Here is a 72,089-nt window from a genome sequence, read left to right on the forward strand (position 1 = left end):
ACAATTATTGTGATTAACTGGCTGGCATCTTTGGAGCAGTGAGCTGGCTGAGCAGCCCAGCTCAGTGACTGTGTGTCTGGCCTCCTTAGTCTTGATGACTTTGTTCTGTGGCTGTAGGCAAATCACCACAGTCTGCTTTCTCACCAGTCAAAAAAAAAAAAAAAAACCAAGGTGAGATTTTGACCTTGTAGACTATCGTGAAAGATTTAATTAGCATTTGTGAAAGCCTGTGAGATCTATGGAGGAAATGTTCTTCAGATGAACAAAGTAATTTATAGTCACCATCATCATTTCATTACCAGTTCAGCTGATATTCCAGGCAGCTCAGTCTCAAAGAAGCTGTCTCCACAATCTACAACTCCCTCATGGTCAAAACTATTGCAGTGAGGAACATTACAGCTCTCTGTGGAAGAGGATAAATCCTGCTTCTTTTTCACAATGCCTGATGTAACACAGGTGTCTACCATTTCACGATTTAATATGATAATTTTTTTCACTTAAAGAAGGGAGAATCTCCTTTCAGTTGTGTCCTCCTTCCAAATATGGGCCACAGTGATGTCTGTTTAGTACTTATGGTCTCTGGTTTGAAAGGAATATGTTTTTTCATTTTTCTTTATTTAAATCAGCAGTCTAGAGAAACAGTGTCCAAAAGAAATAAAGGCTACATAGGTAATTTAAACATTTCTAAACAGCCACGCTGAGAAGAGAAAAAGAATCTGATAAAATTAATTTTAAAGATGCATTTCTTTAATCTTTCTGAAATATTTTTCAGTATGCAATTAATATACAACTTATTAATGGGAAATTTCACCTTTTGAAGGTATTGTCTTTGAAATTTGGTATACGTTACACTTCACATGGGATGTTAAATTTTCATTAAGACATACCTAATCTGTTTAGACAGCCTAAAATTTACAGTTAAAAGAGTAGTTTTACCTACCGAAGTTGTTCCAAATATACTGAAATTTTTTCTAATAACAGTTTTATGTTTAAATGTCAGTTATTGTGTCCGACTCTTTGCGACCCCATGGACTATAGCCCACCAAGCTCCTCTGTCCATGGGATTCTCCAGGCAAGAATACTGGAGTGGGTTGCCATTTCCTTCTTCAGCACAATAAAATAGCACTTAAAAATCAGTTCCTTGGTTCCCTGGGCCACATTCCAAGGGCTTGCTAGTCACATGTGGCCATTGGCTAGGCTGTACTGGACAGGGCAGGGCTCCTCTGTGAGGGAAGCTCTTGCCCTGGGATTCGGTTGTTGTTGTTTAGCTGCTAAGTCATGTCCAACTCTTTTGTGACTCCGTGGGCTGTAGCCTGCCAGACTCCTTTGTCCACAGGATTTCCCAGGCAAGAATACTGGAGTGAGTTGCCATTTCCTTCTCCAGAGGGTCTTCCCAATCCAGAGACTGAACTCACATCTGCATCAGCAGGGGGATTCTTTACTGCTGAGCCACCTAGGAGGTGTGATAGAGGTCCTATTCCCACACTCACCACTGGCAGTGCATGTCTGTCCTCTGTTGATGGAGTTGCTTCGTGGCTGACAAGCCCTGTGAATGTAGTGATTAGGTCTTCCTTCCATCAGTACACATTATTTGGCTTCCACTTTTCAGAGGATTGCTGTTTACAGCCCATCTGTCTCTCAGAATGACCCACATTCCCCAGAGGGAGTTTACAGAGATCCCAACTGGGCGCCACTAGACTAAAACAGCATCCATCCACCCAGGCATGACTCCACTCATCCATTCAACAAATATTTATGAAGCATGTTTCTATGACCAGCCCTGATAAGCTCTGGGGACTGCTTCAGCCATGAGAAAGGACGACAGGGTTACTGCCCTCAAGAACCTTAGTGTCTAGGCATGGTAGACATTCAGTGGAGTCACACAAATAATGAGTTCATAGCTATATGACATCTATGAAGGAAACCAGAGGTCTCCATGAGCCCCTGAGGGAGCCTAATCTAGTCTGGAGGTTCAGGAAATCTTCCTTTTAAAAAATGACATTTCCGTTGGAACCCGAAGGGGTCAGGCCATGAAGAGATGGGAGCAAGGCCTGTTCTTGGCAGAGGAGACAAGAGAGAGGCAGAAGGTCAGGGTGGCTGGAGAGAGGTTAGCCAGGAAGGGTGGAGAGATGAGAAAGGGCCAGATTGGAAAGGCCTGGAGGTCCTGGAGAAGGACCCTAGTCTTTGTCCAAAGAGCAACTGGAAGATCGCCTGAGCATTTTAAGAAGAACGACTTGATCAGATTCAGGTCCTGCCCCCTCTTTTATTTTCATGAGGATAATGAGTTATTTATTCTACTAGAATGACTAACATTTATTACAGGTTACATAATTTTTAAAAATCTGTTTTAACACTTATTCTTGTTTAAAATTAAAAAAAATTTTACACGATTTTAAAAGATGACTTTCCATTTACAGTTAATGTAGAATATCAGCTGTATTCCCCATGTTGTAACAATAACAACATGTCCTTGTAACCTGTCTTACACCCAGTAGTTTGTACCTTTCACTCCCCATCCACTACCTTGCTCCTTCCTGTACCCCCACATAACCACTAGTTTGTTCTCTATATCTGTGAGTCTCTTTCTTTTATGTCATCTTTACCAGTTTGTTGTATTTTTTAGATTCCACATATAAGCGATAGGATTCCCTGTCTGATAGGCTTAGTAAAGAATTTGCTTGCCATGCAGGAGACCCGGATTCAAACCCTGCTTGGGGAGATACCCTGGAGAAGGAAATGACAACCCACTCTAGTATTCTTGCTTGGATAATTCTGTGGACAGAGGATCCTGGTGGGCTACAGTCCATGGAGTCCAAAAGAGTCGAACCCAATTGAAGGACTAACACTTTATAAGTGATATCAAACAGTATTTTTATCCATCTCACTTATTTCTCTTCAGGTCCTCCTTTGAGTTTTACAAGATGACACATGGCAGCAGATCTTCCCCGGGATTTCACCTTTAATTCAGCCTCAGTAAAAAAAGACCATGGAAGCCAAAGAGAAAATGTTAGTTGCTGAGTCGTGTCTGACTGTTTGCCACCCCGTGGACTGTAGCCCTTCAGGTTCTTCTGTCCATGGGATTCTCCAGGCAAGAATACTGGAGTAGGTTGCCATTTCTTTCTCTGTGGGATCTTCCCAATCCAGGGATTGAACCTGGGTCTCCAGCATTGCAGGCAGATTCTTTACCATCTGAGCCACCAGGGAAGTGACTTTCTAATTTCATTGTCCTGCTCACTGGCCATAGACACTTGGATTCTTTGAGGAAGATCTAGACCTTAAATGTAGTGAGGACAAAGGCAGTCTGATAGCTCCTGAGGAATAAAATAACAAAACAAACGGAAACAAAACACAGCAAACAAAACCCTGGATACTCCAGGTTAAATTTAAATTGTATGTGCAAGGGCTAAGATTTATTATTAACATATCACTAGTGGTACTACTAACAATTATGATAGACCACTGCTACTAATTATTGAAGGGTCACTGTTTGCCAGTTGTACATAAATAAATAAGTAAATATATACATAAATAATTATGTATATATAAATGTTAAAAGTGTATGTATACAAATATGTGCATAAATAAAAAATATGTAAGTTGTAATCTACAAAATTTCCTGCCTGCAAGATAGATACATTATTCCCATTTCTTTTGATATTCAAGGGAAGGAAGTTTCACAAAGTTGAAGCAACTTGTCCAAAGTGAAGTCATTAGCAAGGACTTCCCTGGTAGTCCAGTGGGTTAAGAATCTGCCTGCCACTGCAGGGGACATGGGTTTGATCCCTGGTCTGGGAAGATTCCACATGCACTGGGACAACAAAGTCTGTGAGCAACTACTGAAGCCTGTATGCCCAGGGCCTGTGCATGACAAGAGAAGCCACCACAATGAAAAGACTTTGCACAGCAACTAGAGAGTAGCCCCCTCTTGCCACAACTAGAGAAAACCGGAATTCACTCACGAAGACCCAGAGCAACCGAAACTAAAATGAATAAACGAAGATTGCCTTAAAAAAGGGATAGAGACAGGGTTGGAGCAAGTGTATGTCTGAACTCAGGGCCCCCATGTGTCCACGTCATCACGCTGCCTCAGGTATGTAGACCCCATGTGAGTCCTGAGTGGGAGCGTCTGAGAAACAACACGCCTGGGCTTAGACAACACACCACTGCTCATGTTGGTTACAAGCAGAGGACAAGTAGTGGTTTTAGGATATTTGATACTTTCTGAGACTTTGGATACACTCACCCTCAAGATGTTCTTTCTGGCAGGTGTCTTTTCTAAATGTTGTGTGTACAGTGGCTTTTATTATCCTTCCCTTTTGCTACTATTTTTTAAACCATTTCTGTTTTCTTCTTGCTGCTCCACAGGCCAGCCTGCTTCTGTTGACTGGAGCTGGGCTTTCTTTCTGTAGCGTGTGAAACAGTTCGGCCAGCTCTGTACCTGGGCATGGCCTCTTTCCTCTGCTAGGGTGGTGGGTGTGGGCGGCAGCTCCTGACACCGTGGATTTGTGTGCCAGGCTCTGAAGCCCTACAGACAGAGCCTACAGAGGGAAGGGCCTCCGGCACAAGAGATGCTGTGGTCATCTGTATGACACCTTCCTGACAAGTGTGCAGAAAGCTCAGGCTTTTTGAGGCATTCATCTTTTAACATTATTCACAGAGAGGGGGGAAATGTCCACTATATCTACACGAGAAGAAACTAGCTTGAATCTCCAGTTAAGGATGTAAATCAAGAGGCTTGTTCAACCTTTATTCATTCCTCAAAACATCAGTGAACACCTCATAAGGGCCACAGATGGACCAAGATGCTGGGATACATTCAGCAGTGAACTAAACTGATTAAAAAGAAGCAAGTCAATACAAAGAGTAGATTTTAAATGTTCCCACAACAAAGAAGAAATGGTAATTGTATGACAGAGTGGAGGTGTTCACTATTGCTATGCTGGTAATCGCTTGCTGCATATGAGTATCAAACCAACACCTTAAATGTATGCAATGCTGTATGTCAATTACATCTCAATAAAGCTGGGGGGAAAGCCAAACAATCAAGCAAATAAAGCACCACCTCTATCAAAAAAACTCCATCTAAAAGGAGATTTTCTTGTCTAAAAGGAGAGACAGACAATAAACAAATAAGACATAAAATATGCAGTTTGTTTGATGATAGCAAAAAATAAAACAGGAAAATGAACTGGGAGTATTCAGGACAGTCTGGGAGCGCCTTGAGGATGGAATTTGAGCAGAGACTTGAAGGAAGTGAAGGGATAGATGGTGGGGAAATCTGAGGAGAGAGCATTTTAGGTGAAGGAAATAGTAAGTGCAAAGGCCCAAAGCAGGAGAGTACCTGGAGTGTTTCGTAAAAAGCCAACAGGCCAGTATGGTAGGAGATGGGGTTGGAGAGAGAGCCAGAGGCTCAAAGGCCTTTGCCCTCACAATTAGACCTTAGGCTTTTCCCCTGAGTAACATGAAAAACCTTTAGTCTCTTAGAGGACGAAGAGTATGGAAAACAGACTGTACAAGGCCAAGGACAGAAGAACAGTCAGGAGGCCATTGCCGTCATGCACGTGACTGATGATGAAGCTTAGACGAGGGGAGCAGGGGAGGTGATGAGCAGCACTTGAATCCAACATGTATTTTGTGGACAAGTCAAATGGACTTGCTAGTGGATTGGATAAATAAGGTAAATTACTTGAAGTCATTTTTTTTCTCCCCACCTAAAAGTTATTTTAGTCATTTCCAGGCCTAGATAGAAAGTTACCTAGATCATTTATTATCCTTGACTAGATACTTATATTCTTTTAAATAATATCTTAATTTTTTGAATTATGCATATCCATTACTCTATCCTTATAAAAAGTCATGCAGTGCAAAATGAACACTCCCACTTACCATGCCGCAGTTGTCCTTTTCCAAGAAAGAGATAATCTCTTTTATGTTTGACTTTTTCCCTGTGTTTGTATATCAGAAATATAGTTTTATTCTTTTAACAAAAATAGGATCATAATGTTCACATTGATTTCTGCTTAATATGCCTTGAAGATCTTTCCAAATTAGTAACCTAGAGGTTCACTTCATTCTTTTAAATATCTTCGGACTCCTCTAGAAATGTATCTGACTCATTTCTCTCCTCTCCGCTAATCACTGTCTAAATTAGGGTATCAAAACAGGCAGGCATCCACACACATGCCCTAGGCAGAGTGTCTCCTTCCAGAAAGCATCCACAGATGACATTTTAAGGTTGAGAGGATGAGCCCAGCGTGCAGAGCCAATCTGTTTGACATGTCTTGGAGGGGATCACAGTTGCCTTGAGTCACTTGAGTTTGAAAGTACTTTTTCTGGGGAAACGCTTGGGACATTTTGTGCTCCTGGTTTCCCAACACCTCATTCCCTAGCATTCATGGTTAGAGAAAGTTCAAGGGCCCAGGGTAATGGGTTGGCCTGGCCTTACAGGGTCGGCAGACTTCCCAAACCAAAATGGAGCATCTGACTCAACAAGGATAACTGATGTTAATGGCTGGAGATATTTCTCTATATATGTATGCTTCTTTTCCAATTACAAAGTTGCATTTTATTATTTATTGTAATTGCATAGGTAAGGCATGAACATTGTAGGAAAATTTTAAAAAAATACAGAAAAAGACTAGATAGTGATGACCAGAAAGCTTTTACCTAAAGTTACTCTTTTGCTATTTATAAGAGGATTAGAAATTGGGTTGGCTGTGACATACCTGTTTTACATGGTTGCCACAGTGCAAACCACTAACTTCGCTTGGTTCTTTTGCCCCTGGGTAAGGGTTTGTCAAGGAGCTTCCCTGGTGGCTCAGATGGTAAAGATTCCTCCTGCAATGCAGGAGAACTGGGTTTGATGCCTGGGTTGGGAAGATCCTCTGAAGAAGGAAGTGGCAACTCACTCCAGTGTTCTTGCCTGGAGGATCCCATGGACAGCCTCCTCTGTTACAGGCTGGCTGGTTATGGAGGAGGACTGGCTACAGTCCATGGGGTTGCAAAGGTGCAAAGGATTAGACACGACTGAGCAACTAACATGTGCGCATGCACACACACACACACACACACACACGCACACACAGGGGTATGTCATGAGGAGGTGGGAGGGAGCACAGACATATCCTGTTGCTAAACCAACTCCTGCTTTGCATCACCAGATCCTGTTCAAAAGGAAGCGACGTTATAGTGCTAGAGGCAGTTGGACCTGTTGACCATGGTTTCCATCTGTTGGGACAATGCTTCAAATTCAGCAGCTATTGTTCATTCTTTCTGATCCTCTGTAGAGGCACCTGGAACACAATCATGCCTTCCTCTGGGCTGTGCTTACCTGTTTTAAATTAATTAAATTTAAATTAATGACTGGGACCTAGTCCTTCAGCTCTGCACTGGTGAAGAACAGCAGAGAATGGAAATGAGAAGAAGGGTTTGCCCAGCTGGGTGGGTCCTTCCAGGACAGCAGACTAAGCCAGATGAGAAGGAGGAGCTGGGCCATAAGAGATGTTAGGACTCATCACTTCCCAGCACAGCCAGGATGGGTGTTTGTCTCGATGCCAGGTGCCATTCTGCTGAGTTGGGACATAATGGTTGAACACACCAGCCTGGAATAAAGGGAGAAGTACTCACATATATTGTGCCAACAGGGTGGTGGATGCATTAGCTTCTCTAGTTGCTGAATGGAATTCAGTCCTTTAGCCTTTCACCTTTCATGCAAATGACTAGGCTTATTCTTGCTTGAGGCAGCAAAAGTCTTTTGTTTCTATTATTATGGTCATTAAAATGTATAAAACATAGGAATAGTACTATAAGATGGGGTTTTACGAGATAATAAGGCAGAGTCTTTGCCATCCCCAAACTCTCATTATCCAGGGGTAGGAACAAAATATGAGCAAGAAATAGTATCGCTGGGTAGCAAGTAGTGAGTGCTACCTGAACAGAATGAAAGATAAATGTTAATGGTGATCAGAGGAAGGAGACATGGCCTTACTAGAGTAGACATGACATAAAGCTTCAGGAAAGGGGTGGCATTGGGTTTGGGGTCTAAAGGACATCTAGCGGTGAGAGACATGGAGACAAGAGGTGGGTGGGGATGTCAGGCAGAGGAGATGGCTCAGGTAAAGGATTGTTGCTGGCAGACAGACATGCAAGAAGTAAAAATGGTGAATATCACAAAGGAAGAGTCAGAAAGCATGAGTGTGTGGGAACAAGGCACAGAAAAGTGAGAGATATGGTAAAGTTGTGAAGAGAGATTATTGGAGGAATGATGATGTTGACTGAAGCATGGATTTCTGGAAGGATGATTGGGAGGAAAATGGTGACTTTGAGACTGGCTCAGATGAAGGAGGAAAATACAGATGAAGGTGATTATCTAGCTCAAGAGTGCAATCACTTGAGCGGGAGAATGTATGTGGAAGTTAGTGTCAAGGATCGTTAAAGTGATTGGACTGTGAGATCTCCCATGTGGAGCAGCAGGAAGCCATCCTCTCAGTCTTGCTTATGCTCACATGTTGGGTGGAAGGAGGAAGTGGCTGCGGTCAAAGACATGGGGTACTGGCCCCCGTGATAAGAGTGCCACTAGAAGGTTCACAACAGAAAAAGGAGAAGAAAATTTCAGGAAAATGGAGCCTTGTTTCCACCTTGACTGCCACAGAAAAGCCAGGAACGAGCCCTGAAAACAGTGAGTTCCCAGCACTGGGTAACTGCACAGGGCGGTTAGAAGTTAGCAGTGGCTCGAGAGACCAGTTGTGATCAAGTCGGCTTGGTGGGTGTTTGGAGTGGGTGGTGATGAAATAAATACAGTGAGGATAAACCAGTGGTTTAAAAATTTGGCTGAACATCCTCATCACTTGGAGGGAACCTGAAAAATAAAATTCCTAGGCCCCACGTCAGACCCTGTGATTCATATTTGTAGTGGTTGTACCTGGGAAACTGGTACAGATAGCTCAGCTGCAGCCAGTCCACAGAGCATCATTTATGAACCACTGGTAGGTGATAAGAGTTGAGAAATTGGATGCACTTGAGAGGAGAGGAGGGCTGAAGAAGTTTTCTTGGTAGTTTTGTTTTCCTTTAATTTTATTTTTAGAATAGAGGAGATCTGAGCTCTTTTTCCAGGTCATAGGGGAGATAATCTGATTGAAGATACAAGAGAGATGGGAGATAAGAGATAGCCAAGGGTCCCCAGCTGTAGAAAATAAGCTGGGGTCCTCTGAGGCAGGTGGGTGCAGGGCACCCTGGAGTGGGGAAGGTGGAGGAGATGGAGAGTCAAGGGAAAATTTGAGGACGTGAAAGGAAACCTCTGAATTCTTAAACTGATCCTAAATCAAGCTCTGTGTGTTCTTCAAAGATGGATTCAATTCACCTAAGAATCTTGTTGAGTCCTTCCTAGCACTGTGTTGAGCAAATCACATGGGGCTTTCATCATGCCAGTTACACCCAGGAAAGGCAGGTTATGAAAGTTTAGAATTATGAAATGAGACAAGTTGTGTAGTTCAACATGAGCTTATCTTTTGAAAGTTTCTATTTCACAGCTTCCATGGGAATGTGCTTTATATGACGTGTTATACCGAGTATTTAAGAGACCAGTGCTAAGAGGAAGAATTGTCCAAGGACCTCTTAGGTCTCAGGCAGCATCTGAGAGTCCAGTTTTGGGGTTAGAAGGGGACATTGTGGATGCTATGCCCACAGAATCTGTTGAAAATGGGTTCTCAGCGTTGTGGCAGGAAGCATTGTGTCATGAATCATACCTCACACGTTTCTCTTGTTGGCTGCCTAGGCTCTGTGTGAAATCTGGGTCTGTAATCTACTCCTTCTATCATTTTCTACACTCTACCAAGACTCAGCACAGTCCAGCCGTCATCTGCACATTTCCTTTGCATCCTGTGAAGCACATCTCTAGTATTCTTATAATAGAAATGAACTTGGTGGGTCAGGTAGTGAATAAGAACCACTACACTCTTTTGAACTCATCATGTACATTTTATCTAGAACCTCCCTTTTAAATGTGTCTTGGGAAAATTTCTGTTTTAATATCCTATCACAAGGAAATAATTATTTCTTATTGTGACAGACAAGACAACACCAACATTACAGCCTTTACACTTGATACCTGGAGAACGAAATGGCAGCCCACTCCAGTGCTCTTGCCTGGAGAATCCCAGGGACAGGGAAGCCTCATGGGCTGCCGTCTATGGGGTCGCATAGAGTCGGACACGACTGAAGCGACTTAGCAGCAGCAGCAGCACACTTGATACCATCTTAAGGTATCTCAAGGCACTTCAACCTCACAATAGCACTGTTATATAGTTATTCAGATTCCCATTTTACAGAAGAAAGAATTGAGGCTCAGAGGGGCAAGACATATTGCTCCAAAATCACATAGCTAACGAGTGGTGAGAAAGGGAATCCAACCTGTCTGTCTGACACCAATGCCAGAGCTCTTCAATCGTAAATGATGAAATAGATGGAAACATAGTTAATTAGAAGGGGAAGGCATCCTTGGGAGTTAAAACTACTTATTCTGGGTGCTCCTGATTTCTTCAGCACAGTCTTGGCTGGGCATTATTCAAATAATCTCAGCTGAAGTGCCTGCTTAAGGGACACAGGTCATTTGCCTTCATCCTCAATGAAGATGGCTTTTAGAAAAGCCAGTTGGATGAACCACTGGAAGCCTGTGGTACCTTCTGTGAGTTCATAGAATATGAGAGTGAGGCAGAGACTGACTCTAATTTATCTCGGAGTGGATGGACAGAGAGCTTGTTCATTCATTCAAGAAATTGTCCTCATAGAGTGAACCTCTGTACCACGCCTATATTTGTGTAGTGGAAACAAAAGTGTGAAGCATTAAGTCCTGGGAGGCGACACTGATAAGAAACAAGAAGGACTGGGAGGGGAGTGATCACCTGTGACAGATAGAGGTACGGAGCAGGGCTCTAACCCAGACAGGGAGGTGAGTGGGAGGTGTTAGTTCCTGTGAGCTGGAGTTAACCCCTTGATTGACGTAGGGCGAAACCCATGGAAGGCAGCCTTTCAGGATTCAAGGTAGAACGGAAGTGTGTTCCAGTGATGTTAACTCGTTTCTAGACTCGCATCTCCAGATGAGGACAAGACGAGGGCACTTGGTCATCCTCGCATCACCTTAAATACTCAAAATGGGACTTCTTGCACCTTCCCCTGCTCACCCTTACCCTTGTTTCTTGTGACAGTGGATATCTGGCCATTTTAGCCAACGACTACGGCTCCAAACCTCAAGCACTGCAAACCTCACTTCACCTTCCTTCCTCTATTCAGCCAGTCTCCGGGTCCTTGAAACTCTTCTTTCATCCCGTTTCTCCTGTTGATCCCTAACTCTTCTTCGTGGCCACTGTTTTAGTTCAGTTCTCTATCACCTCAGGTTCTGATCTGTAGTAACTTCCTCCTTAATCTGCAAGACTCAACTTTTTCCTCTAATGTATTCAGCCAAGTAAGTCAAAATACCATTTTATTTCCTATACGCATCCACTGATTCACTCGGGTATTTATTGGGCACTGCTCTCTGCCAGGCACTCTTCCATGACCCAGAGATGAATATGACCCTACCAGGTCCCTTTCTTATTCCGTGATCCTCAGTTCCTTATATCAGCACAAGCTGGCCTCCCGCTCCACCCCTGCATTTCTCTACACAGCCCCTCAGCTCTGGCCATTGCCCACTGTTCCCACCTGCTCATTGCTGCCTCTGTAGCTTTGTCATGCTCTACTCCACTCAAGGTCGTCTCTCTTTCTACTCCACACATCTAACTCCTACTCACCCGTTAAAACCCAGATCAAACCTCATTTTCTTAATGAAGTCTTTCCTAACCATCCTACTTCAGGACCATTTCCTCTCTCCTATAATCCCACAGTATTTAAAGCCACCATTATTTTTGGAACTGCTACTTCACATACACATATGGATTCATTTTTATGCATGTCTAGTGGGGGGAAGAAAGGTTGCAATCTGGAACAGTTTATTGTAAAGGATTTAGTCACTCTGGGCGGCATGGTAGATGGAGACGCAAAATAGGCATCCGTTTGCCAAATGTAGTTTAGAATTCCTGTGGGTGGATCTTAGAGCCCAGATCTGCAGGCTGTGTGCCTGGCTTACCCACTTGGACCAAGTGCTGCTGTTCAGAATGGCCAAAACCCACAGAGGCCCAGTTCGTCTCTGCATCTGGCAATAATTCCAAGAATTTCTGGATTTGTCCTTCAGTGGTTCTTCGCAGAGTTCTGTCAGCTAAAGAGGAATACTTTAGCAATATCTAATGTTTATTGAGTGCTTACTATGTGCTGGGCATTGCATTAAGTGGTTTATCCACATCGTCTTCTTCAGCCCTCACAGTAACCATTAAGGTAGGACTATCACTTTCATTTTACATGTGAAGAAATGGAGGCTAAGAGAGATTTAATAACTCGCCCAATTTTACACAGCTGTGTTAGTCAGAGGAATTCGGGCTTTTCTGTTTTTATTTTATTCTTGAATTTTAACCCTTCTATGCACTCCAGGGATGGATATAAAAACTAGTAAGGTTACCTAAAGCTTTCCAATTTTCAGGTGAATGCTGGGACTTGTAATCTTTGTGGTCTAAGAAGCTTTGCACTGAAATGAGGATTATTTTGGAAACAACGTGGTTTTCCCACTGAAAAGATGTTTTGTCATATTCAGATTTAAAATAACTGCTGCCTCGTCATACTCCCATTCTATCCTGAAAGCCCAGCGCTGGACAACTGGGAAGATAGGGTGTGAAAGGGCAACTCATGAGAATGTTTTCTGGGAAACCTGATGGGTGAAAGACTTCCTGAGAAATTTCACACTGGGAGAGGAATACTCTGCTCCGCTGTATTTCACGGCAGACCATGAAATCCTTCTCTGGGGCGTGTGTCCCTTGCCCTGTGTTTATAGTTGTCACTAGTTCAGGTGGCCTGAAATGCCTGATGTTGGAAGTGCTTGCCGTTTCAGATTCCCCATCGACCATGAAGGGTGAAAAGAGTCTCCTGATCTGTTTAAAATTTTATTTATTTATCCATTTATTTTTGGCTGTGCTGGGTTTTCTTCGCTTCATGGGCTTTCTCTAGTTATGGTGAGTGGGGGATGCTTTCTAGTTGCGATTCATAGGCTTCTCACTGTGGAGCACAGACTCTGCGAGTGCAGGGGTCAGTAGTTGCAACTCCCTGGCTCTAGAGGATAAACTCAAGGGTTGTTGCCCATGGATTTAGTTGCCCTGCAGCGTGTAAAATCTTCCAGGACCAGGGATCAAACCCATGCCTCCTTCACTGGCAGGCAGATTCTTTACCATTGAGCCATGAGAGAAGCCCTCTCCTAATCTTATAAAAAGCAGAATCATATAACTTAGAAAGACGGAGTTTGTATCCATTAACAGAGGGACAGATTTTTATTTTTTTAGTGTCAATTTGAATATGCAAACTTGATGAAGATATTGGTTACATTTTTTTTTTAAATTTGTTTTTGTTTTGTTTTATAAAAATCTAGATTTTGAGAAGCATATGTAGCTGAAATGAAGTGAGCCAACATTTTGGTCCAGGAAGAAAAGCAGAAAAGAAGAAGCTCTTGGTGATCCTGAATATTAAGTCTTTTCTTTGGAGTCAATTGTAATTTTTATGTCACTTCTTGTTACAGTAATAGCAGGCACATACATAATGAAGCTTTATTAAAGTTGGACGAGTCCCTGAGAAAATCACCAGTGGTAAGAAGAATAAAAAATGCTTCACCAAAACAGCTTTTAAAATCTCCAGCATTTAAATTCTACTGCTCTCTCAAAATTCAGCTTCCCTTAGAAGAATGCCTCCTATGTAAATTTTTTCTTAATAATGTGAAATATCAAATCACTTTTACTTTAATTTTTTTTTCATTTTAAAATGAACTAAACCTCATCCTTCACATGTTTTCACAGTTAAGAGACTTATGATTACGTTGGGAAAATGTAATTTTGGTTATGTTTCCTTCAGAATTTGCTAATGTGAAAAAAGTATCTTTTAAAAAGATGTGATTTAATGAGAGTTCATTTTTCTTTTTCAGTTCCTCAGAAGATCAAAGCAAAATCAAATAGAATACCATGCTTTCCCAGCTTGGGTTAGGTGTTAAGTAGTGCTCTTTGCTACCTTCTTCCTTACTCTTCGGTACAAGGGTCCTATTAATAGTTTAGAATATGTGTCATAAGGGCTATGCCAATTAAGAGTTACATTTGTTTGCTAGTAACAAAGATTTAGCTACAGTGCTTAAGAACATAAGGGTTTAATTTTCTCTTTTTAAAAAATTATTTATTTATTTTTGGCTATGCTGGGGCTTCATTGCTGTGAGGGCTTTTATCTAGTTGTGGCAAGTGGGGGATACTCATCATTGCTGTATGCAGGCTTCTCACTGTGGTGGCTTCTCTTAGTGGAGCATGGGTTTTAGGCACAGACTTTAGCAGTTGTGGCACATGGGCTCAGTGGTTATGTCTCCTGCGTTCTAGAGCGCAGGCTCAGTGGGCTTCGTGGCTCCACCGTATGTGGGACCTTCCCCAGCCAGAGATGGAACCCATGTCTCCTGCGTTCACCATTGAGTCAACAGGGAAGCCTAAGGGTTCAGTTCTCTTAAACAAGAACACAGAGGTAAGGCAGTCATTGCTTAATACTGTAACTCCGCAGTGCCATCAGAAATCCAGGCTCATTCTGTCTTTCTGCCCCACCACCCTTAGTTTGTGACTTTTACTATCAAGGACTCCTCATGATTTAAGAAGGCTGCTGAAGCTCCAGTCATTACATATAAATTCTTATCAGGAAATAAAAGGGAAGACTTCTTGAAAAACATATTAATAGCTTTTACTTATATCCTGTTTGGAGAAGGAAATGGCAACCCACTCCAGTATTCTGGACTGGAAAATTCCACACAGAGAAGCCTGATGGGCTATAGTCCATGGGACTGCAAAGAGTTGGCCACGCCTAAGTGACTAAGCACATATCCTCTTGGCCACTATGTAGCTAGTATGTAACATAGTGCACTGTAAAGTAATAGAATGTAATTTTTCAGTTTAGGCATATCCAGTAGTAGTAAGGAATAAAGAGATAATGAATTGCCATCAAAAATCCCTGTCACAAGATCTGTGTTTTAGTCTGGCTATTATCTAGTATCAGCTGGACTATACAACAACAAGAAAGTAACCCTGGGATCTTGGTGACTTGTAACAAAGACATCTTTCTTACTCACAAAGCCTGATCTAAATAAGCCTCAGTGACTCTGAAGTGTGGCTCCCCTCCATGTGATGACTGCTTCCTTTTATGGCCCCTTCTTCTTAGCATATGGCTTCTGGGATGCTGAGATAAGGGGACATATTACTGAAGGATCTCACAAGGGTTATTCACTGCGCCTGCATGGGAGTAACACACATCACTTCTGCTTACTGTCTTCTGGCCAAAACTAGTCATATAGTCGCTTCCAATTGCAGTGGGGCTAGGAAGTACCATCTTTCTACTACTCAGGAAGGATCCCATGGTGATGAGTTTGTCTATGCAATTTAGTCCTATTTCCAAACTAAGCCATTTGGATTCAATAGGTCCTAGGCAATAGGATAGCCTGTTTTTCAGTAACCATTTATCAAGTGGTTACTATGTACCAAAGCCTGGTGTCACATGCTAAAGGTACAGATATGAAAAAGATGCAAATCCTCTTTCAAAGAATTTATTGACTAATCAAGAAGACACACACATCTGTGGAATAATAAAGACAATAAAAGTAAAAAAAAAAAATCAGGTGCTCTGGGAATTGAAAGTTGGGAGAATATCTTCTAGTTGATGCCTAGGGAAAGGTTTTTGGAGGAAATGATATTTAAACAAGTCCTTAAAAGATGAGCAGAATTAGCCTAGGTGATGTGGTCAATCAATAGTGTCTCTCTCAAGGAGTTTTCTGAATCAGTAGGAATGTTAAGCTGTAATTTCAATGGTGCCAGTGTCTAGCTATTTGATCTTTGACAAGTTTTTCCCTTTTGTAAGATGAAAGAATTGGATAAAATGGTCTCTATTGTTTGTTTCACGTCTAATACTCTGTGATTCTCCAATTCTTAAACCAACGTTCTAAAATCCTAATGATGTGATTGTGGAACACGTAGACAGTGAAACCTTCGACACAGAAGTACAGTCAATGTTCTTTGACATACACTGGGAAAACAGAGAAATGTAGAGGAAAAGTCTAAATATCAGGTGATATCTATCTCATTCTCCTGTTTTATTGCAACTTCTTCCAGGATTTCTGGTGCACAGGTTTAAAGATTTCGTTTTGCTTTTTTTAATGTAGTTGCCAAATAGAGCATGGGCTGTATTAAAGCAGTCCTTAGTCAGTCTCTCAGTATGCTACTGCAAGCATTTTTTTCCATGTTATTTAAAACTCTTTAGAAATAAGAGAAAATATGATAAAAATGATGTTTAGGTCCATTTCTATGCTTCCTTGTGGTAAGCTATTTAAAAGTCAGGTTTCCCTCATGTACTAGTGAAGCTTGTGTGCTGTGCTAAGTCATCAGTCGTATCCGACTCTTTGTGACCCTGTGGACTGTAGCCCTCCAGGCTCCTCTGTCCATGGGATTTTCCAGGCAAAAATACTGGAGTGGGTTACCATGTCTTCCTCCAGGGGATCTTCCCGACCCAGAGATCAAACTCATGTCTCTTGTGGCTCCAGAATTGGCAGGCTGGTTTTTTTTTTTTTTTTTTTTTTTTACCACTAATGCCACCTGGGAAGCTTAGTGGAACTGAAATAATATTGTAGTAGCTTTAATCTTGTAATAGCAGACATTGGGTTGCTTTTTATTACAGTTTGTTTGTTAAAAATTGTAACTCACATTTGTTGTACATGAATTACATGTCAGTAACTCTAACAAGTGCTTTGGAGAGACTATTGACTCACTGATCCCAGAATCAGATAGTGTAGATAAGAAACCTGCCATTTAGAGAGATTACATAACTTGCTTAAGGTCTCATAACTAGAAAGTGGCTGAACCGACATCCACACTTTCATTTCTGCATTTCGAGAGCCTGCATCGTACTATTGCACGGTACTGTCTGTCTCTGCTGCAAATGGCAAACCAAACGTGCTAGGTATAAGCCAAAAGGTGATGTGACTAAAGCTCAGAGGTAGCTGTCACTTCAGGAAGGCAGGAAACAGGTTTCTCTCTTGCCCACCTTGTTCTTGATCACTGTATCTTGGCTCTGCTCTGTGTTTCCTTCACTTACCATTACATATTCGATGTGGTCACCTCTGGTACTTCTCACAGTTGGTGATTTGAGTGGCACGTTGTTGTTCAGTCACTCAACGTGTCCAATGACCCCACGGACTGCAATTGTGCCAGGCTTCCCTGTCCTTCACCATCTCCTAGAGTTTGCTCGAACTCATGTCCACTGTGTTGGTGATGCCATCCAACCATCTCATCTTCTGTCATCCCATTCTCCTCCTGCCTTCAATCTTTCCCAGCATCAGGGTCTTTTCCAATGAGTCAGTTCTTTGCATCAGGTGGCCAAAGTATTGGAGCTTCAGCATCAGTCCTTCTAATGAATATTCAGGGTTGATTTCCTGAATAAAGGGCAAGAGAGCCTTCTTTTCCAAAGTGTTGTTAAAAATTCAGCAGTCAAGACTCATTGGGCCTCCCAGGAGGTGCTAGTGGTGAAGAGCTTGTAGGAGACCTAAGAGATGCCATTTCATCCCTGGGTCAGTAAGACCCCCTGGAGAAGGGAATGGCAACCCACTCCAGTGTTCCTGCCCGGAGAATCCCCATGGACAGAGGAGCCTGGCGAGCCAGAGTCTATGGGGGTCACAAAAGAGTCGGTCGGACATGACTGAAGGTACTTAGTCTGCCGCAGAGTCCCACTGGCTTGGCTTTTCCATGTGGCCATCCCTGGCTGAATCACATGTATAGGGTATAGAATATTCTGACGTCCTGAGTATCAATCGCAGGACCATCCTTTGAGTTGATGAGGACTGTCAGGGGCAAATTTTAGCTCTGTCCAAGAGGGACAAGAGGGGTGGATAGTCTTCAAAGTTCAACTCGGGCATTTTTGTCAAAAGAAGGCCAAATGGGTGCTGGGCAGGCAAAACCAACCACTGCTCTCCACACTGGCTTCCACAGCTTCTTCTCATGAAATTGTGTGAGTGTGTTTTTTTAAGTTCCCCTGCCTCCAAAAGAGCTTATACTTTGCCATGTGGTGTTACCTCCCAAGAACACTTCACTTATGTCTTAGAAAAATAAATACACAGCCAATTTGCAGATTATACCTTCCTTAGTTCTGCTATAAATTATATGACTTGTTCTTGGCAAAGCCTGAAGTCAAAGCTGGCTTTTTCCCACCCCCTCACCAACTTGAAGAATGAATGGCATTCACTGAAGTTGTCTGCCCAGGGATGAATTTGCCCACCTGAAGGGGATAGCTAAATTTATGGGAAGAATGGCAATTTTTTAAATAGTTCCAAGCATCCCTTCCACTGTGAGAAGCTTATAGGCAAGTAGGAAATATTTTTTTCTTTTAAACTTGGGTCAAAACTTCACTTACAATATTTATAAAATTTGTGAATCTGGAAGAAACCCATTATGGTTACCTTCACCACATTAAAATTCCAAAATTTTCTCAGTGTGTTCCACGTGGTTTGAGAACAACATGATGTATAGAATTCCAGCAGTAGGAAAAGACAAAATCAGAAGTAAAAAAGTCTGAGTTCTAGGTTTAACTCAGATCCTAACCAGCAGGGTGGTCTCAGATTGGTCCCATTGTGTCCCTGGTTCTTGGTTTCTTCTTTTGTAAATGAAGAATTCCGTTTATATGTGTTATGAAGTCCCAGCTCAGCTATCCATTAGAAATACGATTCGCTGGGCCATTGGAACTATTCATGGGGGTTCAGCAAGTCTCAGCTGATTGAGTCTTTTCAATATCGTTATGCCAAATCCTTTTGGAGTTTCTATTCCTGGCTAGAATTAACCTGCTCTGTACTATTCTCTTCTTTACCTAAATAAGTTATATAGAGAATAACTATGTAAGGAAGTCTAGTAAATTTTATTTGGGGAGCTTTTAGATTTTAAGATTTTTCTTGTTATAACTGAAAGGCATCTAAAAATTTGGGAATTCTTGATCAAGCTTCATTCATTGAGTAAAACTTTCTTGATCTTCTTTAGTCTCAAGATGGAGAACACAATGGCACCCCACTCCAGTACTCTTGCCTGGACAATCCCATGGATGGAAGAGCCTGGTGGGCTGCAGGCCATGGGGTGGCAAAGAGTCGGACACGACTTCACTTTCACTTTTCACTTTCCTGCATTGGAGAAGGAAATGGCAACCCACTCCAGTGTTCTTGCCTGGGAAATCCCAGGGACGGCAGAGCCTGGTGGACTGCTGTCTATGGGGTTGCACAGAGTCGGACACCACTGAAGCGACTTAGCAGCAGCAGCAGTCTCAAGAACCCTCTGGTCAAGGATTCTGTTGCTTGTTTGGTGCTGAGCAGGGCCATTATACTGATTCTTTCTGATTTGGGGAACAAAGTCTGCCAGGATTTCCTGCTATTTCCCACAATTAACATATTAAAAAAATCTTGTCTATTAGGAAATGTGAGGAATGTGGGGTTCTCATATATGTTCATCTATCCACCATTTATTGAGTGCCTATTATCTGCCAGCTGCTGTGAGAGGAATACATTTACTGACACAAATTCAAATAAATAGCCCTGGCAGATGAGGGCTTTTTTTTTAAGCACAGGAAACATAACTGAAAACTAATTTCTATATGTCTGATTTGAGAAAATATAATTCCACTCATTGCTCCTAATTTTCCTGTTTCTTGTAGCCTTTTATACTTGTATATTTTTTTACATTGAGATATAATTCATATAAAATAAAACTCAACTGTTTTAAATTGTGTACTTCGGTGGTTTTTAGTATGGTCCTTATGTTGTATAATTATCAAAACTATCTAATTTCAGAATATTTTCATCACCCTAAAAGGAAATCCCATACATACTAGCAGTTTTGAACCCCGCCCCCCTTCATCCCTTGTCAACCACCAATCTATTTTTTGTCTTTATGGATTAGTCCATTCTGGACTTTTCATGTTATGAAATCATACTATGTGTGGTCTGTTGTGTCCGGCTTTTTTCACTTAGCATAATGTTTTCAAGGTTCATCCATATTGTAGCTCATAACAGCACTTCATTTTTCATTGCCAAATGGCATTTCATTATATGTTATATGGATATGCCATATTATTTTCATCCATTAACCATCTGATGGACTTTGGGGTCATTTATACTTTTTGGTTTTTATGAATAATGTTGATATGAACATTTGTTTATAACTCGTTGTATGAATGAATATTTTCACTTCTCTTGGGTATATATCTAGGAGTGGAACTATTGGATTATATGGTAATTCTACTTTTTAATTTTGCAAGAACCTACCAAGCTGTTTTTCCAAAGTGGCTGTACCATTTTACATCCCCATCGGTAACATACTTTTTTTTTTTTTACCTTTTTTTTTTATTGTCTTTAATAGAAACTATTTGTAACCACCCCAGGAGGTGGGTTAGTAGTTTTCTTCCCAGTTTATTGGTGAGGGCAGTAGAGCAATCAACTGGAAAATGCCTTCTTGGGGCCCAGATCCTAGGTTTCTTCATTTATCCAGCATTCACCAAGTCCCTGTTCTGTTCCCGGCATTGTTCCCAGTTCTGTGGATGCAGAGATGAGTAAAATAGGCTGTCTGTGAAGTATTGAATCGAGTCTGTGAAACTTCTGTTGAAATCTTTAAAATGGTAAAAGCTCCCATTCATGTGACTTGGTTTAGATGAATCTGCTCGGAGTCTTAAAAGTGAAGTGAAGTCGCTCAGTCGTGTCTGACTCTTTGCGACCCTATGAACGGTAACCTACCAGGCTCCGCGGTCCATGGGATTTTCCAGGCAAGAATACTGGAGTGGGCTGCCATTTCCTTCTCCAGGGAATCTTCCCAACCCAGGGATCGAACCCAGGTCTCCTGCATTGCAGACAGATGCTTTACCGTCTGAGCCACTAGAGTCTTAAGATGGACCTAAACAAATATCCCTTGATACTGGATGATTTTTGAATGATGTTCCTAGTATCCACAGTAAGCTATCAATTCATGTTTTCTTTTCTTAGTGGAGAAAATGTGTTAGCGTCTGGCATTTGGTATGTCTCTGAAATGAACAATCTTATACTGGAATCATCTAATCCCAGGAATTTGGGAATAAATATATAACTTATGTTGAAAAGAATAACAATCCTGAACATGTGTATAGTTTTTCACCATTTCCAGAGCTGTTTTGTACATGTTACCATGTCTTTTTTGACTGCAATCCTGTGAAGTAGGCCAGGCAAACACACATTATTTCCATTTCATGGATGGTCACTGAACCTCAGGGAAGCAGAGTAGTTTGCCCTGGGTCACACGAATGAGCCAGAAGAAGACCCTTCACTAGAGCAGTCATTCCCAAATATTATTTCTTGGACTGGTGCCAGGAAGGGATAGAGTTCACTGATTTATGAGGAAGTGAGAAAAGTAAGGCAAAGTCGTGAGGTTTTCACATCACTAAATTTATTTGATTTTAAGAACTGTCTTTTAGTCTAAAATTAAGTATTGGCTTACAGAAAAACCCAAGTGAACATTTTGGCCAACCCAATACCTCTTATTTCTATATTAGTTAGTAAAATGTCTGTTTTCTTTATTGAATGTGGTGATGGTAGATAGCAATATTTCTGTAATTTTTATTTGAAAAAAAAAAAAGTTGGTAATTTTCATTAACAAAACTTTTTTGTTGTTGTTTTTAAACTGTTTCATGAAATCTCCATAGCAGAGTCAGCCCTGGTCCAATGATTCCTGATTAATCACTTTTTTACTTTCTCCTGGGCACCTTCTTCTAGTTAAAGTAGAAAATATGTCCTTTTAGAGATGTAGCCATTTTTCCTATGTTCCTATGTCACATGCAACTTCAGTACCTAGTCTCCTGGTTTTCAGCTAAACCCTCGTAGGCAATTATATATCAGAGATTCAAAGGCTGGTGGGACACCCACGTGGGCAGAATGACCTACTCAGTCTTCTGTTCTTGATTGTAGGTAAGTACGTCTTGTTGTTCAGTTTGTTAATTATTCTTGCTTTTTTTGGCAGGGGGGAGAGGAGGTTGGACAAGACATTTTTAGCAAAATGCAATTGACTGTATTTGAAAAGATGTAGTAATTATTCATTTGATGAATGGTTCTCCATCTGGTAGAAAGCAAGACTCAACCCGAACAGTATGTGTGACTTGCCTACATCACATACCAATGAGAGGAACTAGAAGTGGAAAGCCTTCTATTTCTAAATATTACTCATCTACTTCAAAATGTAATCGTGGGAACGACATGCAAATTACCAATGGAAAAAAATCCTCTTGACTCTTTAAAACACTGAGCAAAAAGATGTAGCAGGATTAAATCATCCTCAAGTCCCCTTGCTTGTTGCACTGGGTTTGTGGGCGGGGAGGGATTTCTGAGTACCAGATACCCCCTCTCCTAAAGGAGCCTTCCCCAAAGCCAGAAGACTTGCTCCAGCATTAGGGTTACTCACTCAAATACACCTGGAGAAAGAGTACTATGAAAAGTAAATCCTGGTTCTGTAAGGTGGGACTTTGGATTTATAAATATCCAAGAATGGCAGAGCTTCCACACTCCTCAAACTTTTGGACTAGAACCTACCTGTTCCTCTTGTTGCCCTTCAAGGATAGTGTTTATGTGTGTTATAACTTCCTTCTCATTCAATTCTCATAACAATCTTATAGGTAGGGATATTCTCATTCCCATTTTACAGATAAAGAGCCCAAGGCACAGAGAAGTTAAGAAACTTGCCCAAGGTCACACAGTGGCAAGGTCTGTATTTGAACCTGACAATTTAGCATCAGAGGTAGTCTGCGAGTGTGGTGCTGCTTTCTATGGCTAAGTGGTATTTTTTCACTTTTACCTAAATACAGCGTGTTTTCTTACATGAATAGTCAGTAATCTAAACTAGAAAATTAATTGAAAGTTTTCAGGGCACTTGGCTGGCTGGTGAATCCATTGCAAATGTAATAGAAAGACCAGTGACTTTGAGGTTAAACAGTTGAATTCATTTTTTCCCCCCAAACTTTAAACTTTTATTTTGTATTTGGGTATAGCTGATAAAAAATGTGGTAGTTTCAGGTGAATAGCAAAGGGACTCAGACATGCATGTGTATGTAACCTTTCTCCCCCCAAACTCTCTCCCATTCAGGCTGGCACATAACATTGTGGACTCACCTATTTTTCGCAGCCATTTTCTAACTGTGTTAACTTGTCTAGTTGGTTAACTTGAAAAGCCTCAACTTTCTCCTTTGTATACTAGTGATAATAATTCAATGACATGCCCCATGAAGAAGTCATGGTAGGATGAAGGACGTAGGTAAAGGTTCAGGAAGAGGATGGCATGCAGCACACTTTACATGGAACACAAGTATACACCCATTTCCCCCTCCCCCTCACTCCTTCCCACTTCACCCTTTCTGCCACTCAAATGCTTAGGTAAGCTTGGTTAGTCCTCCATTGAAATGAATGGCCCCACATCACCTGCAGCTTAATATGAAGGAGGGCAAGGGTAAATCCCACGAGAAGCTGCATAATATAGAAGAACTCAGAAAGGAAACAAGTGTCAAGTGTAACATTCTCTGAGGAGACCAGAAATACCATCAAGGTGAGAAAGTGGGTGTACAGAACCCTGAACTGTCCCCAGTGAGGGTTCATGCCAAAAGGAAGTGAAAAATTGAGATCAAAGGACAGACATTAGAAACTAGTCCCATCTCCCACATGCTCTTGAATGAAGAAGTAGAAGTGTGCGCTGGCAAGGCCACTCCTGTGTGATGTGATCCCACCAAAGGCCTCAAGAATCTACCCAGCCACCTGGGGCCTTCTTCAGATAACCTTTGAAGTGTACCAAGTTCAAGGAGATGCCCTTCATTCTCTAGTTTTGTTTTAAAAATGTGAATATGGATTATAATTCTTCCCATTCCTAAAATATGTATCATCATAGGGAAGGATGGCCTCATATACTCAGAAGCTATATTGTCTTACCCCTCCTGGGCAAAAATAAATTTGTTTAGTAGTAACTAAATAGCAGAGGTGATACTTTGGAGAATCTGGTAATTAAAAAAAATCTTTTAATGCTCTATTTAAAAGGATAAGGCAACAATATTAAGGATAATTTTGAAAATAGGATTTAAAAAACTAACCAGGGTTCTGCCAACTTAAATTTCTATTTTAATTTCTATATACTAGAAAATTTATATCATATATTTATTTCAGGTATTAGACTTTAGTCTTTTCATATATAGACATTTTGCCTGATTTCAATCATAGGCTATATGCCATTAGGTATATCTTAGGTTTAGAAATCTGCATCTATATTCTATACAATTGTCATTTTAATGGCTTAAGTGGGAAAGGATAGTATATGTTCCTGTTAGGAATGGGAAGAGAGTGACTCCCAGGCACAATTATAATGATGTGACATCATTTGGTGATTGATACTAGTTTTGCCCAATTATAGATTATGCTGAAGCACCAAAGAATGGTTATAGCTGTTAGAAACAGACCCAACTGTAGTATTTTAAACACATGACAAAGAAAAAAAAAAACAAAACAATGGAAGGCTGTTCAGTTCTGATGTTTGCAAGATGTCAGCGGCCAAGGCTATTTCTGTTTTTCTGCTTTGCCATTCTTTTTGCATGGCTTTCAAGTTCAAAGTTACAATACGGCTGCTTGAATTACAGCTTTCATGTCTGAATTCCAGGCAAGAAGCAGGATGAAGAGAAAGGCAAAGGTGTCCCTTCCCCACCTTCACCATCCACTTCTTTTTAAAGAGCTTCCCCAAAGTTCCCTGTCAAAGAACCTCATGAATTGTGTGATTTTGGGTAAATCATGCAAACTCTTGGAGGTTTCATTTCTTCACTGATAAACCAACAGGAATAATTTCTACTGCTCAAACATACATGTGTGTTCACTCAGTTATGTCAGACTCTTTGTGAGTCTTTGGACCGTGGCCCTCCAGGATCCTCTGTCCATAGGATTTTCCTGGCAAGAATACTGGAGTGGGTTGCCATTTTCTCCTCCAGGGGATCTTCCTGCCCCAGGGATCAAATCCATGTCTTCTAAGGCTCCTGCATTGCAGGCAGATTCTTTACCCACGGAGTGATTGAGGCTTCCCCCTACTTTGCAAGGTGTATGTGAAAGAATACTGCAAATCCAAAATGCTGTTTAAATGCAAGGACAAAATTAAAACAGTACTTGTGGTCCAATGCAGATTGCAATAGCTGCAGTAGTTCATATTTCTGTGTTCTTGTTGCAGAAGAACACATTGCAATTATTTATGATCACTCCCTTTCCCCATCCTGAAGTGTTTTTGAGACAGAGAGAAAGCAGAACTGGAGTGTGTTTGGTTCATGTCAGTGGGAAGTCTGAGGACTATGAGACTCCAGACAGTGGTAGAAGTGATCAGACTCCAAAGCTGCTTCCTTATGTCTCCAGGTCTTTGTCATCTGGGAGATGGAATAGAAGGTTGGAAAAATCCCAAACTCAGAGGCTGAAAAAGTCCTAATGTAGTTCCTGGAGAACTAGCAGATCTCCAGGCCAAGTCTGCTGTGTGTGGCCCTGATCTTTGTGATTAAAATGGTAAGCTCCCTGAGGGCAGGAATTCTGTCTTTGTGTTCCTTTGTATTCCAATTCTTGGAAACTATTGGAAACTAAAAATCTATTTATTAATTCTAGCCCCACCTTGAAGACAGTCATTCTTACATGTGACTTATTTAAGCTCTTGTGCCACTTAACCTGTTATGATGAACTGGATCCACAAAGAACTAGGTGGGTTGAAGCATATTTTTGAATAAAAATAATTATAAGATAAATACGCACTAGGGATAGAACATACATGATTAACATAATTAACAGTGCTGTATGTCATATATGAAAGTTGCTAAGAGAGTAAATCCTGAGTTCTTGTCACAAGAAAAAAATTTCTATTCCTTTAACTTTGTGTCTTCATGAGATGATGGATGTTCACTAAGCTTTACTGTGATACTTGTTTCATGATGTATGTGAATCAAACCACTATGCTATACACCTTGAACTTGGTGCAGTGCTGTATGTCAATTATATCTCAGTAAAACTGGAGGGGCAAAAAAAGAGAAGGAAACAAGCAAGGCCAGAGGCATATTGCAACAACCAGGCAGAGTACTGATAGGTGCTCAGAACGAAAGCTGTGCAAACCTGGACACTGATGGGATGGTGGAGGAGGGCTGGTGCAGGGAACAAGAAGTGAAGACGACTTTGAGATTTGAGCCTGGGTGATGGGAAGAATGGCTCTGTGACCAGAAAAAGGGAAGCTGGGGCTATGAGCTGGGCTGGGGGAGGGAAGATGAAGACGACGAGTTGAAAGTGCTGAATTTGAGATGCTTAGTGATGTGGTGTGCATATCAAGGAGTTAGGTGGAAATGTGTAGCTCAAAGGAGAGAGTAGGAGACACATGAACAAATAAAAGCATAGTGAGTCGGTTGCTTCGTGGAGTGTTGGCTGGAGTTCTCAGCAGTAGATGAACTTGGTGGGAAGGAGAGTGGAGCAGAGATTCCTTGCTTAGGGTCTGTGGGGAGGCTTGTGGGCTATGAACTCCTTAACATTTTAAGCAGAATGTTGCGTATTTGCAAAAGCCCGCAATTTTGTTGGCTTATTTATCCTAAACAAGGTTAAGAACCATTACTACATATAGAAAGAGGTGGACTGAGATGGTGCTTATGGAATTTATACATAGTTATTTCTGCCTAAAATAACCCAATCAACCTCTGCATTCCTGACTATCATCCCTCAGACTACAGTGGTTGTTGTCTTTACCACGGCATACTTTTAGATCAGGATTATTTTAAAATGTTTCTTCTTGCCAAGACAATTCAGTAGGGAAAGAATAGTCTTTAAAAAAAAAGGTCCTGAGATGACTAGATATCCACATGTGAAAGAATTAATCTGGACCCTCTTACACCATACATGAAAGTTAACTCAAAATTGATCAAAGACCTAAATATAAGAGCTAGACTATCAAACTCTTAAAAGAAAAACACCTTGTAATTCTTGGATTAGAATTATACTTAGATAGGTACCTTAAGCACAAGAAACCAAAGAATAAGTTGGGCTTTTGTAAAACTCAACCTTTGTGCTTCAAAGACACTGTCAAGGAAGTGAAAAGTCAACCCACAGAATGGTAGATATTTGCAAGTCATATTGCAAAGATCTGATAAGGATCTTACACATCCAGAACATATAAAAAATTCTTACAACTCAACAATAAAAAGAAAAATAACCCACTTAACAATAGCAAAGGACTTGAATAAATACTTCTCCAAATAAAACAATTAACCAATAAGCACATGAAAAAATACTCAATATCATTAGTTATCAGAGAAATTCAAATAAAAAACACGTGAGATACTACTCCAGATTCACTGGTTTGGGTGATAATAATAATCAACAATGACAGATAACATGTTGGCAAGGAATCTTCATACCCTGCAGTTGAGTGTAGAAAAGGTAGAGCCACTTTGGAAAAACAGTTTGGCAGTTCCTTACAAAGTTAGACAGAGTTACCATCAGCCAGTCAGTTCAGTCGCTCAGAAGTGTCCGACTCTTTGTGACCCCATGAACTGCAGCACACCAGGCCTCCCTGTCCATCACCAACTCCCAGAGTTCACTCAGACTCATGTCCATCGAGTCAGTGATGCCATCCAGCCATCTCATCCTGTCGTCCCCTTCTCTTCCTGCCCCCAATCCCTCCCAGCATCAGAGTCTTTTCCAATGAGTCAACTCTCCAACAATTCCACTCCTAGATATAAACCCAAGATAATTAAAAACGTATGTTCACAAGCTTGCACACAAATATTCACAGCAGCATTATTCATAATAGCTCCGAAGTGTAAACAACCCAAATGTTCATCAGTTCATGAATGAATAGATAAAACATAATGTAGTCATACAATGGAATATATACTATTTAGCCATAAGGAGGAATGAAGTACTGATCTATGCTATGATATGCATGAACGTTGAAAATAATATAGGTGAAAGAAACTGTACATATTGTAAGATTTTATTTAAATGAAATATCTAGGCTAGACAAATCTGTTGAGACAAAAGGTGGATTAGTGATTGACAGAAGCTGGGGGAGGAGAAGAATAGGGAGTGATACCAATGGGTGGGTACCAGGTTTCTTTTGGGGTGACGGCAATGTTCTAGAATTGGTGATGGTGGCTGGGAATACAATAAGAATCATCAGCTGATTTTGTTATATGTGAAATTGTATCTCAGTAAAAAGTATTCTTAAGTTGGTTTTTTTTTTCTGATTGTCTGATTGCTTTTTTTTTGATTGCTTTTTATATGGGATGGAAAATAATATCCATTATCCAAAAAGAAGGAGCTGCATGACCAAACTCCTAGGGATAGGAAAGTAAAGAGAGATTTTAAGGAACAGTCTATTTAGACGGAACATTGGTGTGTATCCGGAGGAGTCAGGAGATGAAACCCAAATGGTAAATTGGGGCCAGAGTAATCAAGTCAGCCAGTCTCCAAATGAGTCACGAGGACTTACTTGGTGCCAGCCACTCCTTTGTGTGCTTGAACGAAAAAGATCTGCTCCCTACACACAGAGGGCTCAGCCGTCTTGCTCTGGTGATATTAAACAAATATTTAATTCAAATTCAATTAAGCAATTATAGGGGTGAGAAGGGCTGGAAGTTCAGAGTACTATGGAAACATGATGGTGGGAATTCAGGGAAGTTATCGCAAGAAAGGGGAAGTTTAAGCTGAAGAGGATCTGACCTCCAGGCTAGCAGATTTTGACCAAACAAGTTGGAAACTGGTAGCCATTTAAAGGGGTCATGCCCCCAGGGAAGATAGGCGATTAGAGCAATGAGAGAGGAAGACGCAGCCAGTGGTGACAGATTTACCATGCAAGGCTCTTTGGGGTGCCAGTCTGGCCCCAAACACCCTGTACCGCCAGTAAAGCAGGGGCAGGAAGAACATTTTTTCAACAGTGACAGTCTGTGAGCTGTATATAGAGGCGTGCCCTTCCAGATGTTGCTGGAGAAAGGGCACTGGTGACTGTTCGTGGAAGCATGATGGACTCACACAGCAGATCCTTCTTCCTCTCTGCTGAAAGAAATTCATCAAGAGCCCTTCCTGGCTTTTTCTTTTTTTGGGTCAGGCAGATAGAAAAGTCATCATACGGCTTCATGTGCCCAGGTCACTTCTTTATCTTGAATTTGCTCCATTGGGAGTTGTGAAAATGAGCTGCTAGCCCATGATGCATATATCCTTTGTGTGTGTGTGTGTGTATGTACCATGTCAGGAAAAGCTGGAGAGCAGAGTTTTGAGAACAATACTGTGAGACAAATTCTCCCTCTCTCTTTGTATCTATAAATTATCACTATCTATACATATTTATCTCTCAGTCTGTGTGGGAGGTGCTGGGGGACACAGATGTGGATGACATGTGGGCTGAACTCAGGGACTCCCTATCTATTGAGAGACGTAGGTCAAACACAACTATAATGTGTACCAAGGACTATTGGAAATCAAGGGTGGGAGAGGCTAGTTCCAACAGATAGGGAGGGGAAAAAAAAAAATTTCATTGAGTGAGAATTCCCATGCCAACTTTAGATTGTAAGCTTGTTAAAGACAGAGGCTGACTATTTTTTTTCCCATTCACACTCCTGGGAGGCCCCTGAGCCCTTGATGGATTCAGCTGACTCACTGATAAGTCCTGCAGACTTTTGCTTCCTGGTTCCAGACCTGCGTGCTGGTCACTGACACCCTTTCTTTCATATTGCATAACTCTGTTTCTAGGGCTGGTGCTTGTTAGGAGGTCTGGAGCAGTTCTTGTGTTTATTGAAAAAAAAGATACTAGTGAGAGGAAATTTGGTAATAATATAGCAAACATCCTGCCTGACCTTTACATTCTGCTCCTCTTCCCCCTCAAGCCCCATGTTCTCTTGTACACCATCACTGGAGGTCCTAAAGTCCTAGAACCATTACTTCTTGGGCAAATCTGTTTCTTGGACAGTTGGAGCTTGGCCTGTGGCCTGGCTACCGGCAGTTCTCTTTTTCTAGGATTGTGTATCCGGAAAGGAGAGCGACCTAGCCAATTGGGGTGGGCACAGTGCTTTGAAAAGTGGGAGCTTGGGAATGAATCATCGAGTGGCCCCCCTGGTGAGTAGGAGCTTCCTCTTTCAGCCAGTAGGATGCAAAGATGTTAAGTCACCAGAGCCACTCCGTTGTACTGGTTGCTATTGGTTTCTTTTGTTTAAAAAAAAAAAAAAAAAAGGCAAAGTGGCAGTTTGCTAAAGAAGCTTTTGTTTGGTGGGAAAAGTGCTTCTACCTTAGACAGGAAAGGCGTCAGCAATGGCAGGAGGCGGTGCTGGGCAGTCTTCTCATGGAGCCATCTGGTGGTTCTTCGCTGTAAGTGCTGAGCTTACATCCCTGTGGGCTGAGCTCCCTCGCCAGAGTTTCTCTCCTTGGAGAAATAGCCTCCCCAGCTCAGGGAAGAGACTCCTCTCCGGGACACTATACCCAATGGCTGCCCACTTTGATTTTTCTTCACTGTGGCACTCAAGGGCCCGCAGGACCTGTCCTGGGGCTTCCACCCTTCTCCTCCTATATCCAGACAGACCCCTCAAGCTCCAGATCCCCTTGGCCCTTCTGCTCTTCCTGGGGCCCTTTGCATTCCCTTCTCTCTGCTCAGGTTGCCTTTCTCTAGCATCTTCTCAAGTCTGGCTTCTCTGTGCTCATAAATTAGCTCCGAGCTTTCTTTGGAGAGGTCTAGTTTGACTCCTCTCTTTAAAGCAGTCCTTGCACCAGGTCATTCTCCATCAATGATTCTTCGCCTTTTTTACTCATAGGCTATTAAGTATAATCTAAAACGATCTCCTTCATTCATGTGCTTTCCCTTTGTTTATTGTCTGACTTCAGTCTGTTCAAGCAGACCCTTATCTGTTTCATCTGTTTTGAGAAAAATGCCTGACTTGTGTCGGGTGTTCAGTAAATACATGTGGGAAAAAAAAAAAAAAGAATGAAAATGAAGTCACAAAACATGGACAGGTAGAAGCCAGAGAGCCTAGAGGGGTTGTCTGAGGTTATGCTGGACCCCTCCTCATTCGCTGCTGCTGCTGCTGCTAAGTCACTTCAGTCGTGTCCGACTCTGTGCGACCCCATAGACGGCAGCCCACCAGGCTCCCCCGTCCCTGGGGTTCTCCAGGCAAGAACACTGGAGTGGGCTGCCGTTTCCTTCTCCAATGCATGAAAGTGGAAAGTGAAAGTGAAGTCGCTCGGTCTTGTCTGACTCTTCGAGACCCCGTGGACTGCAGCCCACCAGGCTCCTCTGTCCGTGGGATTTTCCAGGCAAGAGCACTGGAGTGGGGTGCCATCGCCTCCTCCGTCCTCATTCGCTGCTTCTTTCCAAATCACAGTCTACTGGAGGGTCTATTGCACGGCTAGCATCTGTTTTTTTGATGGGATTGTGCTTTGGCTGCCAGGAATTTGGTTCTTGCTCACCATCCAACCTGCTCTCTCCTTATCTTGGTGCAGTTTTTCCTAATATATATTCACAAACTCTAATAGCTTAAACAGGGGTTGTATTTATAAGGGAAAGTTGTCTTCCATCTTTGAGGCGCCATGGTTTTTAGATGTTTCCAAATATTCAATGTAAAAGCATTGAACCATCAAGAGAAACTCATACCTCATCTGATCAAACCCTGCTGGTCAGTTTCTCTCACTGTTGAGAACACTTGGCATGCACATCCATGCTCCCTTGGCAGCCAGCAGCTGCCTTTTCTCCTGAAGATGACTTTTCATTTCCCAGCCAGCAGCCAAGACTCAACTTGCTCAGCTTCTTCAAGGAAGAGCCCTCAGATTCTGGTGGGGAGGGTGTCAGGTCATTGTTAGCCAGGCTTCCTGTGTCTGAGCCCAGACCTGATCAAATGTCCCTGCTCACTCTTTTTGTTTTTCTCCATTTTTCATGTTCCTGCTCAGTCTTTTCATTTTTCTCCAACCTTGGGTACCCTAGCATCCACAGGACAGCTGAGAGCCCCAGGGGCTTGTTTGCCCTTTGACTGAGGGAGTAACTAGCAGTTTTCATGAGCTTTTCTCAGACTGGAACTTAATGTCTTTCTATCTTTCATCCTGGCAATGGAAGAGCTGAGCGGGTAGCAGGAGACTTGTTGGGGCTGGAGTTGTTTTCTGAACAGGTTGTGCTGGGGAGGCAGCCCAGGAGGGAGAAGGAAATTAGAGTCAGAAAATGCGTGTGCTCAGGGGTCCCTGGAGAACCTGCAGAGAAGCGGTCCCTCCCTTTGTAGCTGCAGACTCCTGAGCCCAGAGCAGTGAGATGACTTACTGGCTCAAGGTCACACATCAAGGCTGTGCAATTTATGGTACTCAGTTCAGCTTGGTTAGGGAAGTAGGAATCCCCTTGGACTGCCCTGGCTTTGTGAACTGGTGCACACAAAGGGTGTCAGGGCTGCTCTAGAGAACCCACATAGTTCTTTGAGTCAAGGAGAAATGAGTCAATTGCTAGTTCTTCTTAACTCTTAAACTTTAAAAATCTAAGTTGTGGTTCAGTATTTGAGGTGGAATGTGCGTTTGGTGAGGAGGTGGAAGGTGGCAGAGGATTCAGAAGATTCAGGTGATTAGGTTCTTTGAACTGTCTGTGGGAGGTGGGCGAGCATGACAGGGAGATAGGCTTCTCCCCAGTGGTGGTAGAATAAAGCAGTGTTAGTGGGTCAACTGGATGTCAGCTCTTTCTCTCCTGGACTGAGGTGCGAAGAGTATCCAGTCGAGGTTTTCTTTGACAGAATGACTGCTGTGTAAACTGGAATCAAAGAGAAAAGAATTGCTGCATAGGATTGTCTGTGACAGAGAATCTGTTGTGACCAATTTAATTCAGCTCAATGCGTCATTCTCAAGTATATACCCAGTAGAAAGCCAGATGTATTGTGGGGACTAGGAAGAAAGGCTTGTCAGTACTATGACATCTGAGACTGGTCCATCTTATTAAGAAATCAAGACCCACCTACATGGAGCAGACGGAAAATGAGACTGAAAAGCCTGAATGACAAAAGTCATGGTATAAACACTGTATGTTCTGGAAAGTGATGAGGAAAAGGAGTCAGGAGAATGGGTTGTGCGGAGGTGAATGTGTGGGAGCAGGCAAGCCACTTATTTGGGGGGGGGCTGGGTCTCCTCGGGGATGTGTTCCCCAGTGTGAGGATTCACTCATGGTAGATGCTCCGTAAAGACCTTCTCAGTGATGGAGGGAGGGCAGGGTGGACAAGAGCAGAGTGTGTGGAAGTGAGCCGAGGTCTGCGAGGACCAGACCAACCTATCCGAGCAGAGAGAGCAGGGAGGCTGGAATGTTCCAGATACACAGTTTGGACTTGTTTGGAGGCCCAGGGGAAGCACAGGAGAGGCAGGGTGAGGTGCCTTGGAAGGCACACTTGCCAAAGTTTAGGAAGATGAGGTGTTGGAGCGGGCTCTGCCCTTTCATTCTGTTTGTCTTAGCTGTTCAACGTGCCAACGCAAGGTTGTCCCATGATTCTCTTTCAGGTCTACATTCTAGAGAATTCATCTCAGGGTTCTGTGCAGGGAGGATCCTTGGAGGCAGAGAGGCCTTTTGGCTCCAGGAATTCAGGGGCAGGAGACATGATGAAGGTGGGGGTGATGGGAGCAGCAAGGGAGGGGAGAATTGGGGAGACTTGGAAGTGACTCAGGATGCTTTTGGGTAACTTCAGTAGAGGGGGATCAGCACAGTTGGTTTCAGGGGAAGAGAGATTTTTGGTGAGGTGACATTTAGGGTACAAGGTGACTGTGAGAAGCAGTCAGAAATGAAAGATTGGCTGGATGAAGCAGGGTAGGTAAAAGTAGAGCCTTGACATCAGACCAGGGGTACGTGGAATCCTACTCTAATGTTTAGCAGCTGTGTGACCTCAAGCACATGACTTGGGTCAGGTGTCCACATCATCCAATTTGCATGAGACTTTCCCAGGGACAGGGGAGCCTGGTGAGCTGCCGTCTATGGGGTCGCACAGAGTCGGACATGACTAAAGCGACTTAGCTTAGCTTTCCCATTTTGGCATTGAGAGTCCCATGTCCTGGGAAACTCCACAGCCCCAAGCTAACTGGGACAGCTTGCCCTGGACCGTCCTAGTAGGAAAACTGCAAGCCCTTGGTCGTGGAACCCCCATGGAGGTGGGCAAGCCGGGATGGTCAGTGAACCTACTTGAACAGCTTCAGCCTCAGTTTCCTCATCTGAAAAGCAGAGAGAAAAGCTGTTCCTTCTTTGGAGTGTGGTATGGATTCATTGAGCTGGTATGTGTAAAGCACACAGCATAAAAGTTGGCAAAACAAAAAGCTATAAAAAGTTTGTTGAAAGGATGAGTTAGATCAATCAAGTGGATGAACCAGGTGGGTGCAGAGGGGATGGGAAAGTAACCTGGTGTTGTCATGGGATGAGTGCAGAGCCCTAGGCTTTATGTACAGAACTTGCAAATTGGGATTCTATGTGTATTTATAAAAGAGGGTTTGCCAAGAAAATTAGTAAACAAGAGAAATGTTAAACTGTGGAAGAGGGCAAACCTTAGCAGCAGCATTTAGATTTTAATAATGTTTATGCTAATTATTAGTGAATATGTTTCTTCATTAGAGGTTTTCCAAGAGTCTCTAAAGATGGGCATGTCAGTTCTCTGGTTCACTTGACACTACGTACATGCTGTACATGCTCAAACGAAATGAAACCACATTTTGTTTCAGTATTTGTTCTTTCAACTCATTCGTTCACTTACTCCACCAATAATTTACTTAGTGTTTTTCATGTGTTAGGCACAATGCTAGGCTCCAGGGAGGCTACAGAGAAATATGAGAAGTATTCTTTAAAAGTTTATTAATAAATTTATTAATTTAAATTAAAAAGTTTATTAATAAAATTGTTTTATCATGACACTCATTTTCTTTATTTAAACTTGAACCACCACGGTCCTCTCCTTTATTCTTTCTCCACCAGTATCAAGGCCTTTTGACAGCTCCGTGTGTAAGATTACACTAGGGTTAAAGTCCCTAGAAGCCAGACACATGGAAGTCAGAAAGTCCCCATCAGGGCATTTCAAAGGGATGGGCTGGAGGCAGGAAAGATAGACGAAGCGCTGGAGAGAGAACAGGGGTACTGAGAGAGAAGGGGGCCAGAGAGAGAGGGATTTCCAGGGAAAGGGTCTGAGACAGGAAAAAGAGGGCAGCAGGAGGCCAGAGGCCCAAAGGGAGAAGGGCAGCTCACAGGGCACATGTCGGGAGGAGAGGGCCGGGAGGAGAGAACCCTAAGGCACGAGCCGCCAGGGAAGGAGGAGACTCAGGGGCCGGACGTGCTTAGCTGTAATCCCCTCATCCCCCTACACTGAATAAAAATGTTGCTGTTACACATGTGAGGTGAGGGCTTTTTTGTTTCGTGTGGTTTGTTTCTTTAGCCACAGCTAAGAGGAAACCGAGGTGGGGACCAGAGCGAGGAGAAGAGGCTGGGCCTCCAGCGCCACCCCGGCGGGGCCTGTCTCCCTCGGCCTGCGCTTGCGTCTCCTGCTCCAGGAGTCACTGCCCGCAGGCCCTTGGCGACACCAAAGGAGCAGGACTCCGCCATTTCCGTGGCCTGTTGAGGCCGAGCATCCCCAGGTGGATGAGGCTGCCTCCTGCAGGAGTTGGCAGCTGCCTTGAGCTTTGCCCGCGACCGCTTCCCCAAACTGCTTCCTCCTCAGAACCGCTCTAGTGCAACCTTAACGCCACCCTTCCTCTTCCTTCACCTGAAGAGGCAAAGCAGGGTCAGGCCAGAGAGGCTGCCCTCCTCCTTTCTTTCATTTTCTTCACACCTCTTTCCCCCTTTCCATGGTCCTGTGTTGAACCTCCTCAGTGCTTTCCTTAAGAGATTCGGGATAAAAAATGCATAACACATCCCAGACCTCAGAGGCCAAGAAGAAAGAGTTGTGTGTAAATAATCAGTTCACTTTGCTTTGGAGAATGACCAGGCTGGAAGGGCCTGCCGAGCGCGTAATTGTTAGCCAAGAGCTGCGGACCAGAAGGTTGAAAAATTCCACAGCCTGAGCCAAGTGGTCAGATCGCTGGCTGCCTCTATCAGTAAAACTCTGAGGCCAGGTCTGGCCAACCTGAGCACGGCGGCCATTGTGGTGCATCACAGTAACCCCACACTGGTTTATCTCTTGGGTTCTGGTTTCAAGGGACAAAATCATTATAGACTGTAGACTTGACAGGAAGCCATATGATTGCATATCAATTTGGAGGCCTTTTAAAAAAATTATACTTTCAAATATATCTATTTGAAAGATGCTAAGCTATTAAGTGGGAAGATTCCCTGGAGGAGGGCATGGCAACCCACTCCAGTATTCTTGCCTGGAGAATCCCATGGACAGAGGAGCCTGGTGGGCTAGAGTCCATGGGGTCTCAAAGGGTCGGACATGACTGAAGGGACAGCAAGCAGGCGGGCACAAGCTATTAAGTACAAGAAGTCAGACAATGCCTTTCTGAATCTGGCTCTGCTGTGTATCTCTGGACCCTTCTGAGCTCAGGCTTCCACGTTTCTGTGACTCATTTTTGCTTTGCCTTGCTAGACTCAGGATGCTTTTAGGTATTACTCAACTGCCTGGACAGTGCATATTCTGAACAAACTCGTGTAGATGGCATCTGCCCAGTGTTTCCACAGGCTCAGGGCTAACTTGGAGATGATTACATTAAATTCTGCTTCCACATCACGTAATAGTTTGTAAGCACTTTCCCTGGGCAGTATTTCGCTGAAGCCTGAAACAACTCTGCCAGATGGGTACGATGACTTCCCATTTGCTGACGAGGAAATGGAGGTCCAGAGAGGTGAACTGACTACCCGCAAAGTCTTAGAGCTTGTGGCAGATCCAGACTTCCTGACTTAAACTGTAAACCTTTCCACTTCACCTGCTGCTTGTCAATGACAGAAAACTAAACATCATAACTAATACAGGTTGAGTGTTTACTGCTTGCCAGACACCGTGCTCAGTACTTTAACATGCATTATCTCATTTAGTTTACTAAACAGATACAAGAGAGAGCTGATGCTATTATCCCCATGTTTAGATAAGAGAATTGAGGCTTAAAGGGATTCAATAAATTCCTCATTGTCACCTGAAGTAGTAAAGGGACTGAAATCCAGTGTGTTGGATCCCAGAGCTGGTGTCCCTAACCTCTGACCACTCATGCAGGCAAGATACTAATGGGGCTTCCCTGGTGGCTCAGTGGTAAAGAATCGGCCTACTAATGCAGGAAATGCAAGAGATGTGAGTTTGATCCCTGGACTGGGAAGATCCCCTGGAGAAGTAAATGGCAACCCACCCCAGTATTCTTGCCTACGAAATCCCATGTATAGAGGAGCCTGGTGGGTCGTAGTCCTCGGGATCACAAAAGGGTTGGACATGGCTTGGTGACTAAACAACAACTCCACACACAGCCACAGAGGAAGATACCAAAGCCCTGTTCACCAAGTCCTCTGCATATGGCAGAGTTAAACTGGTTGCCTGGTGGCCTGGTTTGGGGTGATGGAAGAGAATAGGAGGTTTGGGGACATGGAGGAGAGGATGAGGCTGGCATGGAGAAGGATGCGGGAGGTTTCCCATTCTGATGTGGCCACCGTGACAAGGACTGAAGGACAGGATGATGTTGATGTCACCACTTCTTTTCAGCCATATGTGCTGTTGCAGTCTTTTTTTATAGTGCCACATATGGCACTTTCTTAATTGAATTTTTCATAATAATTGATCTGACCTGTATCATTCTGTTAGCTTTAGCAAAGCAAATTCTGACACATTTTGATATTAGAACTAAAAATATGTTTCCAACCAGCTGAGGAGCCATAAAGCAGGCTGAAATCATACTAATGATAATGTACAATCTGCTTGCTACCATAAAGTTCTTATTATTTACATGGAGCAAATCATCCAGAGATAATGTGAGCCTAGAGTCCCTTCCAGTTTTCACTCTCTTCTCTAATTTACCAAATGAGTGCAGGAGAGGGCTGAGAAGTCTCCCCGGGTCACCTTGTTGTGCCCTTCCCGATGTCTTAGTGTGTCATGTGGCATCTTCCTGGTGCTTGGCAGTCTATGGGATGGTCATCCTTGGTGGGTCTGGAGGGCTGTTTCAGTTGAAAAGCCCACATTTCAGGGAGGGGACATGTATGCTCATGTTCTTGGTGTTTTTTCTTCTTCTTCTTCTTTTAAAATGCTTTAAAAATGCTTCATTTTATTTTTTTAAACAATGTGTTGGCCACACCACATGGCTTAGTTCCGCAATCAGGGATTGAACCCTCACTCCTGAATTGGAAGCGTGGAACCTTAACCACTGGACCACGGAGAAATTGCATCAGGGGTTTCTTTCTGGGCATCTTCTCTGAAAAGGTCCTGGTGACACTCAGAAGGGACTGCACTCACCTGGGCTCTGCCTGTGCTGGCCTCCTTCCACTGTGCCCCCTCCACACAGGGCAAGGGTTCTGCAGGGCCGAGGAACTATGTTCCATTCAGAGCCCATGCCCCTATGTACTTCAGGTGCCAGGACCCTGAATTCCTGCCCACATAGCCCTGCACCCACTTCTGCACCCAAGCTTATTCTCTAGGCCTGACTTCCCAAGAGTCCACCATGATGTTGGTATACACTCTGAGTTCTGAGGGGCGTGAAGAGGCAGTCATGGCAGGGGCGGTGGGTACAGCTTGGACATATGGTCCGAGGGGTCTGTGTATGTGTGAACAAGGCCCCTCGCAATGTGGGAGAGAGCCAGGGGTTGGAGAAGATGGAGTATGGCCTTGGATTAGGGACCCCCTTCTCTTGCTCCCTGAGGAACTCTGAGGGGTTTGAGATTTGAACTTGGTCTTCCAGGTCATTATGAAGGTCTGTTAGCTGAGACAAGGGAATAAAACATATTTCCTCAGCTTGTTAGCTTGTTTTATACACCTGTTATGTGCTTAGATGTGTGATTCGTGGATCTCCCCTCTGCAAGCCAGGCACTGTGGTAGGATAGTGATGGGAGTAAAGGAGATAAGACCCCAGTTCTAGAAGTGAGCTCTCTGTCCTCTTGGGGTAACTGAAACTTACACAGGCAATTGCAGTGCAGTGTGAAAATGCTGAGAAGGGGAGTCTTCTAGTAAGGAAGGTCATGAAACCCTCTTGAAGAAGTAATGATTCAGCTCATTGCAGAAGAGTGACATGTTTGGGCAATTTCAGTGGTTTCTAAATAGAACTAGAGCTCTTAGAGGATGGGGCAACCAAACAAAATAGGACCTAGTAGCCATTTTTAAGGAGGCTATGGCTCAGCTGCTTGCCAATGCAGGAGATGAGGGTTCAATCATTGGGTTGGGAAGATCCCCGGGAGAGGGGAATGGCTATCTACTCCAGTATTCTTGCCTGGGAAATCCCATGGACAGAGGAGCTTGGCTGGCTACAGCCCCTGGAGTTGCAAAAGAGCTGGACATGACATGTGCTAAACTTGGTGGCAGTAGGGAACCAGTGATGAAGGCTTATAGGCAGGACAATGGCAGTTTTTCAAATTATTGCAATTGAAATATGCATATTTGCTATGGTCTGAGTGTCTGTGGCTCCTTAAAATTGGTATGTTGAAATCCTAATGCCTGATGTGATGGTATTAGGAGGTGGGCCTTTGGGAGGTACTTAAGCCATAAAGGTGGAGCCCCCATGAATGACCTTATAAAAGAGGCTCCAGAAAGGGGACTTTCCTGGTGGTCTAGAAGAATTCGCCTTTCAATGCAGGAGTCTCGAGTTCAATCCCACTATATCCCACTCTAGGAAACAAAAAATCCCGGTGCCATAATGAAGCGTGAAGATCCCCCTGTGGCAACTAAAACTCAGTGTAGCCAAATAAATAAGTAAATTTACAAAAAGGCTCCAGAGAGATTCCTAAGCCCTTCACCATGTGACACCAATGAATGGAAAAGAGGGCTCTCACCAGAACACGACTATGCTGGCACCTGGATCTTGGGCTTCTCAGACTACTGTGCGAAATACATTTCTGTTGCTAAAAGCTACCCAGTCTATAGTACTTTGCTATAGCAGCCCAAATGGACTAAGATGATAACCACTTTGTGTTCTCTAGTATTTCATTCAAAATATTTTTCTAGGTTTCTACACAGGTTTCATAATTACTGTTTATACTTATTAATCAAATGGGCACTGTTTTACTGCATTGTATCTCTATTGTTGGGCGTGGAGTTTTTTCCCCCCAGTTTTTGCCGCTCAGCCCTTCTCCTGGTTCAGTCAACACGGTAATGGACATCTTCATTTTCTCACGCGTATAACCGCCTCTCTGCCACCTTATCCCCCATTCTGGCTTCCATTGGAATGAACATCTTACTAATACTATCTTTCTAGGTGTTATTTCTGGAATTGACTGTTAAAGGGATGGAAAGTCTTTCGGCCCTGACTTGGTTTCACCATTGTACTTTCTAAACAAGCTGTGCTGAATCATACTCTCTTTACCAGCATAACATAAGCAGGAACATTTCTTTATTTTCTCTTTTTGGTGAAAGAACTGTCTTTCTGGGCATATCATTTGTCTGAATTCACCTGCTGAACTGTGTAAAGCCTGGGCTATTCATCACATACTAGGCCTGACATTCCAAAGAGTAAGAAAACCACATAGAATTTGAGGTTATTAGTCAAGGATGGAGATTTTTTGAGATGGAAAGTGTCAGAACCATGAGTTAAAGTTAAAACCAAGTTTAAATCACTAGTGTTATTGATGCAATTTTGCCAAGTTCCTTACCCTATAGTTTTTTGTCAGAATTTGAGTTTTTCCCTTGAGATTGCACTCAATCTCAAGTGCACTATTTTTTCAAACCCATTTTGGTTGCGCTATTTTTTAAAACCCATTTTGGAGCCTTTTGTCCATCAAGAGAAAATGACAGGGAAAGGCACTGGTCTTTGGTATCATAAAAACCTATTTAGGTAGAATGTGGCATTAATGCCTTCCCCTGAAATATGGTCAAAATAAAGATGACATTTAAACATCCTTGTTACTACAGCATATAAAAAAAAGAATTGCCTCCTATTCTGTGGAGTCCTACAAGTAATAATATATTTTTATAACAGCAGTAGCAGTTACTTTAGCTAGATTCATGTTTGCCTTTAGCAGGAAAAGTTGGTCCCAGGAAGGTTCCAGGAGATTGTCTTGGCTAATGTTAGACATGTAGGAGGGGGTAATATATAGCATCTTGGCTTTAGAATGATGAGTTTGAATCTCAAATATGGAAGTACATCATTTCCTCTTTGAGATCACTCTGAAGGAACATTGGGATATGGGAGACTTCAAAGGAGTGGAAATTATCCTCTACAGAGTCAGGAGAAGTGGGATCCAGTCTCTACTCTGTCCCTAATTACTTCATTCAGTATCTGTATGGTTCTGGATAAAAACTTTTTGAGCATCCTGATAAAGCCCACATGTATGTATTGGTAGGAAAGAGACGTGAGAAGGGCTGCCTTCGTGGCTCAGTGGTAAAGAACTTGCCTGCCAATGCAAGAGACTTGGGTTCGATCCCTGGGTTGGGAAGATCCCCTGGAGAAGGGAATGGCAACCCACTCTAGTATCCTTGCCTGGGAAATCAGAGGCAAGAGGAGCCTGGACAGAGGAGCCCGGTGGGCTCCAGTCCATGGGGTTGCAAAAGAGTTGGACACAGCTTAGGGACTAAAATAAAAACAAGAGACAAGGGATGATTTAGTACTTGCAAGGAAAAGGACATCAAACTCTTCCTGGAGATTGTCTCTTTTCTGTTGATTAAAACATATTGGCAATGCTTGGGACCACCAGTGCCAGGCCAGCTGATTTGGGAAACTGAGGGATTCAGTAATGGGAAGACTTGATGACAGGTACTGTGGAGCATAGTGTGAGTGTCAGGAAACTTGAGTCCTGACATGGCTCATCTTCTCTGTTATTGGGACTTGAGCATCTCAAATGTCTTCCCTGACTTTTAAGAAAGTATTTTCAACCATCGAGTGAGCTAACTAATTTTGTGGTATCTGGAGATTTCTTCCAGCTTAGGCATTTGGTAGTTCTGTGATTTTTTTTTTTTTCTGAGCAAATTTCAATTCTTGCACTTATTTCAACATGGAACTTTCATGGTCTTGAATTGACTAGCTCCTGGAAACAGATCATAAATAACTACCTGTTGAATTAAGGAGACTTTTCTGTGCTACTTAGATTATACTGTGGAAGTATAGTTGGGATAGTATATGTTATCATGTAAAACATCTATCTCTGCTTTATTGACTATGCCAAAGACTTTGACTGTGTGGATCACAATAAACTGTGGAAAATTCTGAAAGAGAATATCAGACCTCCTGACCTGCCTCTTGAGAAATCTGTATGCAGGTCAGGAAGCAGCAGTTAGTGGACATGGAACAACAGACTGGTTCCAAATAGGAAAAGGAGTATGTCAAGGCTGTATATTGTCACCCTGCTTATTTAACTTCTATCCAGAGTACATCATGAGAAACACTGGGCTGGAAGAAGCACAAGCTGGAATCAAGATTGCTGGGAGAAATATCAATAACCTCAGATATGCAGATGACACCACCCTTATGGCAGAAAGTGAAGAAGAACTAAAAAGCCTCTTGATGAAAGTGAAAGAGGAGAGTGAAAAATTTGGCTTAAAGCTCAACATTCAGAAAACGAAAATCATGGCATCTGGTCCCATCACTTCATGGGAAATAGATGGGGAAACAGTGGAAACAGAGTCAGACTTTATTTTTTGGCCTCCCAAATCACTGTAGATGGTGACTGCAGCCATGAAATTAAAAGATGCTTACTCCTTGGAAGAAAAGTTATGATCAACCTAGATAGCATATTCAAAAGCAGAGATATTACTTTGCCGACTAAGGTCCGTCTAGTCAAGGCTATGGTTTTTCCTCTGGTCATGTATGGATGTGAGAGTTGGACTATGAAGAAGGCTGAACGCCGAAGAATTGATGCTTTTGAACTGTGGTGTTGGAGAAGACCCTTGAGAGTCCCTTGGACTGCAAGGAGATCCAACCAGTCCATTCTGAAGGAGATCAGCCCTGGGATTTCTTTGGAAGGAATGATGCTAAAGCTGAAACTCCAGTACTTTGGCCGCCTCATGCGAAGAGTTGACTCATTGGAAAAGACTCTGATGCTGGGAGGGATTGGGGGCAGGAGGAGAAGGGGACGGCAGAGGATGAGATGGCTGGATGGCATCACTGATCGATGGACATGAGTCTGAGTGAACTCTAGGAGTTGGTGAAGGACAGGGAGGCCTGGCGTGCTACAATTCATGGGGTCGCCAAGAGTCGGACACAACTGAGTGACTGAACTGAACTGATGGTCAAGTAGAAACAGAGGAAGAAAAAACAAGATTTATATTTCATTTGAGTTTCTGTAAGGGGACAGAGAGGGTCCAAAGATTGAAAGGCTTGGAGAATTGGGGGCATTAGGTAGTGGTAGAATACTCCTTTTTTGAAATAAACAAGATGTCAATAGGATATTCAAAGGTTAGCAAGTTGGAAATAAAGTTGAAGATGGTCCAGGTAGAAGATGGTAGAAGACCTGTGTCTCCTACTTCGTTGAAAATAAATTTTGGTTGACTCTTAGCTCAGCAAGAGAAACCTCAGTTATCTTACTGACAGGATTCAGGAGATTTCATGTCATGTCAATGTCTATCATTTTTTAGAGATCATATTCAGCATTTGACTTTGTCTTGGTACACCTTATAAATATTATCTTCAGGGACAAAGAAGCCCCTCTTAGTGTATGAGGTGGTTACATAAGTAGACACTTTGTGCTTGCATGATTGAATCAATATTATGAAAACTGTCCTCTAATGTTCTTCATTGCCATTATGATTTTTTCTTCATACAATTAGATGTTATTCAAGTCTCAGGGCTGTTTTGGAAAGGAAATGCCTGGAGCATTCAATGGGTTTTGTTTTGGGAAGGTGAGGGTGGAAGATTGCAATAGGGAGGTGCGGGGAAGGGGTCACTTTGTCCCAGCTGGAGCCTTCTCTCTAAAGAGGATAACTGGGCCTTTGGAGCAGACTTAGCACATCTTCTTCTGTCCTTATTTTCTACCTTCTGTTTCCATGAAGCCAGCTCACTAGTCCTAACCAGAAACTCTGGTGTGGAATTTGTAAGAATCCCATCTTGAAGATGTTCTTCTAGGCTGCAAGGGCTCAGTTCAGTGAAGAGCACACCTTCAAAATAGCTTTCCTGGGTTGTTATGACAGGCCCCACTTGCTTGTACAGTGTGGGAGGAATGTGTTCGTACACTGAGCCTTCTCAAGCTTGGGTGGTAGGTCACATTCTTCCTTGGCCAAGGCAGTAGTTTCTTCCCATTATTAGTATAGCTAAATCGTAACTCTAAGAGGCTTAGATATTTGTGGTTCGTGTACCTATGGTTTATCTTTCTGGTGAGCAGTCAGGGAATCCCTGGGATTTATCAAAAACTCTTTCTATGGAGAAATTAGTAGCTGATTTAAGGGAATGAAGGTTACATACTGTGATGGTTAATTTTATGTGTCAACTGAGTTAAGAGATGCTCAGATGGTTGATAAAATACTATTTCTGAGTGCGTCTGTGAGGATGATTGGGAAGGAGATACATATTTGAATCCGCAGACTGAGTAAAGAGGATCTCTCCCACTAATATCAGTGGGCCACATGCAATCATTTGAAGGCCTTCATAGAACCAAATGGTGACGGAAAGAATTTTCTCTCTGAAGGAGTGTATCCATCTTCTCCTGCCTTCAGATATCAGCATTCTTGGTTCTCAAGCCTTCCAACTCAGAGGGGGATTTACTCTGGTTCTCAGGCCTTTGGGTTTGGACTTGAATTACGCCACCAGCTTTTCTGGGTCTCCAGCTTGCAGACGGCAGATGGTGGGACTTCTCAGCCTCTATAATCATGTGAGCCAATCCCTCAGAATAAATCTCTTTCTATACATCTATGTATATCCTATCGGTTCTGCTTCTCTGGAGAATCCTGGTTAATTCACATACTAAAGCCTCTTTAGACTATTAATACAGAGAACAATCAAATCCTTTGATTAATGCACACACATTTATTTTCTCAGCATGTGAGATGTATCAGACATTGGGTATACCTCCAAATCCAGGACATGGCCCTGAATTTCAAGGTATTCTCTCTGATGGGTCAGATTAAGAAGCAACCCCCATAGGACAATAGCCTAATGGGAAGAGAGAAGGGCTATCTTTACTCAAAAAGATCAGGGAGACCCTCCACCTCCCCACCCTGAGGAAGTCAGAGGTGAACAGCCCCAAGAAGAACCGGAAGGTGTCTATAGGGAGAAAACCCAAAAGAGATCCCCAGTTGAGAGCAGCACAGCTGTAAAAAGAACATACCCTTCTAGGAATCACAGATAGTATGGGACAGCTAACGAACAGTGCATGTGTGTATTTTGGGGTAAAGTAGAATGAGTAAGGGGTGAGGAGTGAAGTTGGAGAGGGAAGCAGAGACCAAGTCACCAAGACCCTGCCTTGTATACTGTTTCAAAGAGTTTGATCTTTGTCTTTTACTGATAACATGGCATCCAAAGATTGTAAGCACAAGAATGATATTCATTCAGTAATTCAGTGGGTATTCCTGGGTACCCACCATGTGCCAAGTGGTTTTAGGTCCTGATGTTACAGCAGCAGAGACGGCTGGGCTCGTGGCAGACATGAACTGATGTCATTTCAGAAGACGCTGTGTGGCAGCATCGTGGCGGGTAGATCGGGCTCAGGGCCAAGTGAGAAGTGACGATCCTAGACTCATTGTTTTACCTGCACTGAGACTGTCTGGGATGTGTTGATCATTATTTTCAGCAGTCTCCAGAGCAGGACAGTAGCTTATTTGCAGTATTAAAAAAAATTTTTTTTTTCAAATACTGTGACCTGAGTAAATACTCATGAGAAGTCCAATGAATTAACAAGGCAGGGCATTTACAGAAATAAAAGTCACAGTGTTTATATATTAATTACAGGAATATAGAAACACACGCAAGATGGGAGAAGTTGTGCAAAGAGTTTGGGAAGTGACACTAAGAGGTACTGTGGGAGAGCAAGAAAGTGAAGGCAGAGGAGAGATGTGTTATGTAGCCAGCTGCCACCCTGGCCATGGAGCCTGAGCCCACTGGGGAATTTAGAACACAATTCTCTCAGCTAAAGGACTAGGAGGCTAGAGTGTTTATCTCACCAACTCCTTGCCTGTCAGTAGTTAAGGGCTGCCCTGTTTACTGACTAATAATATTCCCAAGGCCAGGGAGTCCAGGTGATCATGAGAAGCAGCCATCAGTGTGTGGAGGTGGATGCAAAGGAGATCTGGGAAGGGCAGTGATGACATCTGTTATGGGAGTTAGTAATTCTGGGGTGCTCTTCATTCACTCATTCACAGGTGTCATACTCTATGGGCTTCCCTGCGGGCTCAGTGGGGTAAAGAATCCGCCTGCCAGTGCAGGGGACTCAGGTTTGATCCCTGGGTCGGGAAGATCCCCTGGAGATGGAAACGGCAACCCACTCCAGTATTCTTGCCTGGAAAATCTCATGGAGAGAGGAGCCTGGCGGGCTACAGTCCATGGTTTGCGTAAGAGTCAGACACAACTTAGAGAGTAAACAACCGCAACAATCATACTCTATATTTGCAATAATATGTATACAAACAGCAATCGTAAGGATGAGATGAGGTGACTGATTCTTGACTGGGCAATTTAGCCCTACATTAGCCAGTCTAGAATCGTTTTTGATTGTCACAGTCAGAAGGCGGAGAGTGACTAGTAACTAATAGGTAGGTCAGGGATGCTGTTAAACATTCTATAACGCACAGGACAGACCCCCATCCCCCACCCCCTGCCCCAACCCACAAAAATGTATCCAGTCTAAAATGTCAAGAGTGCTGAGTTTGAGAAATTCTGGGTTAGATTAATGATATTGCAGAAATAAGAATGCCAAGATTCAGAGAAATCAAATAATTTTGGTGGGCTTGTAAACCCAGTGCATGTCCCAGCCAGGATTTGAATCAAGGTTTATCTGCTTCCAAAGCCTGTGCTTTTTGATTTATATTGGTCTGCCTTCCAGACTCAGAGACAGACAGAGAGAAAGAGAACTCAAATACCAGAGGCTCATGGAAAAAAACTTCAGCATCAGTACTGGCCATGTCTTCTGGCCCAGGACTTCAAAGGAGCCTGGAGCTGGCTGGAACTGGTGGGGGTTAGGGAGAGAACACCTTTTGCATCGTTCCCTGGCCTCTCTCTCTCCTGGGCAAGTTGGGGCAGGCTTGGTGGGCACAAGTCCCAGAACTGCATACCAGAGCTGGCGAGGTGCCCTCTGGAAGCCCTGACTCCTTCCCAATGCACAAGGACGCCTTTCTCTGCCAAAGCTGGCTGGTGGTGCTTTATGGAATGGCAACTTTCCCCATCCCCCTGGACTTGGGACTATCTTCTGGCAAGCATATGTAGTGAAGAGTTACAGGTGGTGCAGACATGGTTTGGAAGAAATCCCAGCTGGGCCTCCTCCCAGGAGCCTTCTGATCACTCACCAGATAACTCGAGCTTGCTTGCAGAATCCCAGGAATCTTCGCTGCTCCAGGAAACCAGCTTCAAGGGCAGCAAGAGCTTCTGAGAAGATAGAATAATCCTGGAAGCTGAGACCACTTTGTCCTTTTGCTTCCTTAGTTGAGAGCTATTTTCGCAATACTGTTGAATTCTCCATTTTTTCTTGTGGGAATAAATACAAAATTTAAGAGGAAAAATAAATTAAGGAATGGGAAATATCAAGGAGGAAAGGAAGACTCAGAATCTGGTGACTTGATCTAGATACTTCTGTGTCTCTGAACTTGACCTGTTTCTTCTTTGGAAGATGAAGTATACATTGTTTTTCTTTAGGCATGGGACATAGGCTCTTTCAAGAACTTTCAGCTCTGTAGAGTCAAGTCTTCTGGTTTCCAGACCTACATCTCACCCTAGAGGGAATTCACATCTATCACACATGTTGTTCTTGATCTGTTTAATCAAACTTTCATTTGATGTTGGTTGGAATTTCACATCTGGATCAAGTACAGAAAAATTAAATGATTCCAGCAGCTTAAGTCTAAAGAGGATCATTAACCTTTGGCATCAAATAAAATTTTAAAACCTAGTACATCTCAGTAATATGCTTCAGGAGGCATTGGGTAGTAGCTAGTTTACTTGCTTATTTCATTTCTTTCACTTATTCGATAAATAGTCATTGAGTACTTGGCATGTTGAAGGCTCCTTTGTAGAGGCTGCACAGATGTTAAAGTACTTATGCTCAAGGTCTCTCTTCTCCTTGAGATCTTCAAATCTAATGGGAAAGGAGAGATAAAAAGCTATCTCACATTACAGGATACAAATAGTATAAGAAAAGTATGAAAAAGTGCAGTGATTCCTTTCTGTTCTTTTTTATGAAACAGCTCTGGCTTGCTGATGAGGCAGCAAATATGGGCTACCTTTTTAAGAAAATAGGTCCTGAAAAGGTAGAGAAAAGAATCTTTTGTCTGAGGGGGAAAGTTTGGGGAAAATACACTGAGTGGGTTCGGTTCCCAAGTAATTTAAATTGATTTAATTGCCTTAAAAACTCATTTTATTTTTACATCATTGTTTCCATTAAAGCAACTAACTTACTGTAAACTTGTTCAGTTCAGTTCAGTCGCTCAGTCGTGTCCGACTCTTTGCGACCCCATGAATCCCAGCACGCCAGGCCTCCCTGTCCATCACCAACTCCTGGAGTTCACTCAAACTCATGTCCATCGAGTTGGTGATGCCATCCAGCCATCTCATCCTCTGTTGTCCCCTTCTCCTCCTGCCCCCAATCCCTCCCAGCATCAGGGTCTTTTCCAATGAGTCAACTCTTTGCATCAGGTGGCCAAAGTACTGGAGTTTCAGCTTCATCATCAGTTCTTCCAATGAACACCCAGGACTGATCTCCTTTAGGATGGACTGGTTGGATCTCCTTGCAGTCCAAGGGACTCTCAAGAGTCTTCTCCAACACCACACTTCAAAAGCATCAATTATTCAGCTCTCAGCTTACTTCACAGCCCAACCCTCACATCTATACATGACCACTGGAACTTGTTAATGTTACTCAAAATGTGACCTGTGGACCACTGCTGTGCAAAACTGTTACCATTCCATGAGGAGCTAAGTACAGAAATTGATGGTAATTGTTTAGAAACAGTTACAGCATTTTGATAATATCAGTACTAAGGGTATTGATTAAGGGTGTTGACTCAAATACAAACAATTGGAGCTTGTATTTTATATATCTTTAAAAAACGTTTTCTTGTATTTTATTTTTATTGTATTTTTCTAAAGTAGCTGCCAATAACACATTTGAAATAAAATAATAACAAAGCTATTCTTTACCATCAGTGATTTGAGAAGGGCTGTATGATTGCTTACATTTCTTTTCCTACTAGACTATAGGCCTTCTTCGGGCAGAAGCTGTGTTCTTCGTCTCTATCTTATTTCTTTCATCTCTGATATGTATTATATCCTTTATCCTGCTAAACTTTAGGTTTTGTTTGTTCTTTTCCTAGTTTTTTCAGAAACTAGGTTAGGTTATTTGAGATTCCCCACCCCGCTTTTTTTTTTTTTTAGGAAGGCCTGTATCACTATGAACTCCCCTCAAAAACTGATTTTGCTGTGTCCCATAGATTTTGTACAGTTGTGTTCTAGAAGCTGAATTTGTCATGTTTGTCTTTCATCTCATGCCTCTGAGTAGGTGTTTCTTAATTATCAGTCAAATGAAATAGAAATATAAAAGGGATTAGGGTCAATCATCAGTGAATTCTTTTCAGCCTTTAGAAAACCTATTTGCATTTTCAGCTTGAACTAGCTCGTGGATTCATACATTCATTCTCTGTGAAAGCAGTGCTCGATTTTATTGTACTAGTGAGAGTTTTAAGTTTGCCTCTTTGAGTTTTAGCGTTCTGTTACTCTGTGTTTGCTCACCGTATCCATGTCCTCCAGGGCATAAAGACCAAGTCCTTCTCAATCCTATTCTCCCTCCCTCACCCTCCAAACTTAGTATATTGGTTGGACCTTTTCTAGTTTTGTATTTTTCTTAAAATGCAGAAACAAGGACCTTATACACAGTGCCCTTTTTATAATGACCATTGTTTGACTTTCATTCATTCCACCGATCCATTCTTTTAACCATTTATCCTCCAAACATTTATTAAACACCTATTATGTGCTTGACACTGTGCTAAACATTTAGCGTGCAAAGAATAATAAACACGCTTCCCATTCTTAAGGATTTATAGTCTAGGAAGGGAGAGAGGCATGTTAAATATTCATACAACTGCACACTAGGGAATGAGAGATACTAGGATGGACAACTATACAAGTCGCAGAAGAGTCACGATAACAGGAGCGGTCTGTTCTGAGCTGGGATCCAGAAGGGTCACATAAGAGGTGTTTCTTGAGTTGAGGTGTGAATGTGAGGTGTTAGTCAAGGTGTTAGTCAAACGCCGCTGGTAGAGAGCACTCGAGGAAGATGGATGGCATGAGAACACAGATCGTGTAGCCTGGTTCAGATCTTGACCGGGCAACAAGCTGTGTGACCTGGGCAAGTTAGGTACCTGACCTAGTCCCCCTGGCTCCTACCTTTTTTTTTGGCTTGTGAGGATCTTTGTTCCCTGACCAGGGTTTGAATCTAGGACCTTGGCAGTGAAAGCAGAGTGCAGAGTTCTGACCAGGGACCCAGTTTCTTCTTCTATTTTTTTTTTCCCCCCTTTTCTTTTGTCCTGGTTCCTTATAAGTAAGGAGGGCCTAGTCAGAGTTTATAAAAATAATAAGCTTCAAAGAGTTCTTATGAGGAAATGCCCTGGCGGTTCAGTGGTTAGGACTGTGTGCTATTACAACTCAATCCCTGGTCTGGGAACTAAGATCCTGCAAGCTGCCTGGCCGAAAAAAGGAAAAAGAAAAAAAAAAGCTTTTTGAGTTTTAAAGGAGGACTTATATATATATGTGCTTTTAACAACATGTGTTTAGGGAATTCTATACATTTTGAAAAGAAGGTTTTTGGAGGGAAAACAAACAAACAAATCAGAAGAGTTTCACCAGAGTTTGTATCATATGGAGCTTCCTATACATGCTAAAGAGTTTCCACTTTATACTGCAGATTATATGGGATTACTAAAGACTCTTAGCAGGAAGTAACATGATTTGTGTTTTAGAGGGTTACTGTGGCTCAGAATATGGAATGGACTGTGTAATACCAAAGTTAGCAAAGTCACCTGGGACACGACAGCAAACTTCCTGACAAGACATGATGGAGGCGTGGAAAGGGAGACGAGATGGATTCGGTCCATATCACTGAGATCAAACCAAAAGGACTGAGTGGTGAATTGCATGATGGGAGATGGATAAATTGTAGTCTAAAACATCTCTCCTATCACCTGGCATGGTGGAGAACTGAGAGGTGTTAAGTGGTAGCTTTTATAGCAATAGGGCTACCAAAATGCCAGCTGTAATGAAAAGGTGGTGTATTACAGTTTGTATTAGTTATGCCTTATTCACAAATTTTTATCAAATATTAAAGTTTACTAGTGATCTATTTCTGCTTTATTGACTATGCCAAAGCCTTTGACTGTGTGGATCGCAATCGACTGTGGAAAATTCTGAAAGAGATGGGAATACCAGACTACCTGACCTGCCTCTTGAGAAACGTATATGCAAGTTAGGAAGCAACAGTTAGAACTGGACATGGAACAACAGACTGGTTCCAAATAGGAAAAGGAGTACGTCAAGGCTGTATATTGTCACCCTGCTTATTTAACTTATATGCAGAATACATCATGAGAAACATTGGGCTGCAAGAAGCAGAAGCTGGAATCAAGGTTGCCGGGAGAAATATCAATAACCTCAGATATGCAGATGACACCACCCTTATGGTAGAAAGTGAAGAGGAACTAAAAAGCCTCTTGATGAAAGTGAAAGAGGAGAATGAAAAAGTTGGCTTAAAGCTCAACATTCAGAAAACGAAGATCATGGCATCTGGTCCCATCACTTCATGGGAAATAGATGGGGAAACAGTGGAAACAGTGTCAGACTTTATTTTTGGGGCTCCCAAATCACTGCAGATGGTGATTGCAGGCATGAAATGAAAAGACGCTTACTCCTTGGAAGGAAAGTTATGACCAACCTAGATAGCATATTCAAAAGCAGAGACATTACTTTGCCAACAAAGGTCCATCTAGTCAAGGCTATGGTTTTTCCAGTGGTCATGTATGGATGTGAAAGTTGGACAGTGAAGAAAGGTGAGTGCCAAAGAATTGATGCTTTTGAAGTGTGGTGTTGGAGAAGACTCTCGAGAGTCCCTTGGACTGCAAGGAGATCCAACCAGTCCATTGTAAAGAAGATCTGTCCTGGGTGTTCTTTGGAAGGAATGATGCTAAGGCTGAAACTCCAGTACTTTGGCCACCTCATGTGAAGAGCTGACTCACTGAAAAAGACTCATGCTGGGAGGGATTGGGGGCAGGAGGAGAAGGGGACGACAGGATGAGATGGCTGGATGGCATCACCGACTCAATGGACATGAGTGTGAGTGAACTCCGGGAGTTGGTGATGGACAGGGGGGCCTGGCGTGCTGCAATGCATGAGGTTGCAAAGAGTCGGACACTACTGAATGACTGACCTGACCTGAACTGAACTGATAGAAATGAGAATTATGTCCTTCAGTTCAGTTCAGTCTCTCAGTCTTGTCTGACTCTTTGTGACCCCGTGTACCAAGCACACCAGGCCTCCCTGTCCATCACCAACTCCTGGAGTCCACCCAAATCCATGTCCATTGAGTTGATGATGCCATCCAACCATCTCATCCTCTGTCATCCCCTTCTCCTCCTGCCCTCACTCTTTCCCAGCATCAGGGTCTTTTCAAATGGGTCAGCTCTTCGCATGAGGTGGCCAAAGTATTGGAGCTTCAGCTTCAACATCAGTCCTTCTAATGAACACCCAGGCCTGATCTCCTTTAGGATGGACTGGTTGGATCTCTTTGTAGTCCAAGGGACTCTCAAGAGTCTTCTCCAACACCACAGTTCAAAAGCACCAATTCTGCACTCAGCTTTCTTGATAGTCCAGCTTTCACATCCATACATGACCACTGGAAAAACCATAGCCTTGACTAGATGGACCCTTGTTGACAAAGTAATGTCTCTGCTTTTGAATATGCTATCTAGGTTGGTCATAACTTTCCTTCCAAGGAGTAAGCATCTTTTAATTTCATGGCTGCAATCACCATCTGTAGTGATTTTGGAGACCCAAAAAAATAAAGTCTGACACTGTTTCCACTGTTTCTCCATCTATTTGCCATGAAGTGATGGGACCGGATGCCATGATCTTAGTTTTCTGTATGTCCTTCAGTGCTTCATATTTATCAAGAATTATGCCAAGCTTTTTCTAATTATTATTTTATTTAATTTTCTCAACCCATATCCCCATTTTTCAGATGAAATTACTGAGGCTCAGATTAATAAAGTTACTTTCTATAGGTCCTACAGCTAATAAGTAGAGGCGCAGAGATTTGGTCACTCCTCTGAGTTGCTACAGAGCCTGCATTACATGTCGTTACTTAGAAATTGGAGTAAAAGTTAGGAGAGAAGGAATTTAGGAAAATTGTCTATTTCCCCAATGGCTCTCTCTTCCTGAAGTACTTATTGTATTTGGTCTTAGCTTTCAAAAGCCTGTAGAGACCAGGCAGAGAAAACACCCAAAAACATCCCCTGTGCCCCAGAGTCTCTGAGCTACTTGGGGTGGTGCTGGCTCTCGTCCCTGTGGTTTCATAATGCATTTTCCTCTCCCAGGCCACATTCAGACACTGCTCCAAACAAATGGTGATTCTGTTATCCTTCTGCTAATGGGTAAAATTGTCAACTTACTCTATCCTGACAGTTGCTGTTTTGCAAGAAACTTCTAAAAATTTAATCATTGGGAATGTTTAGTCACCGAATGGATTTTCAAAGGGAGTTTAAAAACAGACAAAAAAGCCTGCCTTACCTGCTCAGTAAGGCGTAGTAGGGGGCCCAAAGAGATCACATGTTAATTTTTTAAAATAATGAGATTTTATTCAAATAAAGAGAGGATATGTTCTTAGATCTTGACTCTTAGACACCTTATAAATAAGGGCATCTTGACGCAATCATTCAGAAGGAAGGAAGGTCAAAAAATAAAGCCTGGGCAGAGATGCTGCATAGGAGGGATGTGTTGTGGATGTATTGTTGATCAGACATAGCAGTATTCTAGTTCTGTGACCTTGGCAAATTTTGTAATATCTCGAAGCCTCAGTTTCTTTATTTGAAAAATGGGGATACTCATCAAAGCTCTTTCTAGGGTTACTGGGACTATTAAACTAGCTAATACAGTGCTCAGTAAAGGAATTGCCACTGAGTTATAGTAGCAAAAATAATAGCAATTCTATTATTTTTATTAATCATCAGCTTCTTCTACCTGGTGGTCTCACCAGACCAGCTGGGTGGGCCCTTAGTTGCTGACAGCTCTTTGGCACAACTGTTCTGATAGAAGACTAGGAGGAGTCTGGTTGTTGACCAGGGATTTTATTTTGCCCATTAAAATGCTATCATAGTCTTTATGCAAACCAGCCACACACTGGCAGGAAGGAGGCCCTCTCCCATGAGGTTGTCATGAGTCTGTCTTCCTGCAGCAGTGGCTCAAGAGATAAAGTGGTTTCATCTGAAAATTGGGAAGTGTTAGTCGCTAGTCATGTCTGACTCTTTGTGACCCTGAGGACTGTAGCCCACCAGGCTCCTCTGTCCGTGGAATTCTCCAGGCAAGAATACTGGAGTGGGTTGTCATTCCTTTGTCCAAGGGATCTTCCCAACCCAGGGATCGAACCCAGGTCTCCTGTGTTGTGGGCAGATTCTTTACCATCTGAGCCACCAGGGAAGCCTGGTTTCACCTTACTTAGGGAGAAAAGATTCTGCTGATTTTTCTAAGTTGGGAATTCCTCACATTGGTCAGAGTGCTATCCCTTCCATCACCATGCTCCCAGGTCCTTTTGAGAAAAGAGAAAAATAAGCACTAAAAGAGGGAATTTCTCTCTTGTCCCAGATCACTTCTTTAATTGGTTGATTTAAATGTGGCTCCAGAGAACCCAGAGACCGTGTTAGGGTTTAATGACTAGATCAGCTGTTTGCACGAGCACTGTCCTAGTTATTTGATACATTTTGCTGTAGGTCAAAGTGACTAGACGTTCTGGTTTTGCAGGAACTGTCCCTAGTGACACAACTCCCAGTGTCACATTTTAGCCACTGTATGATGTCATGAGCCCCTTCATATTCCCCAACCCTACACAGACTGAAGACTTGAAGTGATTGCTCTTGCAAAATGTTAATTGGAAGGAATATCATCCTTCTTTTCTTCTTCTTCTTCTTCTTTCTTTTTCTTTAAATGGAGGCTGGAATTCAAATGGAGAAGGTCCAGGGTAGCTGGTAATTGCAATCTGAAAAAGCTGGAGATTCTGAAAAACTGAACTGCAATGTAATCTCTATAGAAGGAGGAGGCACAGATTTGGTTCAGCTAGTTTGGAGAGGCAGGCTCAGAGAAGCTCATTAGAGCAAATTGGAAAATTAAGAATCAAACCCTCTCAGGAAAGTGAGTCCAAGTCAGTGCTGGAGGAAAGTTAATCAGAGGAAAGCCCTCCAATCAAGGCAAAGTAAGTGGCTCGTGGAATAGAGAGTTCCAGCGTTGACACTCACTATGAAGTTTTTTTTTTTTTAATGTGGACCATTCTTTTTTTTTTTAATGTAGACCATTTTTAAAGTCAGTATTGAATTTGTTACAATATTGCTTCTGTTTTATGTCTTGCTTTTTGACCACAGGGCACGTGGGATCTTACCTCCCCAACTAGGGATTGAACCATATCCCCTGCATTGGATGATGAAGTCTTAACCACTGGATTGCTGGGGTAGGCCTTACAAAGTTTTGAGTAAACACTCTAATTGGATCTTTGTTGATTATTTTCAGTTTCACTTCCTACATTTTAAATGTGTTATTGGCCAATGGAATTCTGACATTCTAGGATTAGGAGGGATGTTGGCATTCACCTAGTCTGACACCCCAATGAGTATATTTTGAAGGCAGGTGTAGAGGCCACGTTGTGGCTGTATCTCCATCCATGGTCATTATAAATGAGACCTCAAGCATTATACTGGAAACTTTGTCCATTTGCAAAATTTAAATTGTTCTTTTTTTAGGTTGCTTCCCAAAGCATTTTTATATTAGAGCATGACAGATTGTGGTACAGAAAGGTGCTTGCAACTTTATCCTTGGTTTGCCTGTCTGCCTTTGAAATGTTGCGGTTTCAATGGTTCTGTAGTGGACAAAGTGAGCACCTGCCATTTTAGAAAATGGGTGTTAGGGGTCAAGGGCCTCTGACTTAGCCTGGATATTCACAGTCATCAGAAGCTCACAAAAAGCTGAATTAACTGGTAATCACTGAGTAATTTCTGATACACTTTTTTTGGCTTGCATTTTTGATTCTGATATCATAGGAGAGAAGAATCCCAGCCTAATAATAACAATAATGCAAATTATTATTAAGGCAGCTAATTTTACTGAGTGCTTATGAAGTGCCAAATACTGTTCTAAGCATGTGTGTGTATATATATGAAATATATATATATATACACACCCTTTGTATATATGTATGTAATTATTCATTTAATACTCATTATGGGTATTGCTTTTCACATATTGTTCAAGAAATTGTTCTCTACCCCAAGGTCACAAAGATCTCTTTTATTTTCTTTTGAAAGTTTATAGTTTTGTCTTTCACATTTAGCTCTATAATCTTCTGGGAGTTGATTTTTACATATGGCGTGAGTTCGGGGTCCATTGGCAGTTTTGTCCACAAATACCCAATTGTTCCATTACAACTTGTTAGAAGACCACCCTTTTCCCACTCGTCTGCAGTACCGCCTTTCACACATCAGATCTACGTATGCACGTGTCTATTCCCGCGTTCTCCTGTTTTGCAGTTTCATTATGTGTCCTCGGATCAATACTACACTCTCTTAGTTAACTACAGTTTTTATAGTTACCACACTGTCTTTAAAATAAGGCTTGGGAACTGGTAGAGTTAATTCTCTCACCTTGTTTTTCTTCCCTAAGGAAAACCAGTTTGGAGAGTTTTTCCTCTTCTAGTTTTTCCTCTAAAAAGTTCTAACTAGTTCTAAAAGTTCTAAAGTTGTAAACTTCCTCTAAAAGTTCTAAACTTTTTCCTCTTCTTTTTCCTTTGCATTTCCATCTAAACTTCGGAACAAGCTAGTCAAAAAGGACAAGAGTATCTTGTTGAACTTTTGATTGGAATCACAATGACTTTCAAAACAATGTGGGAACTGACATTTTTGCAATAAGTTTTCCCGTTTAAGAACATGGACCATATATCTCTTTTCTTTAATGACTCTCAGTAAAGATTTCTAGTTTTTCCCATAGTGGTCACACACTTTTCTAGATTTATTCTTAGGAAATTGATGCTTAATTGTGCTTAGTTTTTGATGCTGTCATACAGGGTATCTTTAAATAACTTTATTTTCTAGTTTTTATTGGTGGACTATAAACTACAATTTTTTTGTGTGTTGATTTCATATCCTACTATTAATTCTTATGATTTAAATGCAGTTTCTTTTAAATTTTTTATGTTCATAATAATATCATAAATTGTTTCCAAATTGTGGCTATTGAGAATAATGCTGCAGTGAACATGGGATTGCAAGTATCTCATTGAGATAGTGATTTCACTTATTTTGGATGTATTTCCAGAAGAGAAATTACTGGATCAAATGGCAGTTCTATTTTTATTTTTTGAGAACCACCCCCTATACTATTTTCCCTAATGGCTATGTGAATATACATCCTCACAGACTGTACAAGGAAGGCTCTGCACTTTGACTTTTAGTTATCTTACCCGCAAATCCACAACTCCAGTATGGATTTATAGCTTTTACTTTAAATTTGGCAAATGCCCTTAGGATTAAGCAACTTTGAATGTTGAGCTTAACTTTTTGGGTTCTGCCTTATCCTAGAAGTTGTCCTAAGAAATCTGTACTATTTTTGTTTGTTCTTTAATACTTTTAATGAAATGTTTTATTTTAGTATTCTATCCAGTTTTAAAAATTATTCTCAAGAAGAAGATTGTTCTGTTGTAATGATGTTCATGTAGTATTTTTGAACTTTATTTCTTTGCAGCAGTGGGAACATTTATTCAAATCAAGTCTTCAGTCAGTTCAGTCGCTCAGTCATATCCAACTCTTTGCAAGCCGATGGACTGTAACACGCCAGGTTTCCCTGCCCATCAGCGACTCCCGGAGCTTACTCAAACTCATGTCCATCGAGTCACTGTTACTCAAACTCATGTCCGTCAAGTTGGTGATGCTGTTCTGCCATCTCATCCTCTGTCATCCCCTTCTCCTGCCTTCAATCCTTCCTAGCATTAGGGTCTTTTCCAATGAGTCAGTTCTTCAAATTAGGTGGCCAAAGTATTGGAGTTGCAGCCTCAGCATCAGTCCTTCAAATGAATATTCAGGACTGATTTCCTTTGGGATGGACTGGTTGGATCTTCTTGCCATCAAGGAACTCTCAAGAGTCTTCTCCAACACCACAGTTCAAAAGCATCAATTCTTTGGAGCTCAGCTTTCTTTATAGTCCAACTCTCACATCCATACATGAATACTGGAATAGCTTTGAATAGACAGACTTTTGTTGACAAAGTAATGTCTCTGCTTTTTAATATGCTATCTAGGTTGGTCATAACTTTTCTTCCAAGGAGCAAGCATCTTTTAATTTCATGGCTGCAGTCACCATCTGCCATGATTTTGGAGCCCCCCAAAATAAAGTCTGTCACTGTTTCCATTGTTTCCCCATCTATTTCCCATGAAGTAATGGGACCAGATGTCATGATCTTCGTTTTCTGAATGTTGAGTTTTAAGCCAAATTTTTCACTCTCTTCTTTCATTTTCATCAAGAGGCTCTTTAGTCCCTCTTCAATTTCTCCCATAAGGGTGGTATCATCTGCATATCTGAGGTTATTGATATTTCCCCCAGTAATCTTGATTCCAGCTGTGCTTCATCCAGCCTGGCTTTTCGCATGATGTACTCTGCATAGAAGTTAAATAAGCAGGGTGACAATATTCAGCCTTGACGTACTCCTTTTCCTGTTTGGAACCAGCCTGTTGTTCCACGTCCAGTTCTAACTGTTGCTTCTTGACCTGCATACAGATTTCCCAGGAGGCAGGTCAGGTGGTCTGGTATTCCCATCTCTTTCAGAATTTTCCAGAGTTTGTTGTGATCCACACAGTCAAAGGTTTTGGCATAGTTAATGAAGCAGAAGTAGATGTTTTTCTGGAACTCTCTTGCTTTTTCGATGATCCCGCGGATGTTGGCAATTTGATCTCTGGTTCCTCTGCCTTTTCTAAATCCAGCTTGAACATCTGAATGTTCATGGTTCACGTATTGCTGAAGCCTGGCTTGGAGAATTTTAAGCATTACTTTGTTAGCGTATGAGATGAGTGCAATTGTGCGGTAGTTTGAGCATTCTTTGGCATTGCCTTTCTTTGGGATTAGGGATGAAAACTGACCTTTTCCAGTCTTGTGACCATTGGTGAATTTCCAAATTTGCTGGCATATTGAGTACAGCACTTTCACAGCACCATCTTTCAGGATTTGAAATAGCTGAACTGGAATTCCATCACCTCCACTAGCTTTGTTCATAGTGTTGCTTTCTAAGGCCCACTTGACTTCACATTCCAGGATGTCTGGCTCTAGGTGAGTGATCACACCATCGTGATTATCTGGGTCATGAAGATCTTTTTTGTATTGTTCTTCTGTGTATTCTTGCCACCTCTTCTTAATACCTTCTGCTTTTGTTAGGTCCATACAATTTCTGTTCTTAATTGTGCCCATCTTTGTATGAAACATTCCCTTGGATTCTCTAATTTTCTTGAAGAGATCTCTAGTCTTTCCCATTCTATTGTTTTCCTCTATTTCTTTGCATTGATCACTGAGGAAGGCTTTCTTATCTCTACTTGCTATTCTCTGGAACTCTGCATTCAAATGGGCATATCTTTCCTTTTATCTTTTCTTTTCTCCTTTGCCTTTAGCTTCTCTCCTTTTCTCAGCTATTTGTAAAGCCTCCTCAGACAACCATTTTGCTTTTTTTCATTTCTTTCTCTTGGGGATGGTCTTGATCCCTCCCTCCTGTACATTGTCATGAACCTCCATCCATAGTTCTTCAGGCACTCTGTCTATCAGATCTAATCTCTTGAATCTGTTTGTCATTCCCACTGTATAATCGTAAGGGATTTGATTTAGGTCACACCTGAATGGTCTAGTGGTTTTCCCTATTTTTTTTCCAATTTAAGTCTGAATTTGGCAATAAGGAGTTCATGATCTGAGCCACCGTCAGCTTCCAGTCTTGTTTTTCCTGACTGTATCGAGCTTCTCAATCTTGGTTGCAAAGAATGTACTCAATCTGATTTTGGTATTGATTGTCTGGTGATGTCCATATGTAGCCTTCTCTTGTACTGTTGGAAGAGGGTGTTTGCTATGGCCAGTGCATTTTCTTGGCAAAACTCTATTAGCCTTTGACCTGCTTTGTCTTGTACTCCAAGGCCAAATTTGCCTGTTACCCCAGGTATCTCTTGGCTTCCTACTTTTGCATTCCAATCCCTATAGTGAAAAGGATATCTTTTTTGGGTGTTAGTTCTAGGTCTTGTAGATCTTCACAGAATCATTCAACTTCAGCTTCTTCAGCATTGCTGGTCGGGGCATAGGCTTGGATTACCATGATATTGAATGATTTGCCTTGGAAATGAACAGAGATCATTCTGTCTTTTTTGAGATTGCATCCAAGTACTGCATTTTGGACTCTTTTGTTGACTATGAGGGCTACTCCATTTCTTCTAAGGGATTCTTATCCACAGTAGTAGATGTAATGGTCATCTGAGTTAAATTCACCCATTCCAGTCCATTATCATTCACTGATTCCTAAAATGTCAATGTTCACTCTTGCCATCTCCTGTTTGACCCCTTCCAATTTGCCTTGATTCAGGGACTTGACATTCCAGGTTCCTATGCAATATTGTTCTTTACAGTATCAGACTTTACTTTCATCACCAGTCATATTCACAACTGCATGTTGTTTTTCCTTTGGCTTCATCTCTTCATTCTTTCTGGAGTTATTTCTCCACTGATCTCCAGTAGCATATTGGGCACCTCCCAACCTGGAAAGTTCATCTTTCAATGTCCCATCTTTTTGCCTTTTCATACTGTTCATGGGGTTCTCAAGGCAAGAATACTGAAGTGGTTTGCCATTCCCTTCTCCAGTGGACCATGTTTTGTCAGACCTTTCCACCATGACCTGTCCGTCCTGGGTGGAGAGTTAATTTAAGAGAGTTAAAAGTCTTAGGTAATCATAAAACACATAAAACAACCATAGTTGGGATGTCCCTGGTGGTTCAGTGGTTGGGAATCCACCCTCCAATTTTGGGGACGCGGGTTTGATCCCTGATCTGGGAGGATCCCATATGCTGTGGGGTGGCTGGGACATGCACCACAATTATTGAGCTCGAATTCTAGAGCCCATGCCCTGCAACAAAAGCCTGCAATGAGAAGCCTGCACACCGCAGCTGGGGAGGAGCCCCCACTTGCTGGAACCAGAGGAAGCCTGGGCACAGCAATGAAGACCCAACACAGTCAAAAATAAAAATAAGTAAATAAAAGTTTTTAAAGGTGCCGTACTTAAAATTACACAGGCATCAGTGGGCCATCCATCCCTTCCAAGAGTCATTTTCCTTCTGGGATTTGGAATTGCTTCCTGCTTCTTATTTGGATCTCGAGTGGTCTATACCTCTTTGTTACAATTATACCTCCGCCCTTTCCACATTAATGGCCCTAAACAACGCCCCTTGTTAATATTAAAATATTAATAAGAAACTGCTAAAGGGAATCAAAAACACTATGACTTACTGAAATTGCTTATTGAATAAATCAATACTGGTGACAATGTCAAATGTTTTCTCCTCAATACAAGGCCCGAGTCTAATGCTCTTCAGTTACTTGGCTGTATCTTCGCGTTTGGTCACTTCATATCCTTTTGCTGCTCTGGATCCGATGCATTGCACTTTGCCATCAGAAAGCTGGATTTACACCCCTTGCCAACTGTGTGGTCCTTGTCTTCTCTCCCTCTCTTCCTCCCTTTGCCTCTTCTTCTTTTTCTTCTTTCCTTCCCCTCCTTCCTTCCTTTTAGTATGGTACTGCTTTTTGCCAGTAGTCTAACAAACTAGTTGTAGACTATGAAAGCATCTTAAAAGTCCCCTGAGGCTCTACTCTTAACAGAGCTGGAGAATAAGAATCTTTAGAAAATGGTGAGTTGGCCAAGTGAAAGTCTTCCTAGTGATGGAGGTAGAAAGTGGCAGGGAGAAAAACAGTGCACACTGACCCAGTGTCGTTGGTGGCTTGGACCTATTTTCAATTACATGAAATTGGAAGTCGATTTACCAGATGTGGTTTCTTTATGAAGTGAGTATACCCTATGCTTTTTGCTTTGAAAGTTGGGTGGAATTCAGGTGGATGTGTAGGAATCTTCGATAATCCATTAGAACATAATTTATACATATTATCTCCCTCTCAGGCCATTTAGGGAAAAGAGAGCTTTGGTTTATTTCTCCTTTAAGTGCAGAAGATAAAATGAAACAAACAAAGCCAAACAAGCATCTACAATGGAGTCACTAAAATGACCACTTAAAGTTTTACAAATGGAACGAGTCTTTGCTATGGATTAGAGAATTTGGCTATGGAATTAAGACTGAAGTGTAACTTCACTGTTCACCTGAAACTACCACAACATTGTTAATTGGCTATACCTGAATACAAAATGTTTTTTAGTGTTAAAAAAATAAAAGTGAAATTTAAAACTTTTTTAAATTTTTAAAAAAATTTACACACATTTAAGAAAGAACTAATAAGCATTATGCCTGATGTTAATGAGTTCATTTATTTATAGGGCACCAGGCACACATTATGTTAAATGAAAACACAATAAATGAAAAGCATTCCTTACAAGAAAAAAAAAAAAAGAAAAAAGACTGAAGGGTAAGCTGAAGAGTTCCTCTACATGTATGGAGCAGCATTTCTCAGGCTAACTTTTTCATGCTCGTACCCCACTAGCAAAGAAGTTATTGGCAAGCTTCATTTTCTAAGTTTGTGTTATGAAAGCAATATATTTCACTTTCTAAATAGAATATTGTATTAAATATTGAATGTGCTTTTTCAAAATACTATTCCTTGCCCCCACTCCCATATGGTCCCCTCTACCCATTACTCTGTGCCTGAGGGTCAGTGAACAGCAGAATTCAACTGCCCTGCTCATGATGCTATGAATCTACTGTCAATTCTGGCAAAATGTCTCAGGGTATTCTTTTTAGGAAGTTTAACAGCAAACTTTGCAATGTTAAATACAGTAGGGGAAGGTGTGGTAATTCTTTAAAAATAATGCAAATGCAGTGGTTTAAGTTTCTGGATGAGATACTTCTTAAAAATTGTTATTTTGACACAAATTATGTTGTTTGAGATCTGTGAGATTCAAATGGGCCATTGATATTATTATGATTTTTGACTAAAGAAAATCTTTCATCTACCTCTCCCAAGCCATAGAAAAAAGCTTCTAATTTTCTGTATTATGTCTAGTGGCTAGAAAAACAGATCATAGGAAAATAAGGGAACAGGATACAGAGGAAAATTTTTCCTAAGTCAAGAAATATGCCAAAACAGGAATTCTTCTCAATTCCTGAGTGCCTCATATAGAGCTGGGTGTGTAGGTGATAATTAGTAAATATGTTTAGACCAGCAATTGAAATTTCCTGTATAGCCATATATATTTAAAAATAGACTTGTTATTTTGTGGAGAAGATGTCAGATAAAGTAGCAGAGACACAGAGAAAACTGGAGTAAGCAGATCTTGGCATTAAATGTCATCTTCTGCCTCTTGTTATGTGACTTTCGAAAAATTGCCTACCTCCTGAGCCTCAGTTCTATCATCTGTAAAACAGAAATTATAATACCTTGCAACATTATTATTTATAAGGATTAGAAAGCGTGTATGTTTAGACAACAAGGATTTGTTGTATGGCACAGGGAACTGTGTTCAACATCTTGTAATAACTCATGATGGAAAAGAATATAAAAGGATATCTATATCTATGTGAATCTCTTTGCTGTATACCTGAAACTACCACAATACTATAGATAAGCTATGCTTCAATAAAAAGTAGTAAATAAAATTTAAAAAGAAATAGTATATATAATGTGCTCATACATACTTGTTTCTTGTTCAGTGGCAGGCACTATTATTATTGTTTAAAAAAAAAAAAAGAACAACAATATTAACTTCAAAATTCTTTTATTAGGGAAAATCTTCCTTGAGCTAACTCCCTTCTAAATCCCTGTAGCTGAGCCTGGCTTCACCCCAAGTTTCAGAAACATGTAGCCTTGGCGTGAACTCTGCACCCAGTCCCTTTTCTGTAATCCCCATAGACCCCAAGTTCATCTGACCCCAAAGTGCCTTAGTCAAAGGGGAATTAATGGGACATTTTGCCAAAAACGCTGAATGGAGATCTTCCAAGGACAGAACATTCTGGAACCCACAGTGCTTTATATCCTCTTCTCACATTCTCACAGTGGCTGGGTTCAAAGCAAAGCTGGAGGGAAAGCTGTCTAAGATCTGGACCCAAAAAAAGCCAAGAGTTTTTTTTTTTTTCTTTGAATCTGTGTGTTGTAAACAGTATGTACCAGCATCATATTTAGACTCTTTTTGGCAAATTAGCTGGTCTCATTAGCGATAAAGTTAATTTTTAAAAAATGAAACAACTTTTAAGCTGAAAAGTAATTTTTTGAAAAAAACCTCACTGTGATGATTTTAATATTACTTTTTAATGGTATTATATTAATTTTATATGCTGTGGCTCAAGTGAGAGCAGTTGTACCATTGAAAATTTGATCATCTTGTTTGCAAATACAATTTTTAAAAACATTGAGAGTCATATAATTGCTAAAAGTATTTTCTTATAAATTCCCTGGGTGTGTGAAGGGGATGTTTTCTTAAATTGTGTTAGAAGCCAAGCGCTTTCTTTTATTCATCTTTGGATCAGCACAACCTATTTAGCACAGTAACTGATACATAAGTGGAGAAATAGATGAATAAAGTTTGTTTCTGGCATGAAGTGGTGGAAAAAGCACTTCACAGAAACCCAGAAAACCTCCATGTGGCCTTGGCTCTATCACTGATTCACTGTGTAACTTAGACAAGTGACTTAGTTTCTCTGAGGCAGACTCTTCTGATGATGAGGGCAAAGCAGTATAATACTACTGATCTCGTAGGGGTGTTTGGCTGGCCTCATAAGACTGGCAAGCCTTATACGCAGAGGAAATAATGAATATGCTTTATAAACAGGAATGCATGATACAAATGATGATTAAATATATATATATATATATATATATAAAACTCTGCCACTTCTTAAGTTCATAATCAAGTTACCACTAGTTTCTGAGAAGCCGATCAAGTTGGGAATAGCTGATGTTCTCACTTAGGTTGTGCTGTATAATGACATAAATAATAGTAATAATAATGGCAATGACTGCCATTAATTGAGCAGTTATTATAAGCTCGATCTTGTGCTAGACATGGCCCATTATTTGTAACCTTCACAACAGCTCTATAAGACAGGAGTTACTATTACCTTTTTCTTACAGACGAGAAAATGGGAACTCAAGTCATATCCTTTACTTGATCTGTTTGACACCAGTGTTCACACCCTTTCCACTAGACCATGATGCCCTTTACAGAAAGTTTTACAAGGTTTTCAGCTCCACTGTGATAACAGGTTCCTTAACGCAGCAGATTTCATTGAATCCACACCACAACCAAGAGGTGTCGTATCATTATATTGGAAGGCAGTGGCACCCCACTCCAGTACTCTTGTCTGGAAAATCCCATGGATGGAGGAGCCTGGTAGGCTGCAGTCCATGGGATCACTAAGAGTCGGACACGACTTCACTTTCACTTTTCACTTTCATGCATTGGAGAAGGAAATGGCAACCCACTCCAGTGTTCTTGCCTGGAGAATCCCGGGGACAGGGGAGCCTGGTGGGCTGCCGTCTACGGGGTCACACAGAGTCGGACACGACTGAAGTGACTTAGTAGCAGCAGCAGCAGAGATGACAAAACTGAGTCCTAGAAAGGCTAGGGAACCAGATCTGTGATTCCAAAGCATGGCTCTAGACTTTGTAATATTGTGTGTATGTGATTATGTAGAAACAGTGGGATACACCTAATTTTCTATTTTCTATTGTCTGAAAGGCAAGAATGCAGTCATAATATGTAATAGTCCTTCCGAACCAGGTGACCTTTGCCTTTGTAGAAAAAAGTTTCAGGGGTAACCTTTTTGTATAAGACAGAAAAGGACCTGAAAGTAATCTCAGTGGAGTTCGTGGAAATTTGTGCCTGCCAAATTTTGTGCAGTCATTCCAACTGGGGGAAATGCTCCTGCTGAGTCTTATTACCCCAGGAGCCTCAGAGTTCACACCCAGACTCCAGTGCTGCTAGGAGGCAGCGTGGGACCCAAAATCCTGTGGATCCCAAGCTCCCAGTAGGGTCATTCATTCAGAGAACAGGGATCACAGGAACAAATGGGCTTGTGTGAGTGTGGCCCTTTCCTTTGGGCACTGGTGCCTGGCATTCCGTGAATGCAGCAGAAGTGACAGCTCCCTAGGGGTCTTCAATTCCTGATGCACGAGAGGCTTTGGTGCCGGTGGAAGGGCCCTGCGATGGGGACTGAGTGGGGACTTCCTGCCTTTGAGAGCTTGGGTTTTCTCATGCTGGTCTTGGGTGTTGCTATTGGATGCCTAAACTGCTTTTCATAAAAGAAAATTCAAAATATCCTCCTCCTAATTAAATGAGCCAGGGTGGATTCTGTTTCTGGCAAATAAAACTCGTGCCAGATTCAGTAGTCACGAAATTGAATGAGTAGGAGGGCTTGGCCATTTCAGAAGACTTTGCTTGCTGCTGTGCTCTGAGTGGAAGGTCAGGTCTGAGGTATGCACTGTCCAGTGGCGCCGAGTAAGGGGGGCTCAAGCCCTGTATTTCTCAATGCTTCTACTGCTGTGGTGTGCTAGAGCCTGCTTCTACTGGCTTCTGAAAGTTGAGTGTTACATTTTCAGGAATTTTATGAGTCTGTTGACAACTCTGATAGCTTGAAATCAACTATGTTGGGAGTATTTATATTGCAGAAACTTGCAAATGCTACAAATCAGGCCTCCCCCACTTCCCAGTCGGTTAAACATTTGCCAGCCTATCACCGCCCTGATATCGGATAATTCTGTACTCTTTGCTGCAAGATAGTTTATGAAATGTTCTGCTAAGCCTCATTCAATGTCGACAGCTTTCTAAAACTTTTACTAGGAATCCATCTCAAATCAGAACACAAGACTTGGAAGAACTTTGCCAGCGTTGTTTCCTAAACCTAGAGAACTCTTCCATTGCTCTTCTGCCCAGCAAACTTCAAGATCTAGAACCAATTACTCACCTTCCTTAGGCCGTAACTGACTCCCCCAACAGAATCAAGTATTCCTGCTTCTGAGTGCCTCTCCCACCTTTAGCATTTGGCTCATGAATGCACTCACTTCATTATTGTTCTTAAAACATTACACAGCGCTCACACATGTCACACTCTTTTCTAAGGCATGCTAGTGCCTAAGATAATTTGCTTACTATGTTCGTATTTACTGCCCAACAAGGGAGGTACAATTATTGCACCTATTTTATAGGTGAAAAAACAGAGGCCCAGAGAGTTAGGTAACTTGTCCTTGGCCACACGTCTTAGCGTTTACATAACCTGGCTTAGGATCTGTGTTCTTGTTTTTATGTAGTTGCCTCCCTAGAGATTGTAAAAATTCGTTGTTTGTCTTTTTGATTTTGTGTGTTTCGAGGGCAAGATCTGGGCCTTACCCATTTGGGGAACCATACCTCCCAGCATAGCAAGTGTTACCATGTAGCGCGCACTCAACCTATATGCATTCGTAGTTTCTCGGCCCCGTCCTTGTTTTGGAGATTTTTACACAGAAGCACAATTTAAAAGAGGGATGGGAATAGAGCTGCTCACGGTAAAGTCCTCACGGTCTTTACTGTGCTTCTTGAGGCAGCCCCTCTGGCATCACTGTGGACCTTTCGGCTCTGGCCACGTCATTTTGTGTACTACTGAATTGGACCACTGATCCTAAGTTTCCATTTAGAAAGTAAGATCTCAGTTTCTCTGATGATAATGCTGAAGTTTTAGGGCTGTTACTGCTAGTGTGAGGGCTGTGATCTAGGGAGGGGTGGGACCAGCAAAGAACAGAGAGGGAAATCCATTTAATAACAAAGAGAAGCTCACTTCAAGGATAACCAGTCACTCTCGATTGTGGAAGATACCTTCAGGAACATTAGGGTGGGAGAAGGGGAGACTGAGCTAAGATCTGGAAGGATGGAACTTTGCTCGCTAGGAACATTGTATTTGCTGGGCTGCAGGCGGGCATCTCCCTCCCCTGCTACCCCTGCAATGGGCTATCTCCAGTTAGGCCTTTCCAGTTGCAGTTTTCTCCACCTGAACTACTTCTCTGGCCGGGACACTCTGCTCATCATTCCTGATTCCATGCAAATATCATTGCCTCGGGGAAGTTTTCTCTTTCTCCCTCTGCCACATCTACTGTGTAGATTATCAGGAGCTTTGTGGAATCCATCAAAATATCTGGGACTAATGCTGATACAGCCAGCCCTCAGTAATTGCTTGTTGAATACAAGACTTAAGAGAAAGATTGAGGAGGCTCTTCCTGTGATGGCCTCAAAGAAACCATTCCGTTCTTTACTTGAGTAATTGCCTCAGTTCTTCACCTGGGTATAGCCTTCAGTATAAGGCCACATGTATTGCTTTTCGGAACTTGCTAGCTCCCATCACTTTCTTTTTCCCTTCTGGCAGAAGATTATTAGTGCTGTGGAAGTTGAAGTACAACTTGACTCCAGTGGGGGCGGTGTGAAGTGTGGTCCTGTGTTGGGGATGGTGGTATTAACTGTCTTCCCTCTGGGGTCCTACCTTTCCAGGCACAGCTCTGTATACACCGTGGTAGTTTCTTTATTTCTAGTATAGGGTGGTGTTTGTCATCCAGGAAGCTGTGGAGAAGAGCCGATACCCTAGAATGCACCAAACCCAACTGAAGCATGCCGAGGGACAACCAGTGATAGCCCCAGGAGCTAAGTTTGGGTCAATTTGGTCTGTAATTAGGCCAAGTTATTTCCTAATTCCACCTCCGGGGTGTTTCTAGGGAACAGGATTTGCCTCCCATGGCTGGGACGGGCGGTCTCTGTTCTTCCTGGACAGCCTGGAGTGAAGACTCTGAAGGAGAGGAGGATGGACACAGCCTCTACAAGCACTCAGCTCACTGTTCAGACTCAGTAACAGCAACCACATGGTGCTGCCAAGGCCCTGCCGTGCCTGGAGGGCTTGGTTCCTGTTCTTATCCAGCTAGATCTCTGACTGTAGCCAGGCTGAAAGTGACACGGCCTGCTCAGTAACCCTCAATATCCTCTTACGGGATTCTCTGACTCAGAACTCACAGACAGGATGTGAGCTCAGCTTCTTGCATACCTTCACACACATGGGCATGGTCCTGTGTTTCCTCCAGTGTTAATTGGGGTGGGAAGAAATGCTAAACATGTGCGTGTGGGAGATGGAGAGGAATTTCTTGGGGAGACTCTTTGAAGAGACACTTGGTGGGCTACAGAGGAGTATGGCTTTTCCTTCCTGAATTTTTGCCCTATTGTCCAGCTGTCAGCATTAAACCCAGGAGTGACCACCCAGTAGGCACAAAGCTGATCTCCTTTTCTTTAGTCTCTCAACTTCTTGTCCAGACAGAGATGCCAGAGTCACTGTGCTTAAGCAATGCCCCATCATATCCAGCTGTTTCTATGAAACCAAGTCTTCCCTGTCCATTCTGGTCAACAAAGTGGTCCATCGGCTTAACCCAGTGTTCCCATCTTCCCTACCTCTTATCGTTCTTTTCTTCTATGCTGCCAGCTGGTCAGTTACCTTCTAGTTTATCCCATATTTCCTGTTAGTTCTTCCAACTTAGTTTTGATGTTTATCCTTACTGGAAAGGCCAGCTGCTTCAAAACAACCTCAAAATACCACCATCATTACCATCAACATGACCCTTATCATCTATTAGCCCATCCTTTACACCAGGCTCTGTGCTAGGGTTTTCCATGAATTAATCCATTTAATTCTCATGATAATCCTATGAGGTGAGTACTAATATTTACCCCCACTTTACAAAGGAGAAAACTGAGGATCAAAGAGATTGAGTGACTGGTGAAGGGCCTCAAGGCTACTAAGCTTATACCATATCAAGGATTTGAACCTAGGTCTGTCTGATATCAAAGCCAGAACTTAAAATTTTTTAAATTATTTTCTTCGTCTGTGCTGGGTCTTCGTCGCTGTGCTGGGGCTACTCCCTAGCTGTGGTGCATGGGATTCTCATTGTGATGGCTTCTCTTGTGGAGTACAGGCTCTCGGGCACGGGCGCAGTAGCTGTGGCACCTGGGCTTAGCTCCACCAAGGCATATGGAATCTTCCCGGGCCAGGGATCGAACCTGTGTCCCCTGAATTAGCAGGTGGATTCTTACTCTCTGGACGACCAGGGATGTTCAAAGTCAGAGCTCTTAATCATGATAACATATAGCCTCCTGTTGACCCCAGGCTTTCTAACCTTGAATTCAATCAGAGTTCACGTATGTAGTTTAGGGTCCGTCCTTGGGCATTTGGGTATTGAATACAAGTGGGAATTCTTATTAGATCAGATGACTCAACACCTTTTTAGTAACTGAGAAAACTGAGTACAAGAGGGGCAGAAAAACTTGCTGAAGACTCTGAAGTAGGTTAATGGAGGAACCAGAACCTGGTCCCAGGTCTTCTGACTGAGGCACACCCAGTGCTATTTCCAGCACAGCACATAGCATCCATTTGTGTTCTTGAAAATTTGCTCTCCATAAACTTCAAAATTATTAATCTTGCCTACTCAGTTCAAGTACTAGTTAATTAAGGCTCGGAGTCATATTTCACACTTCAAAAATATATTCCCAGTCTTATATAAGATGTGGAAACAGAATGGTTTACGTGGTGGTCACTGAATGCAGAAGATGCTGGCAGTGCCTGGCACATAGTTCACTCAGTAAGTGCTTTTCAAGTGAATGACTGGATGAATGAAATGGTGTCAGGAAGACTAGAGTTGAATTTGAGCTGGGGGGTGTTTCCAGGAATATGGATGAAGTTTTGCAACAAAGGAAAAACACCCAGCTTTGAATGCTGCTGACAAGCTGGTCTTTAAAGAAAATTACAACACATATGTATGGAGAGATGAGTCACTGGAAAAGAGTTATTGAACCTGACAGGCATGGTGAAGAGAACAGAATTGGTCTCTGACTGCTCAGGAAATATGCTGAACATCTGCTCGGCATCAGCCAGACCATCTTTGCCTTCTGGCTGATGGGATGTGCCCCTGTGTCAAGTGGTGGCCTCTCACGTTTGGCATTGTCATTCGGAGCTCTGAAAAATGTGGTTACTGCAGAGGGTAAAGTGCCAGGTGTTTCAGGCATGCTTCTGTACAGTATTTCCTAGCTCGGTGCTCTTCAAACTTTAATGAGCATATGAGTCACTTGAGCATCTTTTCAAAGGGCTGATTCTAATTTAATAGGTCTTGGGTGGAGTTTAAGATTCTGCATTTCTTACATGCTACCAGGTGACACTGATGCTGCTGATCTGAACAATACTTGGAGTAACAGAGTTCTAAGTGCTGCTCCATGGAAAAATACTAGAGAAGGCAACAGTTGAAAGTA

Source organism: Budorcas taxicolor, chromosome 23 (genome assembly GCF_023091745.1).
Source record: "Budorcas taxicolor isolate Tak-1 chromosome 23, Takin1.1, whole genome shotgun sequence".
In the NCBI taxonomy this organism is placed as follows: Eukaryota; Metazoa; Chordata; class Mammalia; order Artiodactyla; family Bovidae; genus Budorcas; species Budorcas taxicolor.